Raw genomic sequence first — 60858 nt, forward strand, 5'->3', positions numbered from 1 at the left:
TAGGTGAAATGAGAGGCATCTGAACTAGGAACTAAAGCATGAATAGGATTTGGACATAAAAATTATTCTACATGGCAGAAATTTGGAAATTTCTTGTAAGGGAATATTTTTTCTTAGGAAAATAAATTATAGACAGATATCACCATGAAAATCACTCTGACCTTTTCATGACTTTTGAAATGTGAGAATTACTAACTGTTCATATACTAACAGCTCTTGATCGACTTCTGTCATTTACATATGGAAAGATTTGTGCTTTCTTCCTCAAAATACTCTTCTCTCTCCTGACCAGAAGCAGGAAACAAGAGAGTAGGAATAAACCATTGTATTTCTCCTCTCTGTCTCTAACTTTTCCTTCAGTCACCAATTCTATTCATTTGATAAACATTTATTGTGCCCTTAGTATATGTCAGATATTCTGCTAGACACTAGGAAGCAACAATTAACAAGTGCATTGATCCTTTTTCTGAAAATCTTTTACTGGATAAAGACAGCCAATTAAACAATAGAATAAAAACTGTTAATGTGTAATAAGGAAAACAATACACAGAGGTTATTTGACGGCTGGTATGAGGTAGTCTGGATTCAAATCTGGGCTCCATTGAATATTTACCATGTGACCTTAGGCTAGTTATTGAACCTCTTTGCACATCAATTTTTGATAGAAATATATTCCTGGCTCACCTAATAATCCACACAGGTGTTCCTGGTGTGCAATGGCTTTTCTCTAGGCAATGATTCTACCTTATGGCTTTGGCAGCCCCTAGGGCTTCATCCTAACTGCTGAAGAAGAAAGAGAGCGTGTGGAAGAGACACGGGTGCTTCTATGGGCTAGAACTCAATCATATATATGGTCACCCTTAATTCAGAAGAGGCTGGGAAGAGTAGCCCAGCCGTGCACCAGGAATAAGAGGAGAATATGGGTTTGTTGCACAGCTTGCAATTTTTGAAACAAGCTTTGTAAGCCACGTGAAGAAGTTCAGGCTTTATCATGAAATTATTAAGCCATTGACAGCAAAGAAATCAAATGATCATAGTTTTCATTTTAGAAAAGCCATTCAATCAGCAGCAAAGAGAATAGCTTGCATGGTTGACTGGATAACTTGGTGGATAGAAAGGTAGTTCAGTGAGACACAAAAAGCGGTGCAAGTTATCAGGGAGAAGAGTGAGAGCTGAATTCAACTTGGGACATGTTGAATATGAGGTACTTCAGGATCGTCAGGTGAAGATGCAGAAACACGTGCTCTAGTTTATCTACTCAGAAGTCAAAAGTTCAGGAAAGAAGTCTGAGCTGAGATGGAGATTTGTGAGTTTTCAATTTATGGACACAGCCATGGGAATAGGTAGAGAGCACCAATATATAAGGACTGGACAGAGGAAGAGGAACTGGCAAAGGAGACCAAGCAGGAGCGTGCCAAGAGAGAAGGAAAAACAGCAGAATATCGTGCCACAGATGCCACAGGAAGAGATTGTTTCAAGGAGGCAGTGACCAACAGTGTCAAAGCCAGACTCTCGATTTTATGAAAAAGAAGTTGTGGGTGAACATGCTGATTATTCTGTTTATCCACCATTCTCTCCCCTTCTTTGTGCTCCTGAAGGCTGAGCCCTGGAGACGTTATCACTTGGGCTCCTTTGCCCTCTGGCTTCCAAATGGGCTTGGCCAATGGGAGGCAATGGCAGATCAGAAGGCAGAAGAGAGCAAGATATTTTCCCCCATTTCCCTTCATGCTTTGGTGTCTGGTCTTGGGAAGTAGGTCCCAGCAGGTATCCTGTTCTCCCTGCTTCTAGTTCTCACTATTCTAGTTCCATCTCTGTGTCGTTAGTCCCAGGAACGATAATGGCTTCCCACTGTCCCTGATCTTCGTGTGCTTCACCATCACATGTTTATTGCCCACATCACTGTAAGCAACCCCTTCTTTTGAACCATTTGGGATGGATTCTGCTTCCTGCTGGCACACTGACTGATATAATCATTTTAGTAGTAAGTTAGAAACCAAACTGCAATGGGTTGAAGATTGAATATGCGGTGAAGAAGGAATTAGACTTTCAAGAGTCTGGCTGTGGAATTAATCAATCTCTCTCTCTCTCTCTCTCTCTCTCTCTCTCTCTCTCTCTCCCTTGGAGAAGGGAAAGGAGAGAAAGAGAGCTAGGACAAGTAGAGAAACCCTGAAGTGGATGGAGGAGTTCATTCTTTCCCAAAGGGAAGAGACTTGTTCATGTTTAAATGCTGATGGGAAAAGACCAATAGAGAAGGGTATATTGTTGATGTTGAAGAGTAGGGATTCATTTATTGAATGAAGTGTATGAGAAGGCAGAAGGATTTGGGACACAGAACACAGCTGGAGGGATTTGTCTTAGGTGAGGGGTGGATCACCTTATCCATTGTAACTGGAGGAATGGAAAAGAGGATGGGGTGAGGGGACAAGGAAGTTTGCAGATTTCGTGTTAGGAAGTTGAGAGAGTTCTTTTCTGAGGACCTCTGTTTTTTTTTGTTTGTTTTGTTTGTTTTGTTTTGTTTTTATGTAATCAGAGAACATTCAGAGAGTAGAATTAATATAGGGTTGGGCATTTGCCAGGCAAATGGGATGACAGTATAATGGGGTGAGGGGATTGAGAACATTGGCAAATGATGGGCTGGGAGAATCCACGCTGTATGCAAATAAGAGTAAAGGCAGAGGGGTACTGATGGGGCAAGAATAGGGGGTTAAGGATTGGTGATTGAGTGAGATTCAAGATTAGATTTATAAGGAGTAATGAGTAAGAAAGTTGAAAAGATAGGAAACTATTTGTCAAAAAGGGAAATACCTGAATTTATGATTCCAGAGATGGAACAATTTGGATGACAACAAGATTAGGGACATGATTTGAGAAGGCATAACTGAAGTGAAGTGGATGTGAAGGTCACTGGAGATGATGACAATTAAGTAACTGCGATGATGGAGGACTTGGGATGGAGAGGAACAAAAGTATTCAAGATCACTCCTTCAGTGAAGGGAAAAGTGAGTGAGGAAAACATCTCTTTCCCATTCTAGGACTCCCTAGCATTTTTCTCATCATCCTAATCTAACATGCCACCACTACGCCTCCCTCAGAATCCTGGGTCTCATGAGACTATGCTATGAGGGAACCCCTGCTCCAGGCCTAGACCTCCACCTCCTCTCTCACATCATGGCAGGGGCTCATTGCTGAGAGAGTCCCAGCTCCCACTTTCCACATGGTAGGGAAACTGCTTCTGGAGATATAGCAGGGTACAAGCTCTCACTCTGGCCAGAGCTTTTTGGGGATAAGGGTAACAGAAGATGAGGAAAGATGTGCTCCTGCTATCTTAATCTTGATTGTGGAAAGCACTTTTCTCTAACAATCCTGGGGTCCATAGGTGGTCTCTGCAGAACCAATGGCAAGGATGTCATGTATGGTTGGAGTAAAGTGGGTTTGGTGGGCTGGTTCTGCATTCTAATCATCATCCTTTATGTATCATCCTCCTATAGGAATTTAAAGGACAATGCATTCAGCTTCAAATAATGGACTTAGAAATGGATTTTTTAAACTAGGGATTGTCTGTATTAAAATTGTGTGTTGGCTTCTAAATACCTCAGACAATAGAGAGGTTCTAGGAGTTGATTTAGTAGAAGATTGATTGTCAGCAATGATCCTTGCTGAAAGTGATTTGTGTTTATAATTTAGATATTTTAACATTTAAAAGAACTACTTATCGTGTTAGAGTTCATTGAACACAATTCTGAAAATGAAAATAGAAAGTAAAACTCCTCTGTATTCTCACCAATCAGAAATGACTATTATTAATATTATGGCATCATTTTCACTCTAGATACACATTTATTTTTACCCCTTCCCCAACTTGGAGTAATACTGTATATAAAGTTTGATAATGTCTTTTATTAACTTAATATAATGTGCTAATACATAATTTTAAAATATGATTGTGGCAGAGTTTTCTAGATGTTCACCAAAAGCCATTTCGTTCTTCTTAGGCATGCGCTAGAGAGTACGTTTCCAGGCCTCCTCTGCAGTTAGGTGTAGCAAGTGGAATATGAGTGAGTGGGATATGTGCTATTCCTGAGCCACTGCTTTTAAGGGGCAGGTGCATTTCCTTTATGCTTTCTGTTCCCCATTCTTATAGCAAGATGAAGATGACAAGGGAACTACAAACTCACAGGATGAAAGGAGCCTAAAATTTTGAATAATTATGTATTGAACACAATGTGGATGAGAATAAACATCTATTGTACTGGAAGCATTATGTATTTTTTGGTTCTGTGTGTTATAGAAGTTTTGCCTACCCTGTTTTTCATCCTATGGGATGTACCATTATTTTTTAAAGAAATGTTTCTTACTAGACTGTGGTAGGTTGTTAAAAATGGCCCCTAATGAATGAATCATGTCTCCCTGTGTCCACACCTCTTTGCAATATGTGTTTACTGCTTTTTCCAACATGATCTGGAGTCCCCATTTTTTGAATCTGGACTGCCATGATTTGTTTAGGCCATCAGAATGTGATGGAAGTGGCATTCAGGGACTTCTAAACCCTGACTCTAAGAAGCCTTGTAACATCTGCTTTTGCTCAGAGTGGATCCAGGTGCCATGAAAAGAAGCCCGGGTTATTCTAGTGGAGAGAGAGTCTATATGGGGAGATAGGTTCTAGAGGAAGAGATATTATGTGAAGAGAGAATCTATATGGAGGAGAACAAAGGCCCTAGACATGTGTGAGCCCAGCTAATGCCATGAAAAGAGAGAGACCCAGCCAGCCCAGCTCACCTCCAGCCATTTGAGCCATCCCAGAGGGAGTGCTGACTTGTGAGTGAGGCCATCTTGGGTCCTCTAGATCTAGTCAAGCCCCCGGCCAACACCACGTGGAGAAGGAACAAGCCATCTCTGCAGAGCCCTTCCTACACTTCTGACCCACAGAACTGGAAACAATAAAAATGATTGTTGTTTTAAGTCACTAAGTAGGTAATGGTTAATCAGCAACAGATAACTGATACATCCATATTTATGTGTTCCCCAAATTTTGTTACTATAAATGATAGTGATGAGCATCTTTGTACTGACTCTCTCGTCTATCAGGGGAGTTTATGTTGTTCAACTTGTTTAAATCTGAAAATTGCGAAAGAAGTCATGTCTCTCCATAAACTTAGGTTTCTGACCCCTGCTATATAGATGAAGTAATATTTTAATAGTCTGCAATCTATTCAGTTCCCACAGACACTGTGATGAATTAGCCACTACTAAAGACCCCTGTTATTCAAAACAATTAGTTACCATTTTGTCCCTTTCCCCATTATAGTCAATGTACCAACCTTGTCTCTTGTGGTTATTGCTGTCACTTGGCTTTTGTCATACTGGGATCCCATCATCTCCACTAAAATCAGGGAGCCAATTTGAATAGTAGAATGTCCTATCATCACCCTAGCCTACAAAGGACAGCCATCACAGAACTTCATGAGGATACAGGTAGCCCCTGATTAATGTATTTTTTAGTACCTCAGTGGAGGGAGTGACCTCTCAGAGGGCACAGTGGGTGTGGGTGGTGGATGGGTGTGCAGATAGCAGATTATATATTCACTCCATCATTCCAACCTCCCTGAGACTTTGGATTCCTTCTATATCATACGAGGAAAATTCTAGCAGCTTACCTTCATTGATTATAGGCTATAGCTGAGTTCAAGTGTCAATCAACAAGGAAAACATTTCTAGTAACTCATTTGATGAGCCATATCGATAGATTTGGTCTAATCCAGTTTTTTATATTCCATCATCTTTAGTATAATAACAGTAAGATCCATGATTACTTCAGTTTCTGTCAATAAAAATTAGCAACATTTTGTAGTATAAACTATCTCCTTCCATGTGAGACTTTGTACTTGGCCCCCCGCCCCGGAGCAAACAGAGATCTGACTTAAGTTATAGCTCTAGAGGTAATAAGAAGTGGTAGGGTGGGTCTTGAGGTTATTAGAGGGTCTTCATATAAGTCTCCTCAGTAACAAGAAGGCAGGCTATGCTTCAAGATTCCCAATTTTTCCCAAGCCAAACTAGATAATTCCTGTTCTAAGTCTCTGAGACCTTCTTACCAACCAATGTCCTGACTTTCACATACAAGACTTGTGTGTTTGTGAAACTCACAAGAATTCAATTTAGGTTGGAATTCTGCAACCCACAGAATTAAATTTTGGGTCAAAGTCAGCCCTGAAGCTATAAGGATAAGTAATTCTTTTAGAACCACCACAGAAGCTCTCTGACCCTTCATGACTTGAGCTCAGAGTTAAAGATCTGAGCTTGTCATTTTTTGTAGGCTCTCCAGTGTACTCAGAAGCAACATTGCTACTTTAGTAGTTATCTGGTCTCCTTAGGGCTCCTCTGGTCTCCAGAAGGCATTTCATCACAATCAACGTCAGTGATTAAGCATGATGTCACAGCATACCATGATTTCTTATATCCCATTTCCCCTTGGAATGGACATCACTGCTGTGTTCAAAGGTAAGGATACGGCCAAACCAATCTCAGAATCCCATTTTGAGGGGCTGTTTCCTAGGATTACTTCTCGTTCCAAGTATCATTATCAGTCAGAGTCTATTAGTAAAACAGAATCATACTAAGCATCTCACCAAAGAACATTTAATATAAAGAATTGATTAAATAATGCTTAAGAACTGAAAAGCAAACATGCAACACTGAGGTAACACAGAAATAACTGCTGAAAGCAGATAACTGCTGAAAGCAATTCCTGGAGCTGGGGAAACAAGGGACAGAGTTTGGGGTTATCAGAATTTAGACTTTTGGAAGGGATCTACAGAATTGGGATCCAGATAGATCTTTGAGGGCAGAACACCATCCAGTTGCTGCTAGTACCTCTGAGGGGTCAACTAGTTCTGCGAGTGTGTCCAAAGGAGTCAGGGACTACAACCAACTGCCATTACCTGGGAAGAAGAGCTGTTGCCAGGCAACGTTGTAGGAAGAGAGCAAACAGGAAGGAACAAGTTCCTTCTCTCCTGTCCTATTTTCCAATCTCCCTCTACTGGTCTATATTGGCATAACTACCAGCTGGCAGCGATGGTGTGGTTTTGCCGAGTTCCTGCCATAGCATCACAGAGCAAAGTAGACAAGGGTGGGATTGAAGCAGACAGGCCATAGGTGGATGGTCCAAAAGCATTTGTCTCTAAATATACTGGCACACACACACACACACACACACACACACACACACACACACACTCCTAAGACTGTTACATACTATTGTGGCATTAAACATATTTTTTTCATTAAAATAGAAACACATTTATTTCTTTAAATAGAAAATACAAATAATCTCATAGAAGAAAAAAAGATCCATCCTACTGCTGGAAAGACAAATCATTGTTAACACATTTAGATCCTTTCGGATCTTTTTCTCAATGTGCAGATACGTTATTTTTTTTTTCATGGAATCACGCTATACATACAGTTTTCTAAACTGCTTTTAAAAATGCTTTACTGTACCATCAAAAAATGCTCACATCAATACATATTTATTTATTTACAACAGTGGGCTCCAAACTGTTCCTAGGAAGTGTCTTATGAGCCACCTGTAGGGGCCTGGGTAGGAGGTCTTTGTGGGAGGGCCCTACATTCTACCATGCACCCTTATCCACTGCAAGTCCACTTTTACTCATTTTATATATTTGATTTCCATATAAGATTTTGTAGGGGAAAAAGAATTCCACTGCCAAAATATTAGAAAACAATTTATTAACTGTGTAAATAGAATAGTTTCAATTTTCCTGATGACAACAACAAAAGATAACTTCTTATCTAAAATTTTGTCTCAAGTCCAGTAACATGGAACACCATGCTTTTTACTCTGTCTATTTGACAGTACCTCAAATTACTTTAATATACACTTATTGGATTACTGATGAGATGGACAAGCTTTTATATATTTAATGGTTGTTTGTGTCTGTGACAGTCTTTCTTCGCAGACCAGAAATTTTTAATACCTTACTTTCTCTCTAATGTATATAGTCCATGCCTCTTCCAAACCCCCTAGTACAGGGAAGCTATGATTCCAGATATCCACTGCTCACTCGGAACCTTGCCCTCCACTCTTGGCAATTTTCACAAATCCTCCTCCACTGACAACACAGAAGCTTTCTTTCTGTGGCTCTCTCATCTATCCATGATCCCACCTAAAACATATTCATACCTAAAGCTATCTTTATTTTTCTTCCTGGCTCCGAGAACAAAGGCTTTCCGATTTTTAAGTCAACCCCTCTACCTCAGCACTTGATCACTGCTTATCTCCTCTGGGAACTGGCGTGGTACCCACAAATAGCTGATGCTCAAAAACTTTTTTGAATGAATAATGGGTCTTGCTCCATCAATTCTCTCCCCTTTATCTTTTGGCTCCTTTCCCTTAGCCTGCATGTGTGGTCAAATAATTTCTTGTCTGTGACGATCAGTTTTGTGTGTCAACTTGGCTGGGTTATAGTACCCAGTTATTTAATTAAACTGCTAACTTTTCATCTAAGATTTTGTCGAAAGCCCAGTAACATGGGAAACCACACTTTTTACTCATTGTCTATTGGACATACCTCTAGGTGTTGCTGTAAAGGTATTCTGTACATGGGATTACCAGCTCCAATTAATTGACTTTATGTAAAGGAGATTATCCTGGGTAATTTGGGTGACTCTGATCCAATCAGTTTAAAAGGCCTTAAGAATAGACCTGTTTTTTTCTGAAGAAAGGAAGGAGAAAGAAGAAATTCCACTTGTGGGCTGCAGCTTCAGTTCCTGCCTGAGAGTTCCCAGCCTGTCCTGCCTGATGGTCTGCCCTATGGATTTCAGACTTGACTATCCAGCCCTGACAATAAAGTAAGCCAATTTCTTTCAAATTCCTTGGAAATTTATTTATATTTATATACACTGGGAATGCCAAAAACATGTATACACATGACTTGTATTCATCTTTCATTATCAGTATATATTGAGCATTACAATTTTAATACAGTTTTTTCCTTTCTTAAAATGTGTATACATTTTTTTTTGGCACCCTCTGTATGTTTGTATAGATAGATAGATAGATAGATAGATAGATAGATAGATAGACAGATAGATGTTTGTATATAAAAAAATAACATCTCCTACTAGTTATGTTTAACTGGTGGAACCCTGACCAACACTCTATGCTTAAAATCAGAACAAAACAATATTCTGCTTCATCCTGCACCTTGCTGTGACCACATAAACCCTGTCTTCCCTTCTCATCGAAGCTTTTAAAAATATTATCCTATATTCACCATCTCTACTTCCTCCTTTTGCAATCACCATCTGAGCTATAGCCCCATTTATTTATTTATCTGGTGAACTGAATATATTCTTGTGGACAGCCGATGGGCAATCTCAAACTCAGTATCTCAAGTTACCTCACTATCCCTGCCTAAATCCAGTCTTCTTTTGAATGCCATTTCTCAAACTCAAGGCAAAGATCTGCATATCATACTAGACACCTAAATATCTAACTAGTAGACATTTCAATAAGTCATACTGTCCATCTTCACTGCCAGTGTTTGAATTCAGGCTCTCATGATGTCTTGCCTCAGTTTCTGTAATAGACTCCCTTTCCTCCAGCTTCATGTCCTTTAAATCTGTTCTCCAGTGAGGTCTTCCTCTGATGCTAGTGTAACTGCACATGAACTTCATTTCTTTAGCATGCATTCTTCTTTAATCCAAGCTAACTTTGTTTTGCTGGACAGAACTCTGACTCACTTGCATTCTTTCCCCTACATCCTCCTACCTGTTCATACGCTGTATGTCCACTCCTTTTAGTCAGTAAGCCCTTCGGACATTAGGTCTGGTCAGCATCAAACTCATTTAAGAATAAAGCTTCAGGTCTATCACCCATGACCAAGATACCATAACCAAACCCCAAACTAGAATAAGGTTTTAGTCAAACAAAAATAACACTTCGGCTTCAGTTATGTTTCAGCTCCAGACTCATGAAAGCAGAAGAGGCCCATGGACCGCATCCCTTGGAAACCAGACCTAACAATGCCATGATTGACAGCAGCACCTAAAACCGTGATCTACTGCTCCTGCCTGAGCCCCGCCCAATCAGTAGGGCCCACGACCGCAGCTCCCACAGTAACCATGGTCAATGATTTTCCCCGATATAACCTGGCTGCTAGAGGCTGTTTGAGAGCAATAGCTCACCTGTGTCTCCGGGCTTGGCAACAACTCCTTAAGTAAACCTTCGCTTTCTTTGCTGCAAACTCCTGCTCGTGTCTTTTTTTGGCTTGGATGAGCGCAGGCAAACAGATCTTTTGAGTCCACGGTAACACAAGGTGATGGAAATTACCTGCCTGAGAATCAGTGATTCCTTTATCACCTTTGGCAGGTGCTCCCCAACTCTGATCACCATCACAAGGAACTTTTAAAAAAACACAGATTGGAGGCCTACTTATACCTAATGAATATGAACTTCCAAAGTGGTACCTGAAAAATTCTACTTTTTAAAAGCTATCCAGATAATTAAGATCAGCTGGGTTCGGGAACCACTATTCTTCAGGGTAAAATCCAAATTCTGCCAATGATCTGACACCACTACTCCCAGCTTCATCCCTCAGCAGACATTATGCTCCAGCAATTCTGATCCAGCACTAGTGATTCTTCCAACCCAAGCTGAATAACACCTCTTTACCAAAAATGTCCTTCTTTCCTTATCTGCCTGGGAAAATCCTATTCATCTTTCAAAAACTCTATTCAAACATCGTCTAGTCTCTTATTCAGCCAGTAAATATTGATAAACTCATGACATTGTACACAATGTGTGCCATTCTTTGTATATCAACTATACTTCAATAAGGCTGTTATAATTTATTGAGGTCCTACTACATGCCAGACTCTGAGAGAAGCATTAAGATAAAAAAATCAGTAAGCTATATTAGTAGCACTGCCTTCAGTAAGGTCACATGCTATTGGAAGACACACATAAATACACAAATTAATACACTGAGGTGAATTCTGCGAGAGTGTTTGGTAGGCTGAAAGATGCCCCCCACCCAATAATGTCCATATCTTAATTCTCAGAATCTATGAATATGTTAATACTACCTTACATGCACAACAGATTTTGTAGATGTGATTAAGATTCTGAGATGGGGACATTAACCTGGGTTATTTCAGTGTAATCACCAGGATCCTTTTAAGAGGGAGACAGGAAGGAGGGTGGGAGAAAGAGAAGGTAGAGAGAGACTGGAAAATGCTACGTTACTGATTTTGAAAATGGAGGATGGAGACATTAGCTAAGAAATGCAGGTGGCCTCTAAAAGCTAAAAAAAGCAAGGAAGTTAATTCTCTACTAAAGCCTCCAGAAAGAACCAGCCCTGCTGGCAATCAGTCCAGTGAGATTGATTTTGGACTTCTGGCCTTCAGAAATGTAATATAACTGTGTTGTTCTGACTACATTTGGAATAATTTGTTACAGCAGCAACAAGAAGCTAATACAGAGGCCAACAGAGAGCACTCTCGTAGTACATAGTGGGGGTCTGTGTATTAACTTAAAGAGTGGGGGTGGAATGTTCAGAAAGAATTACCCAGAGGTGATGACACCAGAGCTGAGGAAGGGAGATTGTGTTTCAGGAGGATGGTCCAGGCAGAGGAATTAGTGAGCGCAAGGCACACATAGAGAGCATGGGAAGTGTTTCCATAAGGCAATACTACTTATACTACACATTAGAAATAATATCAACAACATCAATTCTGATAAATGTTTGTTTGTATGCCCGGCACAGTTCTAAAGCACTTGACAACTCTGTGAGGTAGACTATTATTGTCTTCATTTTACTTATAGGAATACCAAGGTTTGGAGGAGTTAAGTAACTTTCTTGAGATCAGAGTCAGTAAACGGGCAGTTATAATTAGAACCTTGGCAGTGTGTCTTCAAAATTCACTGCCTCTCCAATGTACCACTGGAGGAGCCTTAAGTATTTAAGTAAGGTGGCAGCAGTGTGGCTCATGATAAATGAACTATTAGAAAGATAATAATGAGGTGAGGATCAGCGGAGCTTGGGATAGTCTTCTCTAGGATACTAAGAATGGGGTTGACAGACAGTCAGCAGACGTCTAAGTTTCTTCCATGTGACAGCACGGTTTTGCTACTGTTGAAGATTGTCATGAGGGGGAGTCATGCGGGGTCTCCGGTCCCGCTCCCCGCATAGAACACAGAATATGGTGACACCAAAAAGGAACACCCACAGAGCCATAGATAGGGGAGTCATACCACTATAGTCTCGCTGGCGGCTGGGCTGGAGACACAGGAAACAGGAGCCACACTATCTGTAATCTTCCATCTGCTTCTCTGCCAACCGACCCCACTCGCTAAACGCAATCCGCACTTGCTAGCTCAGCCACAGCAGTTGTATTAGTGGCTAATGGCTAACTGGTAACGGCTGATGGCCATCTACTACCCGAACCAGCACCTTTCCACGTGAGGCCAAGAGTGTGGAAACTGCTCTCTGGGGCTCTGTCCCCACAATAATGGAAACGTCCTTGACTATCTCAAATTAAATCACGCCTGTGTTACAAATTCCACACTCTGCATATGCTTCTTTATTTCTTTTTCCCGTCAAGTCTGAGGCAGAGTTGGGGGGTGCATGCACGAATTCAACTCTGGGCCTCATGTTCAGAATCTGTAAAATGACTATAAAACGCCTGTAAGTACTGGTTGTGTCTCAGAATACCCTGTGGGGAAACACAAATAAAATTCAGATTCCTCGCCCCATCTGAGATTCTGATTGAGTAGTACCCGCGTGAAGCTTTTCCCAAAAACCTTTCCCAAGTGGTTCTGATACACGTCCAGTTTTGGTAATCAGGGGAGGACGACCATCTGGGTCCTCCCCAGTTCACTGCATTGGACCCGCGATTCCGTGAAGGACCCTCCCCCTCGCCCCGTCCCGCCTCCGGGCCCCGCCCAGGCCCACCCCTTGCCCTCTTCCGCCCCCAGACTTTGTCTCTTCTCCCCCCTCCGTTGGTTCCCTGGTCTCGCCCAGTTTCGCTTTTCCTAGTCCCTCCCCCGCCTCGCGAGATGGCCGTGGTGCTGCCGGGCCCGGAGCCTTGGAACCGCGTGAGGATCCCTAAGGCGGGGACCCGCAGCGCAGTCACAGTACAGAACCCCAACGCGGCCCTGGGTGAGTGAGGCGCCCAGCGACTGCGGCAGACGTTTCGCAGATGGCGTCAGGCCGGGGCCGGCGCATGTGCGCGGGGGCGGGACTTCCTGAGCCCGTGGGTCTGTGGGAAGGCGCGCGGTACGGGCCGAGGGAGAGGGGCTTGGGCTCCGGAGTTTGCCAAGGAGTCTTGGCGGGCCTGAGGCTTCGCAGCCCCTCCTTGAAGCCATGTGCCTACCGCAGGGCCTGGCAGGAGCGAGCAGGGCCCACAGCCCAGCCCACGCCGAGGTCGGGGAGAAAGGCGGACGCAGCTAGCATCGGGGAAAAGTGCTGCTGGGGAAGCCTGTGCTCACCCAGGCCGCCAGGAGCCCTGTTTATGTTGTCAGTTTCCCGACCTCTGCCTCTGAATAGCTGGGGGGAGTCACTGAGGCACTCTGGACTTCAGCCGCGAGCCTTCGGGGCCTCTGGTTACTCATTTGTAAACTGGGGCTAGGCCTCCCTACCCATCACCGCTTGTAAGGATCTAACTGATGTTATTTAGGGGAGAGTGCTTTTAAACTAGTGAAGTGTTTTACCAGTGTGTAGAATGGTATTGCCGCTTTTAGGCAGTAGGGCAGAGTAAAGAGTCTGGCTCAGGAGTCAGATCGCCTGGGTTTGAATCCTAGCTCTTCCTTTGCTGAAAATTTTCTAACCTTTCTGTGCCTCAGCTCATTTTCAAATGGGGATAAAAAGATTACCTGCTTCATAGGGCTGTATTGAGGAATGAAAGAGTTAATGTTATAGGTAAAGCATTTGGAATAGTGCCTGATAAGATAACTAATCATTTAAATGATAGTTATTAACATTAAATACTTATAACCTAGCTAATCACATCCTCTTCCCCATCCAACCATCCTATGCACTTTACAGGTTATCTTCCTTCTTCCTCTATTAAAAATTCCTTAACAAGATTCCTGTTAGGTGTGGAAATTCACCAACTCACCCCCCCATTCCCAAAGCAGCCCATTCTGGCTTCAGATAGTTCAGACAAAAGAAAGTTCTCCATGTTGTGTAGAAATCTGCTGTTGTGTTACTTCCATCTAAGAGGATAGTTCTTTCCTCAGAGCCACACAGAACACTTTAACTCCATCTTTTACTTCTTAGCTTTTCCGACTTGGAAACTTATCTCATCCTCTTCACCCTGTGTTCAGTCTGACTTCCATCAAGTAATGTAATTTCTAGTTGGTTTCTCTTAATGTATTATCTTAAAATGGTACCCAAGTACAGTATCTTTGACTTTGAAGAGTATGAATGTATCCATTCTGCCTTGCTTATGTGCATAACAAAATGGGGATTTACAGAAGTATACAACAGGCGCCGAACCTTCAGGGTACTTAAGGTATTATACGTGTATACCAAATGACTGCAAATTATTCATATGAAAGATTAAAATCATGGTGAAATGTGATGTGAAGACATACATACTTGTTTAACAGACATTCTCTTGATTTCCGGACTTTATGGCATGTCACCACTTTCCAACTTCTTACATACTTAGAATCATTAATTATGTCCTTACAGTTGAGGCTGATTATGTTCATTTGTTCTTGATTCCTTTAAAACAAATAAGGAAGGATGCTTTTTTCAGTGTATTTTTATATAATATACTTAATGTAGAAATACATTTTAAGTCGTATTGAACTTCTCTGCTTCAGACCTCTGCATTGCAGCTGTAAAGAAAGAATGCTGTCTTGTTACACTGTCACTGAAGAGCCAAACCTTAGATGCAGAAACAGATGTGTTATGTGCAGTCCTTTACAGCCATCACAACAGAATGGGCCGCCACAAGCCCCATTTGGCCCTCAAACAGGTAAGGAGGAACCCTTGTTTAAAACTCAACATGTTTACTTGATGGAGATCACATTACCACTTAATATTTTGTTATTTATGGAAATTCAGTAAATACTTGTGACTTACAGGTCTTCAGTTCAGTTGCATGTGGGCTTTCGTTTTTTTTTTTTTTTTTGAAAGCATTTCAAAAAACAGTTTGTTTAGAAAAGAACTATGTTTAATTCCTTCCCAGTCTTCTTTCTAGTTGGTAATTTTTATGAAAAGTTTTTTTCATTATATACAATCTATAATAAATTACAGTGCCTTTGCCTAGTTCAAAGATACAGTGATTTGATCAAGACAAAGTGCTGGATTAAGAAATAATTTCCTGGGCATAATCACAATCCTAAAATCATAAAAAGAACAAAGTGATGGTATATTTATGGTGGGGTATATATCTAATTGGTAATATATTAGAGTCAGTGGGTATGTAACAAGTTGTGTAAAGTGGTTTCATGTAATTTTTGGAGTTTAAGACAGCATTGGGCCCTGCTCTTAGGGACTACACCATACAGCAGATCCTCCTAAGCTGGGTTCTTTATATGAATATTCATTGACTCATTTTATTCTGCAAGTATTTTTTGTAGCTTCCTATGTGTTAGGCACTGCTTGGTGGCTAGGTATACAGGTGGTAAAAAAAGATAGTTTTTAATCTCACAGATTCATGCTCTCTGGTTAATTTTCTACCCGCATTACTAAAGGCAAAAGAGATGAAGATTTCTTCATCAAAAAAGATCTAGGATCATAGTCTTTCTCTAAGTTTTCTTCTCTGGGCAGTTTTGATCTCCTTCTGAGTCTTACTCCAAAACCAAACTTATCTCAGATTGAATGTGTTTCTCCTCCTGGTTTCCAAGTTGTGAATCATTATCCAGTCAGAAAAATTTGGTGTTCCATTTTCTGTTTCTTCCTTTTATGTAGCTCTGCCATCCAATCGATCAGTCAAAACTTTCTCTGCATCTAGTCCCTTCTTTTAGTTCTGGCATGTTCTTTTTTTAGACCTGGTCAATTTTAATTGTCTTGCTATCCTGATCTTTCCTCCTCCAATCTTTCCTACACTCTGGCATAGTCTATAAACCAAAATCAGATTAATCATCCTAAAACACAGCTTTGGTTTTTAATGGTTCTCCATTGTATCCTGAATAAAGACCAGACCTCTTAGCCTGGCTTACAAGATCCTCCTGATTTGAGAAATTTGTTTAGCTGGATAAACTTTAAAATTTTAACCAGAAGGAATTGCCTTGGGTCATGGATTTCTTTACCCTTAAAAAAAAAAAAAAATGGTATTCTGTGGCATTCAGTGTATTTCCATACTTTGAAATTTTGGGCCTCTTTGCTTTCCTGGTCACATCAGTGGCCTTGTCTTTATTATACGTGTAGGAATTTAAGCTAGTCTTCCCTTTTCAGGTTGAACAATGTTTAAAACGTTTGAAAAATATGAATTTGGATGGTTCAATTCAAGATTTGTCTGAGTTGTTTTCTTCCAAGTAAGTGGTTCAGTTGCTTTGTGATGGGCTTTGTGGTGGGTTGGGAACTCAGTGTCTTGCAAGCTTGCTTGTCTTTCTCTAGTATGTATTATCCTAAGGGCACTGACAGTTAGAAATTCTTAGAAACTAAACCTTAGAAACTAAATTTAATAATGAGAGTTCTCCCTGTGGACTTTTTCCTGCTTGGTGTTGGAATGTAACTATACTTCAGCTGTACAAATTTTGTTTTAATAAGGGGCACCTAGTATTTGTGGTAATCTACCTTTTTGGCTTCTGGAAGGACTGGCGTGAACTGAAATCTAGATCATGATAGATTATATTGAAACCTCAGTGTCGATCAACTTCAGTGAGCATTATTGGGCATAAGTACCTCGAATTGAGCTTAAAGCAAGTCTGCACTTGAAAACTATATAAGTGCTTCATATTTAATAATGAAAGTAATGTACTTTTCTATTTTTGTCAAGTGAAAATCAGCCTGTAACCACCAACACATGTGTCATCCCCAGCCAACCAGTGGTGGAACTGGTGTTAATGAAGATTTTGGGAGCCTGCAAATTGTTACTTCGCTTGTTGGACTGTTGCTGCAAGACATTTCTGTATCCTTGAATCAACTGAAATACCTTCCTCTGAATTGGAATCGTTTGGACAAATTTAGTTGTATTTCTGTGTGAAAGCTATGGGGTATGTAGGAATTATATGTAACTTATGAGAATTATTAAAATTTTGCTTCTTGGCTTCCTCCCAGGAATTGCCTAATACAACCGTTGCCAAAGATTGCTTGTCTCTCTCTAGTATGTGTTTTCCTAAGGGCACTGACAGTTAGAAATTCATAATCTTAGAAACTAAACTTTCGAAACTAAACTTATGAGAGCTCTAGCAGAGTGTATATTACTTTTTGTTTTGTTTTGTTTCCATGACTTAAATAGAATATTTTAAGGCTTTAATTCCTTTAAGAAAATTCTTTCTATTTCCAGTCTAGTTCTTTCATAAATGTAACTTACAGAATCCAAATTACTTTGGTTTTGTTTTCCAACTTAAACTTGATTATCCAGGTTGACTGTGAAACATCTAGGTTTGCAAGAATTCATTATTTTAAACCTTGTGATGGTTGGGCTGGTGAGCAGATTATGGTATGTATGTACACACCTTTGAAGTCTTTCATTTCTTTTCCATCTCTAACTCAGCCTAGGATTCTCATTGGTTTTCATATGTTCCCAGGGATGCTGAAGTTGTGGGAGTTTCGTTTCTTTATTTGATCAGAGTTTATTTGGGGGTGGACTGGGAAGCGAAATGCTGATGGTTATGTCAAAAGATTAGGCTTTAAATCTGAAGCCAAGAGATCACTTCAACACTAAACGATTAAGCAAATCAATGCCTAAGATTAGCAACTGGAATAAAAATATGGTAGCTAATCATATAGCAATTGGCCCATTTAAAATGAAGGTGTTGCTGGGCAGGCTGTATCACTTGATTTTTCTGCCTCTAGGTTTCTTTTCTTTCTTTTTTTTTTTTTTTACAAGTAGAAGTGCTGTATTGAAGGATAAAGGAAATGAAAAAAAAAATTTTTACTGGGGAATATTGGGGAACAGCGTGCCTCTCCAGGGCCCATCGGCTCCAAGTCGTTGTTCCTTAATCCAGCCACGGAGGGTGCAGCTCAGCTCCAAGTCCAGTCACCATTTTCAATCTTCAGTTGCAAGGGGCACAGCCCACCATCCCATGCGGGAACTGAACCGGCAACCCGTTGCGAGTCACGCTCTAACCAACCGAGCCATCCGGCCGCCATTATGGCAGTGACCTTCATTATGTGCTCTAGATTCTTTTCTCCCACCTGAAACATCACTGCTTTTTCAGGCATAGTTAGTTGATGTCAAGAACACTGGTGATAGTTGCAAACCAGAGACCTGCTCTTGCATCTCTCAGTATATATTGTGAAACTTATTTGATGGATAATTGGACTCGGAATCTGTCCCAATTTGAAAGGAGACCTGTTTTGGGCCATTTTACATAGTTGGGATGATCAGCTCTAATTTGAATTAAAATTTAAAAAAAAATTTTGTCTTTGGAGATTAAAAATCTTGCTTTGATGTCTTAACCTGGATATCTCAAATACTATTTCCAATCATCTTGTTTTTTATTCTGCTTATTCTTAGTCAGAGGTAACAATGTTAAAATTACTAATCATATGTTAAAATGTCAAACAGTCATTATTTTTTTCTATAATGAAAATAACTTTATTTTTGGCTGACCACAACAATACAGGCTTATTTTAAGCAATTTTAAAACATAGAAAAAAATTTGAAGCTGAAATCTACGTAAAATCTCACCACTTAAACAAAACCACACTTAAGATTTTGATGCACATCCTTTGAGATAGCTTTCCATGTAGTACTTTATTTGGTTTTAAGTAGCATTTTGTTTGAACTTGTATTTTTCTGTTAGAGCTGAATGTGGCTGTTTGCAAATATGCTCTATAATGTTTTTAAATCTGTAGTGGCAGATTGATAGGCATTTATTTTTAGCTTTGAATTGTTAGGGTTATTATGTGATCTGCAAATTGTAATTACTGGCTAACTCATGAGCTCCTATTTCTTTCTCTAGGGTCCTCTATAAAGGTGTTTTAAAAAGGCTGGTTTCTTTATATGAGCCATTGTTTGGATTGCTTCAAGAGGTCTCTAGGATTCAACCATTGCCTTACTTCAAAGATTTTACCTTTCCTTCTGATATTGTTGAATTTTTAGGACTGCCCTATTTTGAGATCTTTAAGAAAAAAATGCCTGCCGCTTTTGCAGCTAAAGGAGTAAGTAAATTGTTAAATAAACTGTTTTTAACAAAAGAGCAATCACCAAGCTGCAGTGAAGAAACTTTACTTAGAATTTCCAAAAAAGCCAAACAAACGAAGACCAGTGTACAGAGTAATGTGGATCTTGGACAGCCAGTAAAGAAAATCGTCAAAGGTAAAATGCTTTGATATAGCACGTACTCTTTTTAAAAAAACAAAAACTTGTAATTACAAGATAATTATGGATTGTAGAGAAAGAAATTCCACATCTCTTAATTTAGCTCACATTATCTTTAGAGAGGTATGATAATACCTGTGTTTTCTAAGCTTGAGCATTTAAAGTTGTTTGCTTCTGTTGTTGCTTCATAGTTCTTTGCTTGTTTCCTTTACTTATTGTGTAGTAATTTGGCAGGAAATATGGTCATGCGTGTAAGAATTTGCTGATTTGAAATAGTATGCCTAAGTTTTTGTATTTGATCTTATCTCTACAGAAAAGTCATCAGAATTTGATGTGAGGGCTTTCTGCAAACAGCTGAAACACAAGGCTCTTCAGGTTTGGCTTATTTTGATATAGCTTATGATTTCTGCTGACTTAATAGAGTAGATGACACTTACCAAGGACAGAGATTGAATCTTTTGTTTTTAAACCTAGTGTAGCAGTAAGGGGCTACGTTTTAAGTGGCCACAGAATTCAGGTGTCGAACATGCATTCACAATGCACACTGAGACGGAGTTGCGGCAGCAAAACACTACTTATTAAGTGAGGCAATAAGTAACATAGACAGAATAAAGCAAAGTAAGACAAAGAGCACCACCCTTTGTTTCCAGGGCGCTGGGGAACCAAGACAGTGTCTTGGCTTCAGGTGTGTCCAGCGAGCGTCCCCGTCAGAGAGTTTCGACTAGAGCTCCCCCAGGACACTAATTATATAGTGTTTTCCCAATAGATTACCAGTTGGGAAAGAATGCTAGGCCATAGCGATTACAGTCAGCAAGCATGGGGACAATGAATCACAAGTTTCAGGGTAATTATCTAGGGTAGAAGGCAGGGGACATGATTCCGGCAGTGTCACAATGTACAGGAGGTTACTATGGCCACAGGACAACCTACGTGATCCTATTCGTGTGTTCCGCTGGCAGGTCAGCTATTGTTCAACCAAGGGGGGCTGGCAAGGCCTCCCTGAGTTTACTCCTGCTGACTGGGGAGTCAATGTCCGGGTGCCACCAGACAGTGCTCCCCTGACACAAGTGGAAGGCACAAGGGGGCACCTAACTCATATATTTACTTTACACCTAGCTATAAGCTTAATGCCATCTTAGTTCTCAGTCTGTGCTTCTGAATGAATAGAAGCACCAAGGGATTTGAGGGAATCCAGGGAGTTGACTTAATAGAATGCCTTCAGAAATATTTTACTGAAGAGTTTTGCTAGAATTTTAAAGTGACCCCTGTGGACTGTACTGTAGCTCAAGAGTATGGACTCTGCAATCAGACAGAAATGGTTTGAGTCCTGGCTTTGGTTTGTACTAGCCGTGTGACTGTGTGTGAGTTTCTTGAGCTGTCCGTACTTCTGTTTCCTAACAATAGTATGTACCTCAGAGGGTTGTGCCAATTTTAACGCATAGAAAGTGTTCAGTGCAGAGTCAGGAGTATGGTAGGCACTTAATTGGTGTTACATGTTATTAGCTACTTTCATCATCATCACCACCACCATCATCATCCTCATCCTTTCACGAGGCTGCCAGTTCCTTCTTCCTGTCAGGGTTCAAGCTTTAACATGATTCCTCTTCTTAATTAGTGTCTGTAAATTCTGTGTGTTCTGGACCTAACAACAGCTAAGTATGTCAGTGTCACCTTCTTTCATCTACTTCTGTTACCCTCTTTTCTTAAAATTGTTTTTTTTTGTTTTGTTTTGTTTTGTTCAGGGGTTCTTTCATTCTATTTAAGAATGCTTAATCATTTCTAATAAGTCAGAGTACTTGCTTGAACGTTTATAAGAATTTCAGTTTGCATTTACATTATGTCCATCCATGAGTTTCAAGGGAGGAATAATAATAATAGCTAATTCATACTTATATTGCATTTACTCTTTGCCAGGCATTGTTTGAAACACTTTATATTAATATATGTTAACTCACATAATTCTCGCTCAAGTCCTGAGATAGGTGCTATTATTATTGTTTTCCTATTTCAGATGAGAAAATAGAGGCGTAGAAAGGACAAGAACTTGCTCAGGCCACACAGCAAATACAGGACATAGCTGGGATTTGAACACAGACAGGTTTTTCATAGTTTGTTCTTTGCCATTATGCCAGTCTCCAAAATAGTTTTGTCAACTCTGTTTTAAGAACTGTGGCTCTCTGTGACCCTTGAAACTTCTGCAGTCCGTCCGCCTGTTCTTAGGTTTTGGTCAGCACCCCTCTTATCCCTGACTAATCACTACCACATTTTTAGCCATTAGCACTAATATACTTAGCTCGCTTTTACGCCACACTTATTTTACTGATCACCAAAGTATTGATAGGTCTCTACTTTTATGTTTTCCACTACTTTTTTATTTCTTGAGAGTAAGAAATTTGGAAGAAGGAAGGTAAGCTTTGAATGAAGGCTGGAAGCAATCTTTTGTAGGAGGCATATTTTCATAAACAGTAAAAGCTGGTAAAATTCAAACTTGATACATAAGGATGGTGTGAAGAGACAAAGGTACCACATCAAAAGATGGTTGCATTGGAATTGGAAATGTGCTCAGTTAACCGTTTTTGATATACGTTCAGCAATCATCCCTGTTTTCACATTTTCAGCAACATTTATGAACTGAGGAGGGTGATTCAGGGTATAGAAATAAGAAACAAGTTGTAGTTTAGCAGTAGTGAGGAAAAGGGCTCTTCATTGATTTTTACCCACCAGAAAGGCTTTGATCAATATTTAATCATGTGGAATTTTATTCTTATATGTATGCTAAACAGATATTGTTAGAATATTTACATTAAGTTTCCTGTGTACAACTGAATTCAGCGATAGATGGGATCTCTTGTAGCACAGAGGGGAAAAAATCTTGTGTTAGAGCAGTGGATAAAAAAATTAAGTTTGTAAGACAAAAGGAAAGCACAGTAAGCTAAAAAAAAAGTTTTTGTTTTAAAAATTTTGAGTCTGTGAGTCATCATTTCTCTGTTGTCATTTATTTCCAAGTCAGTAACAAATCCAATATATTTTTCTCACTTTTCCATATTTCAGGAGGCCAGCTTTGAGTTTAAAGGTTCTCAGTCCCAACTAAATGCAACCAAACGTTCTTCTCAGAAAGCAATAGGAACTCCCTGTGCCAAGAGTTTTGTGCAAAGATTCCAAGAAGCTGAAACTTTCATACAACTTTCTGAAGAAATCCAAATGGCAATTCTGTGGTGCAGGAGCAAAAAACTCAAGGCTCAGGCTTTCTTCCTGGGCAACAAACTTCTTAAAAGTAACCGGCTTAAACACGTGGAAGCTCAAGGTTATAGGTAGGTATATTACAAAAATTACATTCTTTTTTCTGTTGTCTTTTAGGGCAAAAGGATACATATTCAAGTCAGCTTTCTTTAAAATGGGATGTCCAGTAGACCGGGGGGGGGGGGGGGAGGGCTAAAAGTGGGATCTGCTCAAACTGCAGTTTTGTTTGCTGCTTTTGTTGGGCAAAGCTCTATCACTGGAACAGAGTAAACTTGGTTAATTGGATTTATATTCCTCACCATTCTATCTGTTCATTGAGAAGCATTGGGAGTGTCTGGGGATACAACCCTGTGTAACACAGACCTAATCCTCACAGAGCTCTAGCTTTAGCAGGAAAGACGGCCATTCTGTCCACGGCTTCAGTGCAGCAGGATAAGTGTATGAGAGCAGAAGCAGAAGGTGCCTGCCTCCTGCAGGGGCTCACACCGCATTCCGGGGTCAGGGTCAGGTTTAGGATTTTATAGTTTTATTAAAAAAAATAACAGCTGCCCATGGTAACAATTCCAGCACAAATGGCTATAAAGATCCTTATTTCCCCTTCACAGAGGCAGTCATTCTGACCAGTTTTTTTTTCATGTGTCCTTCAAGAAATATTCTGCGCGTCCATCATAATTTCTTATCTATAGTTATAGACATGTATCTATCTATTCAGGGCTTTATAATGGTTCCCATGGATGAATCACTGTCCAAAATTTGTCAAATTTTGTTTTAAAATTTATGGAAAAGATACTCCCATTTTAGTAAATTTGATATATAATGAGGGTTTTGTAACAAGCTTTGATTAAAAGTTGTGGGAGAAGTTCAGTATTCCTAAGGAATTAATTGCTGGGTTTTTATATTGGAGTCCCTTAAGGCCTATAGCCATCTAAAAGGGATCTGCTGGAGAGAGTTTTCTATTCAAGATTGGGTTTCAAGTCAGGGGTAAATGAGGCAGAGAGGATAATCATTAAAAGTTAATGAGAAGGATAGCAAACTGGTGTTTGTTTGGTTAAACCTTTATTCTGTACCCCACAAAACATAGTCCTCTTTCATACTACTTTGTTTTGCTGTTCCAGTAATACATTTGTAGAACATTTCAAATGTACTTAGTGCCCACAATAACTAGGCGGTAGGCAGTATTATTACAGATGAGGAAGTGAAGGATTTTGCTTAGGACGGTAGAGACCTAGAACTCAGTTCAGATCCTGATTCTTCTGTTTTCATTCTTTCTATTTCCATTTCAGTTGGGAGATACACCTACCCTTTTCCCACTTAAAAATCACTTATATTAAGGCAAGGACAGTTTTGAAACAGAGAGTATGAATTACTAACATTAGAATGTGTTCCACAAAGTTCTGTGTTTGTTTAAAAAGGAAGAGGGGAAGGTGTCGGAGTAGGAAGTACAGACCCACGCTAATCTTTTGAAATCTGACGGTCACAGTGAGGCAGTTAGCGAGGTACCGATGTACCTTGTGGCAATGTACCTGATCCGGAAGCAAAACACCTAAAATAATCAGCGCACTTGAAGATGATACATGAATCACACATTGGGTAGCTTAAGGCTGTCAGTATGTCTGTGCCAGAAGCCCTGTCTTCTCATTCTTATATAAACTCCCTCTTCACTTTTATTCTTTTTTTCCTTGTTAATTTCCTGCTGCAACATGAAGTTGTGTATCCAGAAATGAACTAATGCACCCGCGCAGATTTTTTTTCTATTTGTCATATATCCTCTTCCCACTTCCATTCCTATTGAATTATGAATAGGCTGATTAGCAATTACCAGGAAAAAGTTCTGGTACAAAAGTATGGAGGTGTCTGACCATTCAGCTACCTTGCTAGGCAGTTGTGGGAGCTATTTTACTTGGGGAACATAATGGGAACAGATTTGTGTACACCCTGAGGGGAGCTGTGCTCTGAAAACATAGATTTGGGTTGAAGCTCCTATTTCCTTATTTTTTGTTATGATTCTGGGGTTGTACATAGGATAGGATTCGTAGATAAATTATATGTTTTCTATATGAAGTTGGTAAAAAGGAGACAAGTTTTTGAGAATGTTTTCTGTATTTTAAGAATCTCAAGATTTTTCCTTTCTCTCCTCTTTCAAGTTTGCCCAAGAAACTAGAGTGCATAAAAACATCTATTTGCAACTGCCTTCTTCGTGGCTCAGGTAGCAAAACTTCAAAGCATCATCTGAGACAAAGAAGATCACAGAATAAATTTGTACTGAGACAGAGAAAACCACAGAGAAAACTGCAGTCAACTCTTTTAAAGGAAATTCAGTCCCCTGCCAGGACTCAGAACGCAACAGATGCCAGTAAACAGAGATTCTCAGACCATGCAGTTCACAGAACTAATCTCAGCCCTAACAGTACGCAGTTCTTGAGTAGCAGAGTCTCAAATCCTGTTATACGAACTAAGGAGAAACCAATTCATGAGACTCTTACAGGAAGCAATGAACATGAAACTGATTCATGGACAATGATGCAAGTGAACAAATGTAATATATTAGGAACCGTTAAGGACACAGATGACATTGATGATATTTTTGCTTTAATGGGTGTTTAGATGCTCCTATGTTTGACTTTTAAGTGGCTGGCAACCTAGTCCAGTGTTCTGCTGTTTTAAGTGGAACTCCTGAGATCTGGGAAGATACGTAAGTAGCACGTGGACTGGACTCAGAGGAGTGTAACACTGATTTAGTGCAACATTGTACAGCAGTTCATTTCAGTTCAATAAACATGTATAGTAGCTTTGTGTCATTTAATCGACAAGTATTTGACTATTAAATTTTTGACTCTGACTACGTGCCAGAAAAATCTACCACGTCTTGTCCTTGAAAAGCAGAGGTAATCCCTTGATTGAAGCTGGTAGGCCCCTGAAAAACTGAATAATTTTATGACTTACAAGGGAATTAAGCCTTGAATAATTAGGTTTCCAAAAACCTATTCTGTGCTTTCAGGTAAATGGGGAGTGGGGGTGAGGAATAGTACGGAAGCACCTCAAAGGCCACTTGGGCCTTACTGGCTCTGTTGCAGGTAAGTCCACTTCTGAACACCAAGGTTTGTAGCTCTCATGGGTGTGCTGTCTTGCGTATCTATTAGAACTGATCATCAAAGGAACTCAAAAGTTTAGCCACTAATTGTATTACCAGGGACTGGCACAACCATTATTTCATTTTATTTGTTCACCTTATCTCATGGAAGTCCATATTAAAATGCTTTTGGAATTCCCCAAAAATTTGTGGGGGGTTTTTGGTTTTTTATAGGGTGCGAGTGACTGATTCCAAAAAGGACGTAAGGTGACTTACAGTTATACGTGAAATACAACAGGATAACAAAGTAAAAGTAGGTGAGAAAGTTAAGTGAAAAAATAAACCTAGGAGACACAAAATAGACCCAAGAATGAGGCTAAACAAAGATTTTATAACGTGCTGATGCTATCATCTGATATTTGTGTGTTGCTTGTACAATTGCGCCGAGGGCAAATCCTATGTATTTTCAAATGATACGAAGTTTGAGGTTATATTTCAAATGTTCTAGCTTACTGGAATTAGGTTAATGAAGTATTTGTTAAGTAGGTAGCAGCGTTAAGTTTTTATGTTACATTTAGATTCGTAGAAAAAGAAAACGGTGCCCTAGTATATAATACATCCTTTTCTTCAGCCATCCTACCATTTTCTCTTACTTCCTTTCCATTCTTTAGCTGGCTTTGTTCATTTTGTCTGCTTTCTGCCCTTTCCCTCTTACCTATACTAGTGGTTCTTCAACTTTAGACTGAGAATCACTTAGTGGGTTGTTGAAAAATATAGATTCCCAGTCCCTTCCAAAGACATTGATAAACGTGGCCAGGGGATGGACCCAGAAGTCTGCATTTTTAACAAGGATCCCAGGTGATTTTGATGCAAGTAACCCAAAACATAGATAAACACTTGTTTAGGTTCCTTTCCTGAAGGCTAAATATCTTGATTTAATTAAGAGCTCTTAATCAATCTCAAGTGACTTCCTTGTTTTTATTTCTCCTAGCTTCCTACCAAGTGGTAGTAGTTACTTAGTGCCTTAAAACATGGATAGTACCAAGGAGATCTCATTCATGACAAGTCTAAAAATAGCTATCAGATTCTAAGACTTAAGGTGCAGTTTTTCTTCTGCATTTTTTTGCACATGACTCCACTGAGCTAGTCAGTTTCCTTGGGCTTAGGTTCCTCCATCCAAAGTGGCATTGTTCAAGAATCATAAACTTCTACAGTTGAAAGAGACTGGATATTATCCCTCATTGGAAAAACCAGAGTGGTTCAGTGATTTGTCTAAGGAGGGAAGACTATAAAGCCCTGATTGCACTATAAGCCTAGCATTTTTTTCTATTTCATTAATGTTCCTTTGGAGCGTGTTCTTTTCTCATCTCGTGCCCCTTACAATAATAGGAAAGATGGTAAAAAGCTTCACATGTGTGCACAAAATTTATAAGGAATGTAGTAGTATATATCAGTTAATTTTCCAAACTTAAATGTTTTGAAATTTTAAAAGTGCAATCTAAAATATACAAAACCATAACTTATCTAGTAAATTAGATTAAAAACTGTACATAGTGTCATCATAGTGGACACCAATTTAATAACTTCTGGTCGCATTAGAACACTCAGGCCATTTGTAAGAGAAGGGTGGTGACACTTCCCATGTGTCACTTCAAATCCTGTTGGGCTTCTTCAGCTGCTGCCATGGCAACCCATTTGGAGCAAGACTGAACAACTTTACCTTGTCTCCTGTTCAGGGATCTCTCACTTCCTGCTCCTGGCTTCTGACAACCTACAGGGATTGCTTGGCACTTGGGCATGTACAACTTGGAAGAGGTGTGGGGTTGCCCTCTCCCTCCTTCAAAGATAATTCAGAGGCACATTTCCCAAGGCTCCTCAGAAGATCCCTCAAGATCAAGCACTAGTACTTAAGTGGTGTCCAATTCAATGAATCCTTGATTCGCTTTCCTTCCTTCCTGTCTCATTTCTGCATCACGCCTGTTCCCTGGGATCACTTCCCAGATAAACTACATGCATGCCTTTGTCTTGGGCTATGTTTCTAGGAGAACCAAGACAAACAGTAAAAGAACACTGGTAGACAGATAACTTTTAAGAAAGATAATTCTATTGTTACCATATATTTTACTTTATGAATGCCTATATAAGAAGTCTTTTTTAGTTTGAAATGCTGCTGGTTAAGATAGACCAGCTCTATCAACTATAAAGCAACTGAAAATATATTCAGAATTGAATTTTCTAAAAAAGCCACAAAGTTTGTTTTACAGCCTTAATGTTTTAATCTAGCGCTACTGCTTATAACATTTTAATATTCAGCCTCACTTTGAAAACCTAAACCACTAACATGAATAGGTCAGTAGCATCTTCAAAAACATTTTTCCATTTAGTTCAAAGTAAGGCTTTATCTTTCCATTCTGAGTCTTAATGGGACCAATTCTAAGTCCCATCAACTTTTTCTTACCCTTTGCAAATCAGTTTTCTCACTTAAAACTAGGTTTTTTGTTTTTTTTTGTCTTCCCCTAGAGAAAATGTTACTTCCTCCATGACAAGATTTTTTTCTGTGATAAATCTACCTGTGAATTTTACTGTATTCTTGGGTTGGTTTCACTTTACAAATATGCAGCTGTCCTTTTCACATATAATACCACTTTAATTCTTCAGATTGTGAGGTTACAATTACAAATTAAACTCAGAGAAATCAAGTAATTTGTCTGAGGTCCAACACATAAAAAAGGTCCAACTCATAACAATAGAACTGTAACTTGACTTCTGGTCTTCTGATTCTGAATCCTGTGTTCATCTGAAGGTGACTGATACCAGCCTGAATTTTTTTTGATGTTTCCAACATGGACTGACTGAAATTTTATCAAGAATGTATTTTTTTAAATATTCAGAAAAGAACTCAGAAAAAAAGATAAATTACAGGCATACATAGGAGCCTTTATCTTTAACCTACACATCAGGCTTAACAGAAAAGTAGCTCCTTTTTTATCTACTCTATTTTAATATTTAAAAAAGAGACATAACAGACATTTTCTTTAAAAGACAAAGTCCAATAAATAACATGGCAAACCCTTCACTACACAGTAGTAAGTAGGTTTTCATTTGATGGGCTTCTATATGCTGCTTGTTTGTCAGTTTGTTAAAATAGAAAAAACTCCTAGTATCTGTTCTAATGAACGGCTTAACTAAATCACTTATAAACCTTCCCCCCCCAGGCCCAAATTCATTCTTGCTTTGGTAGATGTAGGTTTGAAAGCTGAAGTGATCCTCTACAAATTAAAGATGCACAACATTTAAAACAATGTTGAAATTTTAGGTGTTTAACCCAAGTTGGCATAAAAAAAATTTGAGTTTTCAGCTAAACTAGGCGCCATTAGCCATTAGTCTTAAGATTTCCTGTTATATTTGCTATAAAGCATCTCAACAGATGGATTCCAGAATAGGTCACAGCACTGTGAAAAGAAAAGAAAAATATTTTTTTCCCTTATTTCAGAGGTAGTAACAGATATGAATTCATCTAATTTAAAAAACTGTTTACAAACTCTATGAGTTCCATGTATGAAACAGAAGATCTTAATTTGTCCTATCTCTTCTCTTTCCCCAGCCTCTTGTGGTATTCTAAATCTGATGGTCCACATTACCTGACCTATTTCCTTCATGACTCTAAAAATTTCACCACATCTACTATTTTGCTTTTTATTTCCTAAAGTTGTTTTTGTTTGTGTGTTTAGAGGTATAACTGACCTATATTACTTTCCACTTTACAACAAAAAATGATTCAATATTTGTATATACTGCAAAATGATCACAGTAAGTCTAGTTAACATCCATCACTGTACAATTAAAAACATTTTTTTTCCTGTGATGAAAACTTTTAAGATCTATTCTTAGTAACTTTCAAATATGCAATACAGTGTTAACTATATTTACCATGCTGTATGTTACATCCCCATGGCTTAGAACTGGAAGTTTATACCTTTTGACCCCTTCACCTATTTTTTTCACCCCCACCCTTCACCTCTGGCAATCACCAATCTCTTCATTGTATGAGCCTGTTTTTTTTTGTTATTTTTCTAAACTTCACATATAAGTGAGATCATATAGTATTTGTCTTTCTCTGACTTATTTCTCTTAGCATAATGCTTTCAAGGACCATCCATGCTGTTGCAAATGGCAGGATTTCATTCTTTTTTATGGCTGAATAGAATTCCATTGTGTACATATATCACATCATCTTTATCCATTCATGCATTGACAGACATTTAGGTTTTTTTCATATCTTGGCTATTGAAAATAATGCTGCAGCAAACATGGGGGTGCACATATCTTTTTGAATTAATGTTTTCATTTTCATTGGCTAAATATCCAGACTGGAATTGCTTCATCAATGGTAGTTCCATTTTTAATTTTTTGAGGAAACTTCACACTGTTTTCCCTAATGTTTGCACCAATTTATATTCCCACCAACAGTGCATTAGGGTTGCCTTTTCTCCACATCTTTGTCAATACTTGTTATTTGATTTTTTTTTTTTTTTGGGGGGGGTATAATAGCCCTTCTAACAGGCACAAGGTAGTATCTCATTATGGTTTTGATTTGCACGTCCCTGATGATTAGTGATCTTTTCATGTATCTGTTAGCCATCTGAATCTTCTTTGGAAAAATGTCAATTCAGATCTTCTGCCCATTTCTTAATTGGATTTTTTTGTTATTGAGTTGTAATGAGTTATTTGTATATTTTGGATATTAACCCCTTATCAGATACATGATTTGCAAATTTTTTTACATTTAGTAAGCTGCCTTTTCATTTTGATTTCCTTTGCTGTGCAGCTTTTTAGCTTGATGTAGTCCCATTTGTTTATTTTTGCTTTTGCTGCCTTTGGTTTTGGTGTCAGATGCAAAAAATCATCACTAAGACCAACGTCAAGGAGCTTACCACCTATGTTTTCTTCTAGGAGTTTTATGGCTTTGGGTCTTACATCTAAGTCTTTATATTGTGAGTTAATTTTTGTGCATAGTGAAATAGAGTGGTTTAATTTCATTCTTTTGCATGTGCTGTCCAACACCATTTATTGAAGAGACTGTCCTTTCACTATTGTATATTCCTGGGTCCTTTGTTGTAAATTAATTGACCATATATGCGTGGGGTTATTTCCAGGCTCCTTATTCTGTTCTGTTGATCTTTGTGTCTGTTTTTATGCCAATACCATACTGTTTTGAATACTATAGCTTTGTAATATAGTTTGAAATCAGGGAGTGTGATGCCTCCAGCTTTGTTCTTCTTTCTCAAGATTGCTTTGGCTATTCTGGGTCATTTGTGATTCCATACAAATTATAGGATTGTTTATTCTATTTCTGTGAAAAATGCCATTGGAATATTTGCTTATTTCCCAGACTAAAAGTTTTTATCTCTTTAGCTTGTTGGGTTTTTTTTTTTGTGACAAAGATTCAGTCACCTTGATAATTTAGATGTTTTTTCCCATAATTTAAAAAAATCATCATCACCATTATTTTTGTCAGTTATTATCTATATGTCTTACTACATCTGTCCATACCCATTCATTTGTCAGCATGGAAGTGACCACATGTTTCCTCAGGATACATGGACTTTTACGGGTACACTATGGCTTTTATGGATACAGGTATGGTATGTATCTATGTATAAAACAGGTGAAATATTGGTAATTCCTTGCTTGATAAAGTACAGCATTTTAGACTTGTTGACCAAAACTGCCTACTTGAGACAATCTATAATTCGTACAAATACGAGGTCTGACAATTAAGTTCGCAAACTCACCCTAGAAAAAGTGCTCCATACCTCATTGCTGAATATCACTACGGTCACCTTCGAAGTACTCCCTTTAGGAAACTATGCACTGATGCCAACGTCTAGTCCACCCTTCAAAGCAATTTTGGAACTCTTTTTCTGGAATGGCCATCAGAGCTGTTGTCTTATTACGCTTAATGTCCTGAATGTCATCAAAATCCCTTTCTTTCAATATTTCTCTTATCTTCAGGTAAAGAAAGAAGTCACTGGGGGCCAGATCAGGTGAGTAGGGAGGATGCTCCAATACAGTTATTTATTTACTGGCTAAAACCTCCCTCACAGAGAGTGCCATGTGTGCTGGTGCACTGTCGTGATGCAAGAGCCATGAATTGTTGGCGAAAAGTTCAAGTTGTCTAACTTCTTCACACAGCCTTTTCAGCACTTGCAAACAGTAAACCTGGTTAACTATTTCTCCAGTTGGTACAAATTCATAATGAATAATCCCTCTGATATCAAAAAAGGTTAGCAACATTATTGCAACAAGTTCAGGAACTTAATTGGCAGACCTCCTAGTTTAATGAAGAGATACAAATTAGATAATCCACACCCTAACTAGGACACATTGAACTGATTTGCGACATTTCTGTCAACTCATGATTTTCTTTGTTCTCAGACTCAGTTCTTATTTTCTTGAAATTTTACTCTATATAAAACCATAGAAGCAATTCTACTGTGCCTACTTACATATTTCTTTCATACCATTTATAAAAGCAGACTGATCCCAGCACCAATCTTTAGGGGCACTTCACCATTTATACTTCTCTACTTAGCTGGGACAGAGTTCAGACATGTAGGTTAGTACTTCACTTTTGCCAAACCTCCCTAGACTACATGTCTTTCTCCTATCAATATCACACAGGAGAGTAGGAAGTAAAATATGACTCATTTTGTAATAATTATTCTGTGAATAGGCCAAGCTCCATCTGGAGGGATGGACTGGGATTTGGTCATGATAGTAAAATCAAGGCGTATATGTAACTCTACTCTTTGAATTAGGTTTTGAAACCTACAGAGTATAGCCTGTCAATTTCTGTATGTGGTCAATATAGCGAACACTGATATTCTTGAAAGCCAGCAGGCTCCTGTGTCTCAATTTTAAACTTTAAAGTGCTGAGTGATTCCAGAGTTAGGAAGCAGAGAATGCTGGCATATCTAAAGAAGGAAATGCCTCTAAAAAATACTGGGAGTCTGATAATCTGGGTTTTTGGCCTCACCCTAACATTTATTGTCTAACCTTTGACAAGGAAGGAAACTAATATTATATGGCTAATGTATGTACCTCAGTCATGATACATTTTATTTTATCTTCTAACAATCACATTTTTACTAGTGAGAAAACAGACTCAGAAAATGAAATAAGTTGCTTTAAAATCTATAGCCAAGAAGTAAAGGAACCAAGTAAAACCATGGCTGTCTGATTCTAAGGCCCATACTCTTTCTATTATAGCCAGTACTTCTCTGCAATTCACTTCACTTCTCTGACTTGTAACTCTATCTGTGAAATAAGAATGTTTAGAGGATCACTTAAGTGTTTTGAATGATCTAGTGAAATAACCTCCCCTAAGACCATATGTTTTCAGGTCGGTCTAGTTGTTCTTAATGTTGAGCCAGAATCTAAGTTGATTAGTCTGGTGGCGTACGGCTAACAGCAGTGTGGGACTATTGCTTGATCAGTCCCTTGTTTGAACACTATAATTCTATTAATGTAGCTCGAAAACATTGTCAGTTTTTCCCCAGCCCCATTATACTGTTAATTCAAACTCAGCTTACAGTCAACTAAAACTTAAATTTTTTTTTCAATAAAGGCTGCTGTTAAGGCATAATTTGCCCATCTTCTGTTTGTGTTTTCTTTTTAGTGGAAGTCTCACTTCCTTATTATTAAGTAGTTAACAGAAACAGCTATTTTTCTATGACAATACTTAGGGGGTCTAAGAAGAATGAGGATTTCATTCCTGCCGCTAGGCGTCTCCGTTGTATATATGGGACACAGACAAATGAAGAGGATAAATACTCGAACGTAAATGAAAGAAGAGCATTTTGTAGGAATGAATGAAGAGGGATTTTGACAGGCATATTCATAATGACAAACAATTTAAATGTGATCTGGATTGGCAGGACCTACAATGACTGTGTAGAGGACAATTTCATATACAACTAAGTGATAGTTGTTTCATTATTTTCTCATAGCAACTACCATAGTGCTTTTCACAAAGAAGTTAGAATAGGAAAATCATCAGTAAGCGGCTCTGGAACTCTGCAATAGTACAGGGCACTTGTTGTGCCCAAAGTATACACTGAAAGTACAAACTCGTGTTTTATCGCTAAACCACATCTAGTATCGCAAAATTGCCAGCTCAGGAAATAACCATTCCGTCTGCTACCAGTGCTTAATTCTAATTTATATGAAGCATTTCTTCTTTACATATGGTCTTTTAAAGGAATATTTATCCCTCATAGCCTGAATGAGCTTTCTACTATAAAGATAAGTTGTTTTTCTCTGAAACTGAGAAAGGGATGGTAGCATCCCTTTATTGTGGCTGTTGTATAGCTGACTCTAAAAAGTAAAACGTTTTCACTTCTGCTGTGGTCTAGTGTTGAGTTAGGCTGAGGTAGAAAGAGAATGAAGAAACCTACCAGGAAGATCCAGCAAAATCTGTAGAAGGAAGAAAGAACAGAAAGAAGAAAAAAAAGTGCTGATCGGTTGTACCATTAAATCATGGTTAAGGACATAGTCTTCCAAGCTCTTTAATTTTAAGTGATATCTCAATTTAAGAAACACTGATTAAATACTAAAGGCTGTGAGTACATAGAGTTGTAAAAATAATTCACCTCTTACCTTACAGGAAACAACTGAGGAAAACAGCCTTGTGTTTTGGTGGCAACAAATTTCTGGATCTCAAGCACTTGTTTTACAAGATGTCCCTTGGAAGATTTGTCAATTTTCGTCAATACCATCTGCAAGAAAACAAATATTTAAGCATTAGAAATAAAGTATTTCTTAATATACAGTTGTACACGCTTCAGTACAAATTTTCAATAACAAGTAGGTGACCTGGGCAAGTTTCTTAATCTGTGTGTACTTGTTTCCTCATCTATTAAAAAAAAAAGCAAATCCTGCTAAAGGAGTTACTGTGAAGATTAAATGAGTTAATGTACGTATGTATAAAGCATACACTATGTGTTTGCTGTTTAACAGTGCTTTAACTACACAGCACTATAATATCGTGGATTCACGACCAGTGAAAAGGACCCTGGAGCTATATTTGCAATTGCCATAAGCCAAGTGTTTCATATGCTCACCACATATCTTGTGGTCTAGGATACATAAATGAGTATTACTAGGTCGATCCATATAAAATTGCCAAGTTAGCATCATTTTTGACCTACAAAATGGTTCCGTCTTACATGTAATAATCTAAAGGAAAAATTAGAAGTCAGGTAACTTGTAGGTTGTATCCACTATACCAAGTTAAATGTAGTTAGATTCCAAGTAAGCCTAGAACTTACTAGGCTTACTAGTAAACAATTATTTTGAATAATTTACTCATTCAAAGACAACTACATACTACTGGGAAGTCAAAGCATGGTTGATTACAAAATCAATTAAAAAGTAAAACCTTGATCTATCGGGTTTTCCTGGGGAATTTCTATAAATTTAAATTCCTTGACTAACCATTTGTTCTCCAGTTACAAAAATGTTAATGGAAGAAGGAGTGAGAAGCAAAAAGTGTGAGGTTTCTAATGATCTGTGAATCCCTCCAAATCGGAGTCGTTACTCATAAAGGAAAATATGCTGGTATTTAAAAGGAGACATAATTCCTCTATCACAACCTCTTTTTCAAAGAAGAAAATAGTATTTCTTTAAAGTTAAAACTGAGGAAAATATATGATTTCACAAACTGGTTCCTATGATACCAAATCAGGAACACTATCACTTGATAAAACCAGTTTGGCATTATTTACACTTTTTTTTTTTAAACCGTGTGGACTATGTTTATTAACCTTTTGGCTACTCATAACTATAGGTTATCTTCACAGGCCTTTGCAAATCCAAGAACTCCATAACTCCAAGAACACAAAAAAGCTGCTAACTAGTAACATGGTTTGATTTGCATTAAACTCCACTGTTAACATTTCAGTGCTTTTCTAACATTTTTTGAAATCAAATGATAGCCAATGGGTTCTTCAATTTTCCTTAGAAAGGAACTTTTGGAGTGCTATTTTATCTGGAAAACTCACAAAGCAAAATAAATGTGGATACCAACCTACTAATAAGTATTCTATTCTATGGCAAATAACGGAAAGAACACTGGTAAGATATTCCCAGATGAAATTTCGTTTTTCTTTAAGAATATGAAAATCATACTTGTATGTGCTGGAGCCTGCTATGTTCTTGTAATGGTTCTTAAACTACAAATTAGTTTAGCAAATTTTTCAGTTATAGTTTTATTTACATACTGATAAATACTACATACCAAGCTGATGTTAAAGAGCTACTAAAACATATTTTAGACAAATGTTTACATTGCTATTTAAAAAAATCATAAAGAAAAGCACTTAAGAACACTAAATGAACAGCTTAAAAAAAACTTTACTTTGACTATAATTTTCAAAACTTAAAGCTGAGAAAGGAAAAGAGAAAATATGTTACACAGAACTTATTTTATTAATGGCTGATAATAAAAAAGATTATTCAGAAGGTGTTCCTTTATAACTTGAGAAAGCAAGCCTTGCTTATTCATTAAAAGACAGACACACATACACAGAACTGGTATTTCTAACTCATTCAAAAGAAATACTTACCACATAAGGTAATGCAAATTCTTCACACATTTCTATGGCAATATTGTCTGCTTTTTGAATTCCAACAACACTATCCACTAACAAAAATGTTCTCATCAAACTATAAGAATACAGAAATAAAGGTTAATGACAGTATAAAATTCACTCACTATACTATACTAATAAACTTTACTAATAAACTTCACTATACTAATAAACTTTCCTTTGACTAATTTTCAATACAAAATTTAAAAAGTTCTTTAGGCAAAAGAAATTCTCAGTTCACCAGGAAGTGCATCCTATAGTCCAAGACCTGACCTAAATAAATTCACTAAACACTAATTTATTTCAGTAGCATGTACTGAACGTGACACTATGCCTGGGACTGAATACAAAGATGAGTGAGCCCTTTCCTCTAAGAGCTTGAACTCTAGTGGAAGAAAGAGACATGAACCCAATTAACTATGTTATCATTAAAATGTCTAAATTTTCAAATATTATTTAAAAATTAATAGATAATACAAACCAGACACATTCTATTTTGCATTTTCTTATGTAAGTATTTCATGTTAGTTTCTATGTAAAACCATAAGATACTTGTAAACACTTTTTGACACTTGAGAAGTTTTACATTAATTTTTCTATATATCGTGCAATGCTTGAAACAAATTGCCATTTGACTACCTATGGAGACAAAAAGAGGTAACATTTACAGAGGATGTGATGTCAGAAGTATTTTAAGAATGATCAGAGTTTTAAAAAGTTTACTTAAATCTGGTAAATACCACATTAACCAACAATTTTCAGTTCCAAAATTAGACAGCTAAGAGTTTGGTATACAAAAAGTAATAAACTGCTGAAGTACTATTTATAGTCTCATTTTATGGAAATGCTTGAATTTAAAATTAAACTAAGTTACAGGAGAAAACTAAGCAAGCAGTATATACCTTGGTCCTAAATATTGTATTGCAGAATATTATGATAATAAAATGGACTTTCTAAAAGAAGTCACTTGATAAAACTAAAGTGGTCATCATGCTATTTTCATATTAAAGAAAATATACTTTGGGTTAAATGTATCACTATTGCAAGAAAATGTTTTCCTTACTTTTTTCGTTCTTTTAGATAGGTTTCTACCATGTTAACAAAATCTTCAGGTGCTCTGTAGCCATAACCTGGCATGTCCACCAATGTAAAATATTTTCCAACTTTGAAAAAATTCATTTTCTTTGTGTGCCCCTGATAAAGTAAATGGAAAAACAAAAGCCTCCTTAAAATATGTTCTTTATATCTTTCATGACTCAAAATATTTTCTAATCAATCAATACATATTTGTTAACATGTCTAAGTATTCTATATATAATCCCAGCTATGCTGATGATGATACAGGAAAAGATAGAAGGGAAGTGACAAGGTTAGATGATACTACTTCTTCCCGCCAATTCATAATTTTAAGAGAATCTATGAGTTAAGAACTTTAGATTCCATGTTAGAAATATGTAGGAAAATAGTTCGGAGTCTTTCCTTTTTCATTCGCTCTCTCTCGTAAAAATGTTCCCCTATTCTAAATAGTGTGACTACACTAGTCAATATTCTCTGATGAGTAATATATCTCTACTTTAAAGAGAAATGAATTATGGCACCGATAGGTTAAATTCAGTGCTTATTGTCAGTCATATAGGTTTTCATAAAGCCTAGATGCAAAGCCTGATAGTTTATTATGCCTAGACTATTGCTACCCTAAAATCAAGATGTTCTGCACGTTTCATTAAATTGGTTTTAGTGCTTTCAAAAACCATGTTTGAAAAACCATGTACAACACTATAAAATATCTGTGCAACTGAAGTTAATGTATAGATGACAAGTCATTTATTCATGATTTTATGTCTGTGGACATTTAATCAGAAAAGGAAAGATTAACATAAACAATTTAAAAAGTCTATTGTTTGGAACTTAGCACAAGTATTTTAAGAGAAAAGATTTTATAAATGGTGCTTAGGTTCCCAGTCAGCTATGTGTCTCTCTATAGGAAAATGATTTTAGAATTACAGATTAGGAATGTCAAAAATACATTTCTTCTGTTGTCTTCTCTGAGCAGTAAGGGAACCATCATACCTAGAAGTGAGGGTTTAGCTGGGTTATTTGGTGAAGTCGGGCAGGAGTAAGGATATAGGGCAGGAGTAAGGATAAGAAGGTTAACAAATGACACCAATCGTCACTGATAGAGCCACGGAGTCAACTATATGAAGAAGTGGGAGCAAGAGATGACTAGTGAAGCTTCATGGAAGAGTTCCAATGCAAGGAAAGGGGGCAGTGAGCAATGGGTTAGTGGGAACTTTTTGCCATGGAGAGATAATAAGGTGAGGGGAACTGGGGCTGAGTTTTGACAAGAGGATATCTTACATATTGGTAGCATCCGCATCTCTGAGAAGGAGTAGAGAAAATTAGAAAATGACAGAAAGCTATTATAGCAGATTGGCTGGGAAAATAAGGATGTAATTTGGCCCCGGGTAAACTGGGGATTGCCTGATTGATGTATATGTGTGAGTCAGCAAGGTATAAAAGATTATAGGAGGGAAAAACACACTATTTCTTCTGAAATTAGTGTAGAACTAGATGATCAGTCTCATAGAAGCAAATATTGAATGATGACAGAATAACTCTGGAAAATATTGGACCAGAGAAAATTTCCTCAAGAATCTGGCAAGACTACTAAAATAAATCCAGACGTCCTTCCTTTTCTTCAGAGAAATACACAGGAATTAACAAAATGTCTTACTTTACCAGCTGTTTGAAAGAAATCATTTTTCTATGAACTTAGCAATTATGATTTCTTGTACCTCCCTACATTTACTATTCATCTTAGTCAATTCAGAGGTAGTTCAGAAAGATTTTAAATTTCAACATACCGGTTTTTTGGAGACTCTGACTTCAACCTCTGGAGCCAATGAAAATAAAGCCTTTATTAGAGAGGATTTTCCAACATTGCTTCTGCCTATGAAACACACCTTATACAAGAACAAAGATAGCTGAGTACTAGTTTACATATATATTTATTATATGATATATTAGCCGCAAAAATCTATCAAACTATTCAGTCTTGCCTTAGTCATAAAAAGTAGTTTACATAAATTCTAATATATAGCTACTATCTACTGAATGATTTCAATGTGTCAGGTGCTGTTCTAAGCACTTAACGTATATTTTCTTATTTAACTTTTACAACATTCCTACGAGGTAAGCAATGTTATTATCTCCATTTAGCAGATGATAAAAGTAGAGGCAGAGAGAAGTAAAATAACTGGCCCAAAATTATATAGCTAGAAAGTGAAGGAGCTGGAACTTGAACTCAGGAAATTTCTATACAGAACCTGTGCTTTTAATTACACTATGCTACTCAAGAACATCTGCAACATTTACTAAGCATTCCATATTAACAAAGATTTTTGAAGTTAAAAACCAGAAGCAGTTCAACAAAACTGGCTTTAAAGTACACATGTTGAACCACATTTCCCAACAAACTTTCAGAGTACTCTGTAATGCCATTGTTATTAAGAAGTTATTCCTTTCTCTTGACTTCTCTTTCCAATTAAGTTTTTCTCCTTTAGTTCTGTATAGTACAGAAAGCAACAAAATATTCCTGATACTAACCATTAATACCCATAGCTTTGCTTTTTAACATGGTATTTATTGAAGGGGGAACAATAACAATCAGTGGTTCTAAATGAGGGTGGTACGGTGTTTTGGAAATACTAGTAAGGGCATTTTTGGTTATCAAAATGATTATATGGCATTTAGTGGGCAGGAGCCAGGGATGCTATATATTGTGCAAAACTGGGGTCAGTCCTTCAAAATGAATTGATCTGAGTACTGCATAAATTTCAAATCCTCTGCCAGATTAAATCCAACGATAATATGTAGATAATAAAACTGAAATTTTAAAAAATTGCACAAAAAATTCAGTAATTTAGAAGTTTAAATCGAAAAGCGATGTTATCTCAAAATTATTAAATGATTTTTATGCTCTTAAATTATTACAGCAGTTCTAAAAGTATTTATTAGAAGAAAAGTTTCAGTGCAGTGGTACAGATACTACAACTACAGCAGGTCCTTGAATAACACTGTTCCGGTCAACTTTGTTTTGCTATGAAGTTGATGAGGGGAAAAAAAAAATCAATTTGCAGCCAGGGCCACTGTCTGTGTGGAGTTTGCACCATCTATCCATATATCTGCATGGCTTTTCTCCAGGTGCTCGGGGTTCCTCACACATCCCAAAGATGTGCAAGTTCAATGAACTGGCGTGTCTACATTGTCCCATGATGAGTGAGTGTGGATGTGAGTGTTCCCTGCAAGGGAATGGCGCCCTGTGGAGCGCTGGTTCCCACTCTGCGGCCTGAGCTTTGGGGAGAGGCTCTACCCATGGTACCCAGAACTGGATACACAGGTTGGAAAATAATTATCTTACTTGTTTTTATTAATCTTTCTTAAATGTATGTGTAGCTCACATTTATCTCAATGTTTAATATTTGAAGTGTTTGGGGTATTTTAAGTTTGGTGATACTTTTGTGACTAGAAATATGCCACAGGAACTTAACTCTTATTTATATATCAGACTACAGTAAAATTGAATTCATTATACGTTGTTTTGCCTAACGTCGCAGTTTCCAAGAATCCATCCAGGATGTTGAGGACTTACTGTATGTAAAGAGATCTGAGTTTTCTTTTAGCAGACTTAAAACATTATTAAACTTCATGACATGCATAAAATGCACACTCACGGAGTTTCACCGAAGTTGTTTTTATAAGCCTCCTACGTTATTGCCATCTATGTATAATTATTTTTCACACGATAGGAAATTTAGGTTGCGTGAAAATAACACTGATAAGAATCACCTCATTTGTGAAACTATCATACTTGTCATATTCTTCCCTTTGTTTTTCCTACTTCAGTTAAATAGGAAAAAGTTAAACAGGAAATTTTATGAACGCTTTGTTTGGATTTTAAAACCTTTTGAAGTCTTCTACGGTCATCACCCAAATAATTAAAACTAGATTTGCATATTTAGTTGAACTAATTTTGTGCGTCCACACAAAATCTATTTCCTTTTGCATCGAGAACTAGGTGGCAGCAAAACCCCTGCTAAGGCCGTCGGAACCCGCAGGCGGCAGCGCTCTCACCTCAGGGCGGAGGAGGTCCGGGGCGTGGTCAAGGTGCTGCGCAGAACTTAGGTACTCGATGCGGTTCCGGGCGGTGGCGGTGAAGAAACTCTCCGCCCTCGCGATGTCCTCCAGGCTCGGGTCGAAGGTCTTCAGGTGAAGGACGGGCCTCGATTCCGGGAGGAGGTGCCGCTGGAGTTCCTGTAACGGGAACACGAGTTTCGTTAGTTGCCTTTCGGGCATCCGTAGAACCTCCGCGAAGGTGTGGGACGTGCTGTAAGGTCGGCTCACAAGCCCCAGCGCTGCGGGCATCTCTAAGAGGCAGCCCAAGCCTGACAGCAACCGTGGTGCTGCCATTTTTCTCTCCCAGAAGCCCCGCAGCAGGACCCTCGTCCCAGCGTGTGGGCTGCGCCTGCGTGACCGGCTCCCCCTACGCCCACTGGGAATTGTAGTCTCCTTTGGTCTCGTTGCCGCCTAAGCTCTTGGTTTCTACTGAGCTGGAGGCAGGCTTTTCGCGGCTAGGAAAAAACCCTCTGGGTGCTTTTCACATTCTGGCCTGGACGATTGTGCCTTTGACTTGTATGTGGGGAGGCTGTTTAATGGTTTTTTTGAGGTGAAAAGACACATCCGGCTATGTCGCCCTTAAGTGTCAAGCGAAGGGGAAACAGTGAAGCGCTGGTGAATTCCAGGACCGTTTACTCTTCAGTTTCTGGTTGTCTCCCAGATCGTTGACACTGACGGTCGTATAACTAGGAAAAACACTTGCAGAAAGGGCTGGTGAGAAATATTGTTGAAACGGCACCTGGATTTCGGGGAGGGACAGCTTATATTTTCGGAAGGACAGTTTATATTTTCAGCCGCCTCTATAGCTGCAGGAAATATCATTAAATTTTAGAGATTTCTTATAGGATAAAAGCAAAAACAGTTTTGCACAGGTGTTACAGTTGTTTCATGGAGGTTACATAAGGACATCTTATTTCGAAAGTTTGTTCTCAAAGCAATTCAAACCCATCAGCACGAGAATGGGAGATAAGAGGTATCATGATAAAATGAATAAACGATATTCCCGCTTAAAAGACTATAGGTCTGAAACATCAGCACCAAACAGCAGAGCAAGCTTAATTCAGCAAGACGTCTTGAGCGATCCCCCAGGTTGTTCAGTGATTAATCAGGGCAATTCTTGAATGAATGTCATAGAAAAATTAATGAACAGGACCAATGACTTTGATAATAGCCTGACCTGCTGCTGGCCGCCTAATTTTTGATCTTTGCATCAGGCTTTGAGACTTCCCTTCATCCCCTCCTCTCACTCCCCCAAGATAAAACACTTTATTGTAAACTGTTTTACAGCCCTTTCCCCCCCTTTTAACAGTATATTCGGAAGTCTTTCTATATCAATACAAGCAATATGTTTTTAATGGAAGCATATTCCATTTGTTATTGTCTTATTATTTTTAAATTATTTTTGTTATTACAAACAATTCTAAAGTGAGCACTCATAAATAAATAATTTTACACACTTGTGGGAGTGGGATAAATTCCTTGAAGGGGACTTGATGGGTCATAGGATATGTGCACTTACATTTTTCATATCTCTTTTCAAAAATTACCATCTAAAGAAATTGTACCAAATTACTCCCTAATAACAAAGTATTACAGTACCAAAACAGACATTATAAAACTAGGGTGTTATCAATGTTGCATAATCTTGCCAATCTAATAGATGAAAAATCTTATTTCTTGTTTTAATTCATATTTTCCTGATTATTAGGGAGGATGAACATATTTTGGCATTTTGTTTGTCCATTGTATTTCTTTTTTTGTAAACATGATCTCTATTAGGTTATTCATCTTTAAAAATGACTTATAATAACTGTTTAATTATTGAGAACATTGATCTCTTGTCTGTCATCTTTTCCAAATATTTTTCCCAACTTGTTTATCTTTTGACTTTTTAATAGTACTCTTCACTGTACAGATTTTCAATTTGTAGGTGGCCAAACTGAACAGTCTTTTATGTCTTCTAAGCTTTGAGTTATGTTTAGATAATTCTTCTAAGCTTATAAAGAAATTATCCTATCTTTTCATCTCATAGTATACTGGGTTTTCTTTTAACAGTTAAATATTTAATACATCTGGAATTTAATGAAAAGAGTCCATTAAAAATTCAGCTTAATTTTTTTCCAAGTGGTTAGCCAGTTGTTTCAACAATATTTATTAAATAATTCATCTTTTCTTCATTGATTGATAATACTATTTGTAACAAATTGCCAGGTGTATGTGGGTCCATTTCCAGACAACTGTGAACTTTGAAAGTGCTTTGAATGCGCCATTTCATTTCTAAACCTTGGGGTCCCCAGTTTGGAAATAAACCAGAGCATAAAGGACTTTTGTTAATTCTTAGAGGGGTTTTAGAGGTGTTCAGGGGTTAGTAGATACCACAGTACTCATAATCCTACATAGTCTGAATCCAGAAAAATTTGACAGGGCAGTTTTTGCAAAGTAAATTATTTTGTCATCCAAAGTTTGTTGGGGGGTCAAACAAGTAATCCACTGGAAATAAATATGACAAGCAAAGCCACTTAATTTATTTAATCATCCTTTTCCCCCCTTCACTCTATATTTTTATATATCTATGTAAACAAGGCATATAAAACTTCAGATAGATGGTTTAGAGTAAATAATACACTATGCTTTCCCTGGGTAAACGCGATCAAACTCTTCCCTAATTTCCAGGGCAGGCAGAGGGTCAAAGATGGGGCATGCATAGCAGTGAGACCTACAAGTGAAAGGGAAAAACAGGAGGAATTAGCTTAGGGGAACTAACTCTGTTGCAGAGCTGCAATAGAAATCATGGGGTCCACAGGGAATTGTCCAAGTCCAGGAAAATTAGGCCCAATCAGTTTTGAAGGTGTTCCAGTCTAGTGGATGGGATGTTGCAATAGTACTCTCTGTGTTCTGGCAATATTCTGATTTGTTGGCAGCATCTTGGTTCCAGGTGGTCTGTCTACGTGAAGTAGGACCCTAGCCAGTGGCTTTGGATTGGGAGTCAGGATGTAGCCTCCTGGCTAGGTAAGGTGTTAGGGCTGAGATTAAAAATAGGATTTAAGTCCTGGTGGAGAAAGGGAGTGTGGAATAGGAAACCAAGCAGCTACTTAGTCCTGCAGATTGTGCAAACATAACAAGGACAGAGGTAGGGCTTGAATGGATCTAAGTGCGTCTTAGCACTCCTCTCAGAGAACTGTGGAAAACCCACCTTTGGTCGAGTTCCACAGCACTGAGGTCAGGATGTACTCTGCTAAACTGTGATAGCCAGGGGAGAGCAATACATGAGGATTGTATTCATGCACTTGTTCTGTTCTGTACTTCCTTTCCCTCTTCTGAATAACGCTGTACTGTGAGTACATTAGCTAACACTGAGAGTGATAAGACACCCCTGCTAGAGTCCATCATTAGTTTATTCATCAAGTATTTAATGAGCACCGATTACATGTCAGGCACTGTACTAGGGGCTGGAGATATATGAGTGAGGAAATGAAGCAGAAAAAAGTTTCTGTCCTCATGTTACTGTCTTGAGACAATACGTAAGTAAAATACCAAGTATATTAGATAATGATAAATGCTTAGGAAAAAACTAAAGCTGGGTAGGGAACTAGGGTGTGTGTGTGTGTGTGTATACAGGTGTAGGCTGTTGCCATTTTAGTGTGGTCCTCACCGAGAGGGTGATATATGAGCACAGACTTGCAGGAGATGAGGGAATAACTATGTGATTATCTGGGGAAGCATTCCAGGTAGAAGTGCAAAGGCTCTGAGGTGGGGTGTATGAATGGCTTGTTTAAGAACAGCAAGGGGGCCAATGGAGCTAGAATGGAGTAAGCAAGGATAGATGCTGCCAGTGACTCTAGCTATTCCTATCAAACTTTAGTTTGCATATAGACATTTGAAGTGAACAAATGTTCTTAGCTGTTCAGCATCCCTTACATAGAGAGGAACCGTCTGTTCCTACTCTACGTGGTTCTGTTGGGGCTATCAATAACAGAACTCCACTCTTCTGATCACAGGAGGTGTGATTTGGCCATACTTTGTATGTATTATGACAATAATGACTTTTTGAGTAATGTGCAGGTGACCCCAACCAAGCCAGTCATTATGTTAAAGCTGAATGGGCAGCTGGATCTGTCATTGAGCCTCTTGCCATGTATGATGCTGGAATGTGAGTCCAGCACTCACAATAGATGCTTTTCCTATCTACATGGAAGACGCCTACCATGCTTTAAGAGAGTGAATGTAACACACAAAAACAATATTGAGAGGTGAGGGTGGGGGGATGGTATGATTCCTGATCGCCTATGTTGAATATCATCATCTCTGTCTCTCTACTCTCCAATCACACAAGTCAATGTTACTCTCCTTGTTTTTACTAAAACTGGTTTGACTTGGATTTGACTGCAACCAACAGTCCTGATTAATACAGCGTTGTAAGATGTGGTGTGGTTCCTCGTGTAAGTCCAGAGCTACCAGACTACCATGCAGGATAGTTGAAGTAAATTTCAACCCTATAATAGAGGAGGAGTCATGGTAAAGCTTTGGGGCATAGAGTGCCATGGCTGCAGGTTAAGCAGGCTAAAATATTATCCTCCCTTAATGTAACAGCTGGACTTCAGGAAGGTCAAGAGTTTCCCTTCTACTCAAGATGTTTCTTATTCCAGTGGCTGGTTATTCATGATCTTTGGTGAAATCCAATAATCTGGTTACATTGTGAAAATTAGCAGAGTTCGTATGTGTTTATGGTCCTTCTCCTGAGAAAAAAAATGCCTTTTGTTTGACAGCTCAGGAGGCAATTCACCACAAAGTTAAGATTTTATTATTCAGTATGACTTGGGAAAATTCTTTATACACATTCTTCAGAATCAGCTTTTGTTACTAAAATCTGTCTGACCTAAATGTCATAGTTATAATCTGTCATGTTCATCTAATGAGCATAGAAGAACATAGGTAAAACAGTGGTGAGATCTTTCCATTAGGGCATGACCATCTCAATTGTTCCTTCAGTAATGTCTGTCTCTATAATGAATGGCCATTAAGTCCAGAGTGATCTCAATTTATAGCCAAGTTCTATAGTTATCAAGTTTCTGGAATCCAAGTAAAACATGAAGAAAGCAAATGTAGGCCTATGGATAGGGAGGCAGAACCAAAGACATCAGGGAGTCAGCAAACACAGTATACACAGATAAACTCTCATCCTATGCTAGAAAGGGTTTGAATGCTCTGACAGAAGCAAGATCCTAGGAAAAGTTACTTCTAGATGCGGAGAGAGGTAATGGATTAGGTCTGTGTTTAATTTACAGAAGACTCTTTTCTACTACACTCCTCCCCTTCTTTTAACAACAGTAAATAACATTTATTGAGGCCTGCTGTGCCAGGATTGATCTGGGTGCCAGGAATAAAATATGAGAAAGTCATGGTACCATTTAATTGGGACCTTAAACTCTTATATTAGGAAGAAAATATTGGGAGAAAGAAAGAGGAAGAGGCATTTAACAGGAGAAATTACCACATGTAACTTCAGTTTCTTGAATTGTAATAACTACTCTCAGAATGAATGCTTTAAATTTAAAATGCACTTATATTTTCTCAAGTTTTCTGTACAACAGCTCATTTAAAAAATTTACGTTAGATATCACCTATCAGGTGAACACAAATTTATGACACATGCATCATGATGTATGACGTCTCTGTGTAATTTCTAATTAGATTATAAATTGTTTTTCTTTAAATTTAGTGTTTTACCATCATTCAAGAAACAACATGGGTTTGGAGTTGCCAGAAACTCGTAAAAAAGTCAAAATTGCAATCCATAGAAGTAAAGAGACGTGATGAGCTCATCCATTGAGATCAGTGCTTTACATCTTAGTCATGAAGAGAGCATCAGATCTGGGCGGCATTTGAAGACAAAGAAGAGAGCTCGTGTACAGAGTTTGGGGCCTCTGATATGAAATACTAACTAAATGAGGATGAGTGGGATTTCAAAAATTATGTAAACTGGGGCCCCTGGAAGTGAAGTTCATGCATATGGAGAGAGAGAAAAAAAAATTCCCATTCAATTGCAAGATGAGGAAATTCCAGTCAAATTCTATGAAGATGGCAGAAGCCAAGAAAGCCATATCACATATAAAATGATGAAGTCTTTTCTCTAAAACGGAAAGCTGCAACATAAAAACAAGTTTTCCTGTGCTCGCTTCGACAGCACATATACTAAGAACAAGTTTTCCTTATACATTTTTTTTGGAAACTGAAAACAAACAAAACAAACAGATATATTTCCTATGATACTCTTCTTTGGGAGTTCATTAGTTTCACTTTATATTTCAATAATATAATTTTAGAGAATATCTCTAACTTCAGGTTTTGGTTTTTTTTTTCTTCAGAGGAGCTTTTTGAGATTTTCTTTTTTTTTCTTTTCTTTTTTTTGTCGGTTGTGCCTGCTGTACTAACAGATTTCTCTGACGAGATCTGGAGATTAAATATCAGACAGTGCTCATGTGTAGGAGGTGAGTTCTTAGAATAATTTGGGTTTGGAGGAGGTGTAATATAGAGCTTCACTTCCCTCAAGGTGGTTTTTCTCAATAGAGAGAAAAACAATTGTTTTATGTAGTCAGTTTTTATAATTTGTAACTATTTGATCTCTCTGCTATTCATGTTCTATTAAAATATTTTTGAACACTCTTGAACTTGTGTTTTTATTCAGTACTTTTTGTAGGAAAAAAGCATGGATTTTGCTGTTGTCACTGATAACTTCATTGCTATTTTAATTCTTATTACTCATTAGGCAAGGTTATTTTGATAGGCAAATTTACTTTGTCATGTGACTCTAATTTATATCTTCATTGCCTTATTGGAAGTGAATGGTGTGCTCTCTGGCACCCAGCATAGATGAGGAGGCATTCCAGAGCCAGAGATGTTGAGATATATTCAGATTGTTTAATATGCTCACAGGTAGATTGTGTCAGGGGTCTCCAAGACTACTCCCCAAATTTAGTGATTCACTAGCCCTCACAGGACTCAGCAGATGGTCATACCCATGGCTGTTTATCTCCCTGAAGGAATACGTACAAAGCAAAATTGGTAAAGGGGAAAGTACTCAGGTGACGTCTGGAGAAAACCACTCACAAGCTTCTGAGTCGTCTCCCAGTGGAACCGAACAGGATGCATTTAATTCTGCCAGCGACCGAGCTCTAGCAACATGTGAGGAATGTCTGTCAGGAGTACTTGCCTGAGCCTGGGCTCCAGAGTTTTTATTGTGGGCTGGCACGTAGGCACACAGTACCTGTGTGACTGACTACAATCACTGAAATTCCAGATTCTCAGAAGGAAAGGAGGTGTTCAGCATAAGCCACATTGTTTTGTACAAATCGTATAAGTACAGTGAGCCACTGTTATCATTTAGAGAAAGTTTTCTAATCAAGTTCCAGATGCCAGCCAGGGGCCACTCTTGTAAGCAAGCCTTTCTACGGATAGCAGTTGCAGGCTGGCTATGATAACTCTTTTCTGCACATAGATTAAAAGGGAAAAGGGGATCAAATATACCGTGATGGAAGGAAATAAATAAAATATTTTAATGAGAAGTTTCTCATTTGTACTTATATTATGAGATTATATACTTGTAGGAAAGTTATATTAGAGGTTCTGCCCTACATAAAAATGGTTTCTGTGGAGATTTTTGAGAAAAGTGGGACAAACCTGCTTTAGTCATTTTAGTGGAAGAAGCAAAACTAGAACTCTTCATGCTGAAAGAGATTCTAATCAAGGCTGCTGCATCAGCTCCCTGTGATGAAGTAAAGATCCTCTAAAGGGCAATTCAATGAGTGTTAGTGATTGAATTGGTATGAATAGCAGATCCTAGGTCGACCAGGTGAGTTCTGGGGTATTTAGCTGGAGTTGAGTGCAAATGGGTACGTCAACATTCCCACCAACCTCCTTACTCACCCCCTATGGCTGGACAACAAATTGTAAAATATTTTTTTGTGATTAGTTTTAGAAAGGAGTAATGCCTGGGATAGATATTAGGTAGTTTACTTGATAGGCAGGAAGGATCTTGTAGGTGGAGGGCACAGAAGGAGTGGTTGAGCCCAAAGTGCAATGCCACATGGTCATGCTGTGATATACTGGTATCCCGCTACTACCTAAACTATTACAGCTAGGGCCAGACTTTCACTCTTCTCCCCCAGTATCTGTTATTTGCAAAGGTAACTAAGTGATTTTATCATGGTAATATGAGCTCACAAGCTCACATTATGAACCCAGAAACACAAAAAAAGACAAAACAAACAAAACATCATTATAGAAGTAATTGTAGTGAATGGACATGATGGACAAAGAATTTAAAATAAAAGCAGTAAATATCCTCAGAGACATAATGGAGAATATGGGAAATACGAAACAGGAAGATTCAAAGAAGAACCAACTGGAGATATTGAATATCAATACATTATTGTTGAAGTAAAGATCTCAATGGATGGGTTTAATAATTGAATAGCAGAGTGAAAACAGCCAAAGAACAAAATAATGAGCTGGAAAATCAGGTTGGAGAATATGCTAGGAAAACTTTAGGAAAAGGCAATAAGCTGGAAAATAAAGTAAGAAGTTGTGGGGGATAGATGGATCCCCCAATATTATTATTGGAGTAATCGTAAAATAAATGAAGGAAAATTAGACTGAAAACATAATTATTGAAAATTTCCAGAATGGAAGATGTAAAACCTCAGTTGGAAAGGGATCATACAACAGAATAGATGAGAAAACTACACCTAGACACATTAAATTAACATTTTAGAGCACTAAATTCAAAAACAAATGCTGAAAGTTTCCAGAGGGTAAATGCAGGTAAACTACAAAGCAATAAAAGTCAGACTAAATTTTCTGAGCAGCAGCATTGGATGAAAGAAAAGGATAAATTAGTATTTTTAAAGCATTGAAGAAAATAAACATCAAGCTTAGTTAATTTTATTGTTGACTAAAGAAGAGATGACATACAAAAGCATATTCTAACTATCTAGAACTAAAACTCTAGCGTGATGCTACTCAAGTGCCAGTCCAAGAATAGTTTGTTATCCATTTAGATGAGATAAGGAGTTTATGCAGGAATGTAAATCAATACACTGCTTCTTTTATTGAGAAAATCTTGCTAAGAGAAAAAAGTCAGCTGTACTAAACTGTGCACTTAGTAATTCAGTTGATTTACACTGGCACAAAGTTTCTCTCTCTCTCTCTCTCTCTCTCTCTGTCTCTCTCTCTGTCTCTCTGTCTCTCTCTGTCTCTCTGTCTCTCTCTGTCTCTCTGTCTCTCTCTGTCTCTCTCTCTGTCTCTCTCTCTTCACAAACTGATATTAGTTTGTGGACCATTGCTGGGACATGGACCACATTTAAATAGCCCTGTTCGAGATAATATCATTATGGCGTGAGTGTGGGTGGAGATGTACAGGACTGTAGGGCTATGATAGTGAGCTTAGGTATGCTTGGTTTTCTGGTAGAGAGAAGATTTAGATATTGATAAACTTTAAAACTTTCTGATGAAAAACAATCATAAATATGAATCCTAATAAGCTGGGCTATCCATCATAAGAATAAAATTAAGATGTGGATCTTTTAAAATAGAATAGGAAAATAGAATTCTAATGGGAGAATTAGACTAGAATAAGTAAATAAACTTAAAAAGTATGGCAAATAGATAACTGGAAACAAGATGGTTGAAATAAGACCTAGCATCACAGCAATACAATAAGTGTAAATAGTTTAAACAAACCAATAAAATGTTAGCATTCTTATGTTGGTAAAAAACAAAACCAACGTAAGACAACAAAAATTCAAATCCATCAGATAATTCTACATGTCGTCTTTGAGACAAACTTTAAAAGTATGTAGCCTTTTAACTTTTTCTTTGAAATTATTTATTGGAAGCAGGAGGCACCTGAGGGGATAAATACCAAGAATACAAGGAACTTGAGTATATAACCCAAAAATATAGTTAACCCAAATAGAAAGAGAAAAGGCTAAGCAAAGCATATGAATAGTCAGTTCACTGAAGGGGAAACTGAATTGTGTAGAAAAAAGAAAAGGAGTTATGGTATGATTATGTAATAGCTTATGAATTATGTATGACTCTTCCAAACATAGATGGACCATCAAGAGAATACGCACCCTTATGTAAGAGTAATTAAATTGGTCATCTTTGATATTTTGCCAACATTTGGTCTTACACAAACCAGAGTCACATTAAATTTTTTTGTTTTGAAGTTGTATTTGTTAAGGTAGGAGGATAGAACACATTTTACTTAACAATCTGTTAGCTTGTTAACTTAAAAATATTTAGACATATGATATGTGGGCTTCCATCTGCACTCTCACCTGAGTCCCACAAATATAAGGGGTTGGCCTGATAAAAGTGGATGAATAATAAAAGAAAATCATAGCAGGCCTTTGTACATACTGTGGAAGGCTACACAAGTACAGCAGTGGTTAAACGGTATATTGATTTCCTATTGCTGCTGTAACAAAGCACCACAGTCCTGGTGGCTTATAACAACACAAATTTACTGTCCTACAGTTCTGGAGATCAGAAGTCCAAAATGGCTTTAACTGGGCTCAAAATCAAGGTATTTGCAATGCTGTGTTCCTTCCAGAAGCGCTAGAGGAGAAACTTCTTCCTTGCCTTTTCCAGCTTCTAGAGGCAGCCTGCATTCCTTGGTTCATGGCTCCTTCCTCCATTTTCAAAGACAGCTGTGTAGCATCTTCCAGCTCTCTCTCTGACTCTGAGTCTCCTCCCTCCCTCGTTCCTCTATAAGGACCCTTGTGATTATATTGGCCCCAAATAATCCAAAATACTCTCCCCATTTCAAGCTCATTGACGTAATCACATTGGCCAAGTCCCTTTTGCCATATAAGGTACTGTATTCACACATACTAAGGCTTAGGACATGGACATCTTTGGGGGGGGGGGCATTCCCACAAATGGAATGTGGGAATGGGAAGGCAGGTGGAAGTTGGAGCCCTTGGAGGAATATTTTTACTTTTTAAAAGTATCATTTTGTGCTATTGTTTAAATGGTTTTTGCTGAGAAGATATTCCTTTTATAATAACTATGTACAAATATAGTTTGACCCCTCAGTCATTTTTTATTTCTTATCATAGAAAGCAAATTTTATATAATGCATCTCTTTGCCTTGTAGAAGCATTATTTTGATGGCCTTTTAAAGTTATTGTGTTTAAATAATCCCAATTAATAGAGATACAAATTGGTGTACATAGAGCATAATTGAGTTACCTAATATTTTTACTTAAATAAAGGGAATATCTTTTGGAAGAAGCATCATAGTGGAATGAAAGACTGTAAATAAGGCAAAAAAAAAAAATGTCTGGGAGGTATTTTAGCATGTCACGTCCAACAAACTAGTTGCAGTTTGTGTATTATCTTATTTATTAATACTGATATCCCAGGGGTTAAGGAGTTAAGTTGTTATTTGCTTCCAAATGGGCCAAAGATAAATATGAAGTTAAATACCTGATGACATATTTCTGTGAGAGCTTAACTTTTTTAGTGGTAGTAACAGTTTATCTCTCTCTTTTCCTGATCATCTCGTATTGGCAAACCAAATGTAAGCAGTCATAAAATGCATTAGTTTAAAACAGAGATTATCTAGCTCATGTACAATGGACAAAGATGAAGGCAACCTGTCCTTTACATTGCTGCCCACATCCCTTCTCCCAAAAGTGTCTCCCAAGACATTCTATTGGTTGGGGTGTCCTCCCTTTGGATGGAGGTGTCCCACAATAGTGATAATGATTTACTTTTGAAAATGGAGGCGTGGCTGCCTGTGTTCCCACTGCCGTTGGTTTTTGGGGTTCTGATTTTGAAGAATTAGGGTTTATAGGTTTGCCTGTGGTACAAGCTCATCCCTGATTCATTCTCCCCAAGGTTGCTACATCACCAGCAGGAGCTCATAACCGTTTTTTGTTAGAAGTAGGGCACCACTTCTTATAGATTTGATTGCTTTATCATGTTCAGCCAAGTAAAATACAGAAACACTAAATCAAAAAAAGATCTTATCTACTTCCTTTTCTTGATACAGAGCATCGATCATCTAAACATTTTCAACAGTCTCATAACCCTCTTTCTTTTCCAAAGGTGAAATAATCATAACGGTATTCTTTAAAAAATTCCCCTAGACACACTTTCCATATCATATTGAACCACGCCAAAATCATTGGTAACATATTAAATAAGTAAGAAGAATTAAAGCATACACGAAAGAAAGATTACTAATAGGAAAATAGTCACAGAAACCTAATTTAGATAGATATTAATGCAGCATAAACTATCTCAAGGAAAAATATCTTAATGCAGGACTTCTGACTTTTAAAATTCTTAAATTTAATGTACAGAATATCTGAGCTTTTATGTTTCACTAACATAGTCAATGCTACACATAACTAAAATAAACAAGAATTTTAATAGAACAGATGGAAGAAAGTTGTTATAAAATGGAGCAACCACCAAATGCAAGGATTTTTCAGCTTCTAGTATTTGTTTATCTTTTTGCTGCTGCTCACAAGTTAAATGACATAGTGATTTACTTAAAAAAAGACCATGTTTTTGAATTCATAACTTTATTTTTTTGCTAATCCAATACAGTGAACATTGGTGAAATGTTCAAGTTTAGGAAGTATTTTAAAGGAGGAATCAAAAGACTTGCTGATGGATTGTAAGAGATGAGAAAATGTAATGATGAATCAATTGAAGGAGCTTCTAAATCATAGAATCGCAGACAGAAATTTAAACCAACCTTCCCACTGAACGCAAATAGAAAAGCTAGAAGTATATAATAATATCTTCTGGAAAGTATCAGAGAACTCACAAGGTAATGGAGAATTACCTGGCCAACATCCAGAAAAAGAAAGAAATACAGATTGGCCAGGCTGGCACTTGCAACTTCTTTAACCCTGGGGATATTTGTTGATTTAGAAGAGATGGATGAAAGGTTAAGTAGTGTTTTGACAGCTTCCTGGGGCGGGGAGAGATGGGAATGGGGGCAGAAAATAAAACCATTCCTCACATACAAGGTCTGACAATTAAGTTTGCGAACTTGTTGTAATGATGTTGCTAACCTTTTTTAATATCAGAGGGATTGTTCGTTATGAATTTGTACCAACTGGACAAACAGTTAACCAAGTTTACTATTTAGAAGTGCTGAAAAGGCTGCATGAAAACGTTAGATGACCTGAACTTTTCGCCAACAAGTCATGGCTCTTGCATCACGACAATGCACCAGCTCACACAGCACTGTCTGTGAGGGAGTTTTTAGCCAATAAACAAATAACTGTATTGGAACACCCTCCCTACTCACCTGATCTGGCCCCCAGTGACTTCTTTCTTTACCTGAAAATAAATGAAATATTGAAAGGAAGGCATTTTGATGACATTCAGGACTTCAAGGGTAATACGATGACAGCTCTGATGGCCATTCCAGAAAAAGAGTTCCAAAATTGCTTTGAAGGGCAGACTAGGTGCTGGTGTCAGTGCATAGCTTCCCAAGGGGGTGGGGGGGGGGTGACTGTAGTGATATTCAGCAATGAGGTATGTAGCACTTTTTCTAGGATGAGTTCTCCAACTTAATTGTTCAAACTTATAGACCACACCTAGCTTCCAGGCACCTGGTGGCCTAGGAATCCCGTCCTTAAAATTGGATTAAGACGACCCCACATTGCAATGTTCACAGATTCCCAGCGGAAGTAAATGAAAATCCTCTCTGGAGAAAGATAAAATCATACAGGCCTCAAATTATTTTTACAATTCAAAAACAAACAAACAAACAAAAGAATGCCTGGCCCATATGGAAACCAGACTTCACAGAAAGAATCAATAGAAACAATAAATAACAGGGATGTATCCACAGCTACTCTAAATATCGGAATTATCAGACAGACTTTAAAATATCCTTTTTGTGTTTAAGGAGACAAAAGACAAAGTCAAAAGTTTTGGTGGAAAACTAGAAATTATAAAAATGACAGGAGATTTGAAAAAAGAATCAATTAAACATTCTAAAACAGAAGAAAACATATATAGTATCCAAAAACTAAGTGGCAGAAGCGAAGTTTGAACCCAGTAAGTTGAACTTTAGGGACCATAGTCTTAACAGCTACTCTCAAACTAGGAAAAAAATGTGTAACATTCTTAAACTTCCAAATTTAACTAGAGTTCTACCAACTTAAACTACTTTCCAGTAAATTACTGAAAACGTACATCATCTTATAAAAGAGAGATAGCATAGTCTAGCATGTAATTTGGGAACAAAAGTTTTAAGCCACTGATATAGTAAAACCATGATGGTTCAAGAGAACATTTGTCATTGCCCTGAAAAACATCTACGAATAAGTGCATGAAATGCCTGGCAGATATTAGCTTCTACGACTGATTCAATTTGCATGTTCCATATTCTTTTACTAGAAAGTCACACAGAAACAATCTATTTATTAATTTCATACTGTCCGAAACATTTAAGGTGATCTCATTTGGCTATTTCTTTTTAATATTTCCTGACAGCTTTTGACTCTAGTAATTAGGGCCTTTTGAAGATCTGATGATACCTGTCTTTTTCAGAATACTTTGCCTGGATGTTAGTTTTTAGCTAATGTATATAACTTGGCTTTTTATTCTTTTCAATTCATTTCTGTATTTTTCTGGACTTTCCCTTTCCAGTTGTCACTCATAGATGAAAATAACATCACTGCCTCTAAAATCTTCGTGTGTGTGTGTGTGTGTGTGTGTGTGTGTGTGTGTGTGTGTGTGAGAGAGAGAGAGAGAGAGAGAGAGAGAGAGAGAGAGAGAGAGGAAGAGAGAGAGAATTGCCATTTATTACTGAAGTTACTAAAATTATCACCAAATAATTAGAGGGGTGTATAAGGGGAATGAAGAGGCTCAAACACTGGTTGAGAAGCTGATCATAAGTTTAGAGGGAGAGGAAATGTGGGTGGTGAGACTCCTAGTTGTCCTTCCTCTTTCTAATGCCTCAGGAAAGGGCTTCTTCTCTGGCCTGCACTTCTCCCCATCTCCCATATCCAGTTTCTCTTTGGGGAGGTGGGGTGGGGGATGTGGGAAGAGGTGTAGTGTGGGTGAGCCACAAAAGCGGGACGGTTGCTGGAGTGGAAGCAGGGATCCCTCATTTCACATGTATCAATGCAAATCTCCTCCAAGTTTAAATTTTCAACAAGATTTTTATTTATTAATTTGGTTTCTTGGGAATGAAAGACAGTTGGTTGACTGGAATACCACTGTACGTAATTGAGATCAGAATGAGAGGAGCTTATTTTCCCATGTTTATCTACATCACAGATGCTGCGAGGTACCACTCGATCATCTTCAATGAAAGACTTGATTGCTCCAGGGTTGATGGTGTTGCCCACAGTTCAGAAGTCAGCCCCTCTATGGATTGCCTCACCCAAGGTCCTGCTCCTTTCCTGAGCTCTACCTAATGACCGATGGATGCAGGAATATTAAGACAGGGTCATTTCAGCTCAACAGAGGACATCGCTAAAGGGCAGTTCATGCTCCAGTGCTCCCCGTGGGGTTCCCTGAGCCTGTTGCAGGCCTACTTTATAGTTTGACTTCTCCCTTTGCTCACACCAATTTCTGTCCCTTCATTTACACAAGAGATGGTCCAAAGCTACTCCTTAATAATCATCCTTCACACTAAATTCTATTTCAGGGTTTGTTTCTCAGGGTACCCAACCTATGACAATCTACTTCAAATTTCTCTGAAATGAGGCATTGAATCTATCATCTATCCATCCATCCATCCATCCATCCATCCATCCATCCATCCATCCATCCATCCGTCCATCTTTACTGTTTTTAGTAAGCCATCCTAACATCTCAGAAGATTCATTATTCTTCTATTCAGTAATATTTCTTTAGGGTGTAATATCTATACTATTCACCAGGTAGTGATTCATTATATTTAACTAGTTTTCAAAAGATACAAATAAATGTGCAATGTTTAGCATGTTAGCATACACTGCAACCAAATTCTCAAAGTGCAGCAGTTACTGAATATGCTAAATGAATTTATGAAAACATTAACTTTGGCTTCTCCAAATTATCTCCAGGGGGCAGCAGAGAGTAATCTTAATGCAAACATGATCAGAGGAGCATAAAGTTCATTTTCATCTTTCTCTCTTTCTCTGTCTCTCTTCAAAACAGACAAGCTAGGAAGTTGTAAGAGCTCTCAACTGGAAGAAAGAGTGAGTGAATAGATGAATAGATTTAATAAGGATGAGGAATGTGGAAGAGGAGTGTGGGGACAAGACAGAGAGTTTAAAAAATAATAAAGTAATTAGCCACATAAAAGATAGACTTTGGAGTAAGAGTTTTGGACTTGACTCCTGTCTGCATCACTTACTAGCTGTGTGATCGGACAATTTACTGAACCTCTCTGGCCTCAGTGTCCTCAGCTGTAAAATGGTGATAATGATATTTACTTCATAGATTTCTTGAGATGATTAAATGAGGCCATATTTATAAAGTGCTTAGAAGGGCCTGAGTGTTAAGCTAAAGTCTTGACTATTTACTATAGATATAACCAGAGGTTTAAAATTGATATTTACCGGTAACAAAATATAAAATGTGGTTACTAATTTCTTGCCCTGGTTTTACTTTTTATTTGACATTTTATTTTCAACATCTGTTTCTAAATTTTTCTTTTTGCCCAATCTGAGAATTTATATTGAAAAATAATGATTAACTCTCATCTGATATATATTTTGTCTAACTTTGAAAGGAGAATTCTGGTGGTGACATAGAATCAACTGTATATTGGAAGTGAAAAATTTCAAGGTAATTATTAATCAGATAGTAGAACGTAAAAAATAGAAATATGCATTTTGTGAGGCTCTTTTAAATTACTCATTAGTATATTTAGTGATTGTGCATGGAAGGAGATCCAAGATTTCATATGAGTCTTTAGAACGTGGGTCTGTGAAGTTTGTAGAGAAGTGAATTAGAGAATAGGTAAATAGGATATGGCCGGAATGAGCAGCCATTTTATGCAGTCATTGAATTATAGTGCCTCTGCAGTAATTCGTTAGCCTCATAGCTCTAATTATTGTGTCATGAGGGCAGGGAGGAAGTAAAATAAAGAGTAGAGTGTTGTGGAATGTGAGTTCCTTGAAATTCTTCACGTTGTTAGTCATTGTTCTTTCACCTGTGTGAAATTGTAGCATTAATACTTGGGCAGCAGTAGGACAGGGTAGATTGAGGGACTTGGGACAATTGTTTAGTAGTGTGTTTGTGTGAGTATGCACGTGAGTGCACACTACGGAGGGTAAGTGAGGTCATATGTCTAAGTCAGAGAGCTCACAGGAAGGAAAAATTATAAAGCAAGTAGGTATTGGGCAATTTTTGCAAAATACACATCCAGAGAATTCAGCTAAGCTATGAGAAACAGGCATGTACTTGAGTTCCAGGAAGTCAAGACTCAAATCCAGGCAGTGAAAGATCAGACGATGGAGAACAAGAGGTCAGGAATAAAAAGGTCGTTAGTGTCTGAGCAATAAGTATTTAAAATCCATGCAAAGCATCTGCATATTTATATTGCAAGACAGCAGTGGCTTCTAAGTGGTTTCAGGTGGTGGCTAAGTCTGACTATGACATTGGATACAAAGAAATACACCTGACTGGAAAAAATTTACTTCAAAAGCATTTATAGGCCGATAAATCAATTTGTGAGTAAACCAACAATGCAAATTTGGGGGCATTATGTCTTAAAGCAGCTCTGACTTATTAAAGCTTACTAAGCCTTTTTGTTTTGGCCACCACAACACATTAATCAGCACATTATTCTGTTAGTCTCTCGAGTACACTGATTCTTCTTCTTTTTTTTTCTTTAAACCTTTGGTGTACACTGATTCTTACCTGGTAGTATTGATGATTATTAGTTGGAAGACTGTTGGAATAAAAGTGTTAGATTTCTGGTTTGAGCTGCACATTTCTCTTGGTTTGGCTTGATCTTCTGCTTTCGTTTTTGAGTTCTGGTGCCCAAGGGACACAGCTAAGGAGAATCTGGGTCCTTTCGATTTTTTTCAGAGATGTGCATTTACTAGACAAGCACATTTTTCTCTTAATATATTGACTTTCATGGCATATCTTTGATGGACGATTATGCTAGCAAACACTCAGTCCCATTATTGTTCTTTCAAACCCCCGCTCTCCATAAGAGGTAAAGGTGGGAATTGAGAGTTTGGGGAGTGTGGTTTGGGGGAAAGGGGATAACAGAGTGAGGAGAGAAAGTCTCTTCTGCCAAATTTATTTCGAGAATTCTATGGTGTTTGACACCACTCATTTGACTCTTAAACTGCTGATTGTAGATTGTGGTCTGACCTGAGATGAATGAGTGCATGGGAGTGTGTCTATGAAAGTTGTTGCCCGAAATTTCAAACCAGAGGAGTTGAGTGGAAAGAACACAGAACGAGCAAACATGAAACATGAGTGTGACTCCCAGCTGTATCACCAAGTCACTCTGAGACAATAAGAAGGCCATGTAGCCCTTCTGTGCTTTAGTTTTGGCTGTGTCATGGAACAGGCATTAAAATAAATGACCACCAAAAATTTTTGATGACATAAAATGATGCTCATGTAAGTATAATATAAGTGGAAACAAACATTTACTGACTTGATTAAGGAACTTGCCTGGTATCATCGGACTCGTAATTGCCCAGCAGAGACTCAATCCAAGGCCTGTTAGAAAAACTTATGGTCTTAACTACTATGTTCCTTAACACTAATGTGGTAGAAGTCAGAAAGTTACATTTCAAATAACATTTCATCACTGATTTTCTGACACCTGGTAAAATATTAGAGGGCAGTGAAGTTGTTTTTTTCTGTAGTCCACCCTTGTCATATGCCTTATGTCTTCAGATATTCCGTATCTTGAAGCCTTGAAGCACCTGATTTCACTGTGTTAATCAGATTGGTTCACCGGAAGGAAAGCTGGAGAAAGGAAGGGGGAAATCTGTGTGGGTTACTATTTGGCAAGAGGAAAGATGAAACTGCTAACTTAAAAGAAAAAAATGCATGTTGTTTAGTCTTTTTCCTGTTTTCAATGTTTTCTTCCCCTTCCTGGAGAGTTTTGCATTGGGGTAGGAAATTCTTAGCACATAGAGCATTTCTTTTCTCCCAGACATAATCTACATGAACTAGCGCATTAAGGCAGAGGGTTTTTTTGTTTTTTTTTAAGTCTCAATTCCAGTTCTGTGACAACTAAAGATAAGTGTT

General features: G+C 38.0%; 2 protein-coding genes across 10 annotated transcripts; one reads left to right on the forward strand and one right to left on the reverse strand.

The window, feature by feature from the left end:
* Positions 1-10139: 10139 nt before the first annotated feature.
* GTPBP8 (GTP binding protein 8) lies at positions 10140-41982 on the reverse strand. Of its 5 annotated transcripts, none has more exons than XM_088794264.1 (7): positions 41560-41969; positions 39291-39389; positions 37490-37620; positions 36403-36502; positions 34436-34554; positions 14619-14747; positions 10145-10352 (listed from the first exon to the last, which is right to left on the reverse strand). In XM_088794264.1, the coding sequence occupies exons 1-7, from the start codon at positions 41893-41895 to the stop codon at positions 10232-10234; spliced, it is 1035 nt and encodes a 344-aa protein (XP_088650390.1). In that variant the 5' UTR covers positions 41896-41969; the 3' UTR covers positions 10145-10231. The 5 variants fall into 5 exon arrangements, with proteins under 5 accessions (XP_088650389.1, XP_088650390.1, XP_019590387.3 ...); XM_019734829.3 differs by lacking the exons at positions 10145-10352; positions 14619-14747 and adding exons at positions 28753-29226; positions 34234-34252 and having other exon boundaries at positions 41560-41968; XM_088794263.1 differs by lacking the exon at positions 37490-37620 and having other exon boundaries at positions 10140-10352; positions 39291-39319; positions 41560-41982.
* Positions 12983-25507, forward strand: RMP64 (ribonuclease MRP subunit p64). Of its 5 annotated transcripts, none has more exons than XM_074331897.2 (9): positions 12983-13178; positions 14849-15003; positions 16428-16507; positions 17014-17103; positions 17560-17637; positions 19106-19461; positions 19778-19839; positions 22516-22775; positions 24849-25507. In XM_074331897.2, the coding sequence occupies exons 1-9, from the start codon at positions 13076-13078 to the stop codon at positions 25306-25308; spliced, it is 1644 nt and encodes a 547-aa protein (XP_074187998.2). In that variant the 5' UTR covers positions 12983-13075; the 3' UTR covers positions 25309-25507. The 5 variants fall into 5 exon arrangements, with proteins under 5 accessions (XP_074187998.2, XP_019590383.3, XP_074188007.2 ...); XM_019734824.3 differs by having other exon boundaries at positions 12984-13178; positions 16972-17103; XM_019734825.3 differs by lacking the exon at positions 12983-13178 and adding an exon at positions 13271-13669 and having other exon boundaries at positions 16972-17103.
* Positions 41983-60858: the final 18876 nt, after the last annotated feature.

This window comes from Rhinolophus sinicus, chromosome 17 (assembly GCF_057876585.1).
Source record: "Rhinolophus sinicus isolate RSI-liver-muscle chromosome 17, RSI-T2T, whole genome shotgun sequence".
NCBI classification, from domain to species: Eukaryota; Metazoa; Chordata; class Mammalia; order Chiroptera; family Rhinolophidae; genus Rhinolophus; species Rhinolophus sinicus.

What these genes read in the sequence shown, in the direction of transcription:
- RMP64 (XM_019734824.3), top strand. Translation starts at nt 13,076, where the DNA reads ATGGCCGTGGTGCTGCCGGGCCCGGAGCCTTGGAACCGCGTGAGGATC. An exon ending in TCTGAGTTGTTTTCTTCCAA is followed by an intron (nt 16,508 to 16,971) that starts GTAAGTGGTTCA and finishes ATTTTTGTCAAG; the next exon opens with TGAAAATCAGCCTGTAACCA. An exon ending in TGTTGCTGCAAGACATTTCT is followed by an intron (nt 17,104 to 17,559) that starts GTATCCTTGAAT and finishes TTGATTATCCAG; the next exon opens with GTTGACTGTGAAACATCTAG.
- GTPBP8 (XM_088794264.1), bottom strand. Translation starts at nt 41,895, where the DNA reads ATGGCAGCACCACGGTTGCTGTCAGGCTTGGGCTGCCTCTTAGAGATG. An exon ending in CGGACCTCCTCCGCCCTGAG is followed by an intron (nt 39,390 to 41,559) that starts GTGAGAGCGCTG and finishes TTCTTGTATAAG; the next exon opens with GTGTGTTTCATAGGCAGAAG. An exon ending in TATCTAAAAGAACGAAAAAA is followed by an intron (nt 36,503 to 37,489) that starts GTAAGGAAAACA and finishes GTATTCTTATAG; the next exon opens with TTTGATGAGAACATTTTTGT.